The 72,089-nt window shown below is 43.3% G+C and overlaps 1 long non-coding RNA gene across 2 annotated transcripts; it reads right to left on the bottom strand.

Moving 5' to 3' along the window:
- Positions 1 to 35,277: 35,277 nt before the first annotated feature.
- LOC309872141 lies at positions 35,278 to 55,510 on the bottom strand. Of its 2 annotated transcripts, none has more exons than XR_014315689.1 (2): positions 55,231 to 55,510; positions 35,278 to 36,041 (listed from the first exon to the last, which is right to left on the bottom strand). It is a non-coding gene; the product is annotated as an uncharacterized lncRNA (long non-coding RNA). The 2 variants fall into 2 exon arrangements; XR_014315690.1 differs by having other exon boundaries at positions 35,278 to 36,186; positions 55,231 to 55,504.
- Positions 55,511 to 72,089: the final 16,579 nt, after the last annotated feature.

Genomic DNA, 72,089 nt, shown 5'->3' on the forward strand with positions numbered 1-72,089 from the left:
TGCCATGAATTATGATTGTCAAATTCTTTTTCGTTTTTTAAAAAAGATTTTATTTATTTATTTGACAGAGAGACAGAGAGGTCACAAGTAGGTAGAGGCAGGCAGAGAGGGAGGAGGAAGCAGGCTCCCCGCTGAGCAGAGAGCCTGATGCAGGACTCGATCCCAGGACCGTGAGATGATGACCTGAGCCAAAGGCGGAGAATTAACCCACTGAGCCACCCAGGTGCCCTAAAATTCTTTTTCTTAGGCCTCTTCTGGATCACCCAGGGAATGGACTTTCCAGGATGCTTGTTGTTACATGTGGTTACATGTCATTACATAGCCGTGTGGCTAGCTCTGGGCCAATAAAATGGAAAAATGGAAGTGAAGTGTATTAAGCAATCTAGACTGTACCATCGTTCAGCCTCCTTCAGATCCTGACCACACCATCCATTTACCTCTGCCGTGGGACTGTCTCTGCCCCATTTACAACATTTGTATCATCTGAAATTATCTCGAAATTTCCAGTTACCAAATCATTTCCTATCTTCCATGCGAGACTCCAAGATTTAAGACAGCAGGGCCCTTGCGGCTTTTGACCATAGTTGTACCCAGTACTCAGTATAGTGTCAATCTATCATAGATGTTCAATTAGTGTTTCTGAAATATATACACATAAGAGTGAATAAATGGAGAGAGCCCTTATATAAATAAAATGAGCTAATTGTTGAAGGAAGCTAGCACAGTGCTTGAGAGAATATAAGCAATCAACAAATATACCTAATTAGAGCAAAAAAATTGAGTCCAAAGGTTTATCCATTTGTTTTTTATACTGCGGGGATGAAAGGAATAGAGAGGAGGTTAAGGCTTGAGACCACTGGTCCCTAAGAGGCAGTCTCAGCCTTAAACATCAAAATACTCCAAGCAGGCAGAATAGAAATAGACTTGGAGAGCAGTCACAGGCGAGAGGTGTCCTGAGGGGGAGAATGGACTCCACACCAAGCATCTGAACTTCTCTTCCTAACAGCAACATGACCCTAGGATTGTTAGTCAGGATCTGCTGTGCTGGGACTAGGATGTCACCCACGCATGGAGCCCTTCCAAGGAGGTACTCCATATATCCTCAGTGCACATCTTGGGCTTAGACTGCCAGATTTTGGCTAGGTCCTGACATTAAGAAATAAAGGACGGGCACCTGGGTGGCTCAGTGGTTAAGCCGCTGCCTTCAGCTCAGGTCATGATCTCGGGGTCCTGGGATCAAGTCCCGCATCGGGCTCTCTGCTCAGCAGGGAGCCTGCTTCCCTCTCTCTCTCTCTCTCTCTGCCTGCCTCTCTGTCTACTGTGATCTCTCTCGGTCAAATAAATAAATAAAATCTTTTAAAAAAAAAAAAAGAAAGAAAGGAATCATCACCCCTGCTTTCAAGGATCCAGAGGGAGAGGCAGACATACATTCAAATAATTTAAAATAAAAAATGATCAGTAGAATGACAGTGACATGGACAAGAGGTCGCTGGTGTAGAGAACACAGAAGGAACACTTGTATCCATGCACTTATTAAGGCTGAGAAGACAATCTCTGCTGGACCTAAAAAAAAAAAAAAAAAAGAGTCTAAGTTTCCCAGGAAGACATAGTCAGAAGGGCATTCTAGTCAGAGGGAACAGCATATGCAGGGCATGAAATCAAGAAAAATCTTCACTGATCTTGGGAAGAGCAAGAAGTCCTGGTGATTAGATCTTGTATGTATTAGAATGTCTTGCCTTTTGCACTCAAGTGACATGTGAGAAAGAGACACAATAAAAAAAAAAATATAGACACAGAGAAAACTAATCTGCTGCTAGGGAAAAAGATTTACTAATTGTTTCTGGACATTTTGTTTTGTTTGTTTGTTTGTTTGTTCAAGCTGAAAATAGAACTAATTTCTGAACTCCCATCATATTCTGGGTTTTTTTTTAAATGTATTGCTCAAGTGATGTGATGTCAGTAAAACAGAAAACTCAAATTAGAAAAGAATGGCCCAGAATACCACCTCCCTAATAGCCACATGTTCATATTCCCATGTTCCTTCAAGGCTTTCCTTTAACAGGCCCACCCCCTTCTCAGGAGACAGAACAAATGGAAAGAGGATCGGACTGCATTTTAATCATGGCAGAACACCGCAGGGTCCCCTGAAGGAGAAGCACGGAATTCCTGTCCCTGGAGAACTTAGACTGGAGATTGATTATGTATAAGCCTGCCTGAAAGAGGGCTGGCCATTGTCCACTCTTCAAGATATAGAGATTTCTAGAATATGGAGAGTCAGTCTAAGTCTCTAGTTCATGGATTTTTAGATCTTGGATCCAAGACGTATGATGCACCTAGTCCATCACAGTTGTGGGGTGGGGAGTGGGGGGTGGGGTGGGGAGTGGTCCACGGAATATCTTCAGGAATCCAGGAGTCACCTGAAATTGTACACCAAAATTTTTGTTAAGTACATAGGGGCACTTTCCAGAGAAAGGGTACTCTGCCCTTCAGAGAGTTGATGTGTGATTTAAGTTTGAATTTTTGCGTGGTTGGTTTTTGTTTATTCCCCACACCACAGTGGATCAACATGTCTCTAACATTGTTCTGAGGCTTGGGATCTGAACAAAGTTGGCTCCTGGTTCTTGGCACAGGACCAAGCTCTTTTCTATGAAATAGTTCAGAAAATCCAGGGTCTCCACTTCTAAAACACATCTCAAACTTGACACGTTTCTCTATCCCCATCACCTAACCCTGGCCAGGCCACCATCATCATCTCCCAACAGAACAAATGTGACAGACATCAAGCAGGTCTCCTTGGCTGCAACCTTATTTTCAAAGATTCTCTCTCGAGTGCCTTATTTTTTTTTTTTTAAGAATAAAATTATGTCGGGGCGCCTGGGTGGCTCAGTGGGTTAAGCCGCTGCCTTCGGCTCAGGTCATGATCTCAGGGTCCTGGGATTGAGTCCCGCATCGGGCTCTCTGCTCAGCAGGGAGCCTGCTTCCTTCTCTCTCTCTCTGCCTGCCTCTCAGTGTACTTGTAATTTCTCTCTGTCAAATAAATAAATAAAATCTTTAAAAAAAAAAAAAAAAAGAATAAAATTATGTTGGTGCCATACTGAAAATTCTCCAATGGTTTATTTGCCTTCAGTATAATCCCAGTTCCTCAGTATGGTACATGAAAAGCCCTACATGAACCATTTTCTTTCCACTTCTACAGCCCCACTGATGCTACCTTTGCCCTCCCTCACTAGGACCTAATTGGGAGGAACTAAATTCTCCTCCTGAACTTACCCAGCTATTTCTCACCTCAAGGTCCACACCCGCATTGTTAATTTTCTGGAACACTCTTTTCTTCTTTTCACATGGTTAGCTCCTTACCATCACACAGGTAGGCCTCAGCTCCAAAATATCTCCTCCTCAGATAGATCTTTACTGACCATCCTTTCTTCAGGGATTACTATCTTCATCACATTAATTTTTCTATTACCAAGTTTTATTCATTCATCCTAATAATTACTTTTTGATTATATTTTATGCTTGTGTATTTTTTTTTTGTCTGTTTTCCCAACTAGACTCTAAGCTCTGGGGGCACAGACATTGACTTCCTTCTTCACAGACACATGCCCAGTCCCTGACATCTATCTGCCAAATAGTTAGGCTAAATGGTTGGATGGATAGAACGCTAGATGAATGAATGAAAGAACAAATGAATGAATGAATGAATGATTGCCTTCTAAACAGCTTCATGTTCCATCAATATGCACAGTACTATTTACCACCTCCATACCCTATGTCCTCAGCTATACAGAGATAGCCATGGTGGCCTCTAGGGATGGGAGTCAGTGAGAGCCAAGGAGGAGTGCCGAGAATAGGTAGAGGCTATCCGCCAGAGGTTGTGCCTATGGTCCAAACCACCTGATCCTCAATTGCTTGGTGTGCCTGGCTTTAATCCAAAGTACATTCTATACCTCAGGGGACCCGGGGAAGGGGCTGAAGCAGGAAGGATGGCTTTCAGACTGAGTGCAGCAGACTAACTGTTGAGAAGAAAAATTCAGAAGGTCTTCAGGGAACTTTCTCTGATAAGCCTCGGAGTAGTTTTAGAAGAGCAAGGGAAGGAGTGTGAATAGTGGTGATCTGATATTCACCTAGGGCTCACCTCAAATAGCACAGGGATGGGTGGGACAGAAAGTCACTTTTCCCTTTTCCTCTCCCCAGACTGACAAACCCACATGGCTCCCAGTGGGTCAGACCCATGAGGCTCTCCCTCCTTCTCCTTTCCCCGTACTTCCTTCCTGCCCATTCCCATCAGTGTTAGGCTCAAATTCCCAAATCTGTCTGCCTCACCCCCAACACTGTGAAAACTGAAGGTCATGTTTGTCTGAGGTCCCGAGCTCCCTGAGCTCCAACTTGATACACACTCCCATCTTTAGTTCTCCCTCATGGTGGGAAGGTTCTGTAAGGCAGACTCTGACTCTTTGGGGTCAAACCATCTTCATCCCATGACCCAAAACCTAGTCAGTTCTGAGCAGTTCTGAAGGGAGGCATTGGGAGGCCTGTTCTTATTAATTTTTTATAACTTTATACTTAGGGAGGCAGTATAGCTCACTGGTTAAAACCATGGGCTCTTAACCCATGGGTCATGCTCTTAACTCAAAGCCCAGCAACTCCCCTGGAGGGCAACTCCAACCAAAGTGACTTTTCTCCAAACCTCAGTCTCCAGTCTATAAAATGGGTATGAATAGTCCCTTCCTCCTTGGGTTGCTGTAAGGATCGAGGGCAGCGATGCCTTTGGCAGCCCACTCCAGCCCCTTGGAGCTTGCAAGAGCCCAAGTGGATTTCCAGCTCCCACAGCCTATATCTGTATACCTGAAGGTCAGCTTATTTGTTTTTAAAAATTTGGCCAAAACAGCAGAAAGTTTCACTGTGTATGTGTGCGTGCACACATATACAGGTAGGTGGAAGTCTAAGATGCTAAGGAATTGCACCTCCGGGAGCTGGCCTCAACCAGTGACCTTGGCACTCGGTGTGTGAATACTCCGGCTCCCTGACTCCTCAGGGTGGAGGGGGATGGTGGAGTGGAACACAGTGTTCCAGAGCATTGCCCTGGGAGGAAGCTCCAGCCACCCATTCCAAGAGCTGGCACCATCCCACACTTTTTGTGGCCTTCTTTTCTTACATCATTCCCCCATCTCCTTGTCTGCATTCAATTTCCCAAATAAACTGCTTGTACTGGAATCTTGGTTTTGGGGCCTGCTTCTAGGAGAACCCCTGCCGAGACCAAATTCTCAGCACAGTGCGGGGCTCTCAGTAAACCCTCATATTAAATGGCTCAGTTATTCTTGCTACAGACGTTTGCGCCTCCCTTCAGTCCACGCCACCCAACCAAGGGGACACGCTTCTCATCGGGGTGAATGATCAGCCTGGGCCTGCCAGCACAACACCGCGTCTGCACGGATCACCAGCCAAGCTACTCCTCATGCTGTGAGCTCAGCACATGCTCAGGGAGACCACCAAGGTGTTCCTCCTTGGCGCAACCCTTCAGCCTCCAGGGAAGCTGCAGTCCTCTGGATAAACCTGTCTCTTCAAGTGAGGCAAGAAGCTTTCCAGCCCTGCCCTGGCTAGCCAGAACAGGTCTGGCCAGTTGCTGCTCCTTTGGTCCAGAAGCCAATCAAAGGCAATGCAAGGGCCCTTTGTCCAACACTCGTATTAAGAGCCTCGGCTGGGCACGAATGACTCCATGAATCTGTCTGTACATCTCTCTTTGCCTCTTGTCCATTTTGCATCCTCAGAAGTCACTCCCTACAACTCTGTTTCCCATAAAGAGAATTGTAGGAGGTATCCCTGCCCAAGACCCTATAATTTCACCAGGCAGGTTGCAAACTCTGCTAACTTCAAGCCCAGCCCAGCCGTCCAGGATTCACACTCTGTATTCCTCTGACAAGCCCTAAGGCTGGTTCTGGGCTGGGCACAAGCACACACAAGCTCTGCAGAAACACATAGGTTCTTGGCAAACTCCAGCCTCAGGGCTCATGGACTTTCCCAGTGATCTCAGAAATAGCCACAAACTCTTTGGGCTGAATGGCTGGTTCCTGACCACCAAGAGTATTTTCAACTCTAAGGGCAAGGACTTTTCTGTAGGTTCATGCAAAGATTTGGGTAAAGAAAAACTTCAGTTCACCTACGGTCTGCAGGCATCTTGGCTTTCATTCTGAATGTGAACACGTTCCCGCCAGCACATGTGTCCCCTTCCCGGTCTGACTCCAGATTCTTCCCAGTCTCTCATCTGTCCTGGAGAATGTTTCTTGTCCATATCTCTGCCGGCAGTCCAAATGGTAACATGACTTAAACTGAATCATAGCTTGTTTGTCTAAGTGTAGCATCTAGTGCATGTCTAGCAATGTTTGAAGCATTGTAGGGTCACTAAGAGGGAAGCCTTTACAGTCAGATTGCCTGGTTTCAAATCCCTGTGCAACTTCACTCTGGAATCCTCGACAGGTCAGTGAACCTCTCTAATGTGGTTTTTAAAACATGGTGCCAGTTCTATGACCCTTCTCCCTCTGAGAGTTGGAGACTCCGTCCCCTTCCCTCAAGTCTGGGTGGACTTAAAAGCCTGTAGCATCTCTGCCTGCTTCACTAGGGACATTCACTTGTGGTGTCCTGGGCCTCCAGGTACAAAGACTGACTGTCCTGAGACCACCAGGTGGAGTGACCATGGTAGACACTCTCATCTACACTTACAGCTGAGCCCTGCCTTTGGCTCACCCAGCCCATACAGCAGGCATGGGAGGGAAGGGGCCATCCTACCAGTGGATCCTCCTGCTCCACTGTTCCAAACCCCAGTTGTTCATGTTACCTCAGCACCACACTTCCTCTCCCCCCCCCCCACCTCCCTGGCCATGAAATCCCAGCCCAAGCCCCATACATCAGAGAGCAAGGGAAAACTGCCCTGCTGGCCCCTTTCCAAATTCCTGACCCACAACATGTGTGAGCTTACTAAAATGGATATTGTGTTATGTTGCGAAGTTGTGTGATGGTTTGCTGCGTAGCAATAGCTGGTCAGAACATCCCCCAATCCTTACTTTCCGCATCTGTAAAAGGGTGCCGTGAATCATGGCTTCCTTGTCAAGTTTAATGAGAAGTGAATGGTTGCTGTAACCTGGCACCTTGGGAATGCCCAGATGCCAGGATGATGATGGGGGTGGTGGTGACCATTGTCACGTATGCTGTCCCCCTTAACTGAAGCACATATTGGTTACATATATTTGATGAAGATCCCCCATTTATTTATTTATTTATTTATTTTTTGTGCAAACTCTCTCATCTCATTAGAGGACTGAGAAATACTCTTAGAAAAGATGAGCCTGACTTTCAGCTAAAAATAATTTGTCTGCAAGGTTGGGGAATGTTACTGGTCCCTTCCAAGCTGCTGATACGGATTTGGTAATGTATTTGTGGTGTGTGGGGGGAGGGGGGAGGTTAGTATCTGTGTGAATCTGGGACTTCCCATTTGTTTCACATTCTCTCCAGGCAGAAGCTCACAAACTAGCAGGCCCAGACGTAAGCAGAGGCAGCGGGGTCCTAAGGATGGACGCACGCGCACACGGAAGAGCCAGCGGCAGTGTGTCGAGCGCCCAAAGCGGTAACTGACACTCCCATTAGTGAACTTCAGGTTCCCTTCCAAGCCTAAATGCTTCTATTTTCTTGTGCACGGATCAATACTGCTGGCAGGTGAGTGTCTGTCTGCAGCGTCAGAGCAGTGAGACCCTCGCAGGTGAGGGGGCCTCAGCCCCTCCTGGGGGCTCCTGGGCCCGGGGCCTATTTGAGCAGGTATCTGAGATGTGGGCCAGACCGCACTTGAGCATCCAGCCGTCAGCGCACAAAATCAAATCTGATCGAGCCCGCGGAAGATAAATGAGCTGGAGTCCCCCAGCCCCAGATTTGGCCATCTCTTTATGAGCTCTGAAGGGCCTATTAGCAGCTCTGATGAGTTCTGGGGGAGATGAAGAGGGCCTCGAACAACGTTAGCCGGCAGAATCAAATCACTCCCAGTGCCCCTAGGGAGAAGGACCAGCTGCCTCGTAGACACCACGGCCTCCTGTCTCCAGCGCCCAGAAGGTTTATATGAACACTTGGGGCGGGGGCTGGAGGGAGGGAGGTAAGCACTTTTATTTTTTTCCCCCAGCAGAATCGCCTAAGAATTTGCTCATATATATTAGTTTCTCCTAGGGCAATTTGATGTCCCTGCTTAGACAGGTGTGCTCGAACTTTCCCCTCTCAGACTCCCTTACTTAGGAGGGGTTGTCATCATCCAGAGCAGCCAGTGGAAGCCAGTCCTCTGGGTGCCCTGTCGGAGCCCTTGTCCCACTCAGGCAGCCCTCTGGTACCCCTGCAGGTGCGGGGGCCCAGGGCAGCTTCGTGCTGATGGCCTGTGGCGCCTCTCCGGCCTTAGTTAACTCCGCTGTGACACAGGACAGCCCGTGCCACCCCGATGTGACTGTCCTGATTAAGGGGGATCACGAGTGGACGCGCTGAGGCGGCGTTCGGGGTAGGAGCCTCCTAGTCCCCTGCTGCGCCTGAGAAAAGGACTTCTGGAGGAAGCATCCACGACCTTGAGGTTTTCCGCAACTTATCAAAGAGAAGAAGAAGTGGGTAGCTCTAGATCCTTCTGTGGAGAAGGAAACACCTCCCTGAAGAAAAGAAAACTACAGGCGGATTGATACCGACCTTGCCCATCTGGGGTGGGTCATGAGGTAGAGACCAAGGAAGCCGGACTTTGCAGCTGCAGGACCTTGGTGGGGTCCCTCACCCTCTCTGATCCTCAGTGTCTCATTCTATTGTAATTAACCTGTGTTGAAAAGCTATTGTGCAGAATGTCTGTAACGTACCTGAGGGGTAGGTAGCTGGCGCTTAGTGCATCCACCGTCGGTATCAGTCGCCTTCTTCCTCCTGCCTTAACTTCTGTCTGTGCCATGCGGAAATGATCGCCACCTGCCTTGCTCCGGCTCTTGCTTCTCACTGTGTCTGTCCCTTTGAAACTTGCCTTATTTTTCACCCATTCTGGGGCCACCCTGATTCTGGGAGCCTTCTTGCTCAGTAATCCCACCAGTCTCCATGACTCAGACACACACATGTCACATCCAGTGCTGTGCTTGTGTGTCTATCTGTCCCCTACTGGATGGTGAGCTCCTTGAGGTCAGAAGCCCTTACCAATTAAATAGTGATTTATTGAGTGGTCTTAAATGTTTGCCTTTAAAATCAAGAGACAGCTATGTACCAAGCACCATGCCAAGGAATAGAGAGAGAGCAGAGAATGAGACAGAGAGGGGGCCTGGCATCTTAGGACATAAAGTGACAGTGGGGAGAGAAACAGAAACCAAAACAAAATACAAAGTAAACAGTAAGATAATGAATATCTGTAATATGTCCTTCCAAGGATGGAAACCAAAAGATTGAGGCAAGAGAAACTGAAAGATGATGCATTGGGTGGGAAAAGCTTTCAAAAGAGGCTCCATTCCCATAAGCCACTAAGGAGGGCACCAGAAGTGCTCTCAACTGACGGTAAATAATGAAGAACCATCTCTGTCAAACAGCAAGAGAAGAGAATTTCTTCAGACGGAGGTAAAGGGAAAGCCCTTGATGTTTCTTGGAATAAAGGGAATTCACCCTGCTGGAGCGGGATGAATGGTAGGTAGGGAGAGCCATGTATGGGAATCACAACGAAGGAGGCAGGAAGCGGGTCACAGGACAAAGTAAGGTATTTTGATGCAAGGTTGGCAAACTGCGGCCCATGGGTCAAGACTGGCCTGTTATCTGTTTTTATAAATAAAGTTTTATTAGAAAATATGTAACATACATTAGATTACCTGTATTGTCTAAGGCTGCTTCAAGCTATAAAAGCAGAGCTGGACAGTTGGGACAGATGCCTCATAGCCTGCAAAGAGGAACCTATATACTGGTCTGGCCCTTTACAGAAAAAGCTGGTGAGCCCCTCATTTAGATCATACACAAAGATGCTGGCTTGAGGGTTTTTAACTGAGGAGGGATGTGGTCTGATCAGACACTCAGAGGAGTGCCTCGTGCAGACTAGCTTCTCAGATGTTGAGTTGAGTGAGTGAGTGGATACTTAGACAAATAACGCTTCATTATCCACAACCATATAATATCATCCCCTCCAGTAGCACAAATAATAGGGGGTTTACGGGACTGAACCGGAGCCCCCCATCTATCTGGGAAGACGACGTTTTTTCACAGCGCTAACAGCTGACGGATACTTAGAAAATTGAATGTTTTATGCAGCTTCAGATTGAAAATAGCAGTGTGGTTTTCACCACAGGGAACCCTCTTAATGTAAATCCAACCCAATTACACACACGCAGGCAGGCGCCGAAATTTGCAGCAAGACTGAGTTTCACCCAGCAGCAAATGAGGCACAGCTCGGGAGAGGGAAGGAAGGCCTGACCGGGAAGGTGCACCTCCGCCCTGGGGGCCGCTGCATGTGACTCATGAGTGGGGGTGCGGGGCAGCTTACAGACTTACAGAGCCCGAAAGGAAAAGGATAAAGTGGCTTATGCAAATGGCACGCAGACGGCCCTCAACCATTGCAAAATCATGAAGAGGGGAAATTGCTCGAAGACCATAACTAACTTCTGGCCGCCGTAGGCCGTTCCTCTGGCCAGCTACAGATGACCAAAGCCTTGCAGGAAGTTGGAGACTGAAACTTTTTTGTTGTTGTTGTTCTCTTCAATCAGTGGCAACAAGCTCTGTGCGATACATGCAAGATGAGACAGGTAGAGCGCTGGGTGTTCTCATGCCAAGGAAGATGGCACACAGGGTTGGGGTACCTTAGACATCTGTGTTGTGGCCTGGGTCCTCTCCAAGGGCAGGAAGGCTCTCTACTCAATATTCCTGCCTGAAATAGAGACATGGGACTCTTGCTGCCCCCTGCTAAGTATGTAGGAGTCCCCTCTTGTGTTCTTAGGAGGATGTATTCATTAGGTCTGCCATAATAAACCACCACTCACCATGGGGCTTCAAACGGCAGAAATTCATGTTCTCCCAGTTCTAGAGATGAAGTCTAACATCACAGGTTTTGTGATGTTAAAACTTTTTGGGAGACACAACTCTACCCACAATCGATCTGTGCATTGAGATTCTAGGGAAAGACCCTATGGTAGGAAAAACTCACGGCACAGATTAGGAATTATCCCCACTGACTAGAGAGGACACTGGAGAAGGAAGTCAAGTTGCATTTGTGTGAAGGCTCTGGGTGTGGGTCATCTCTAGTGGCCACACCTAGTGAACACCAGGACGCAAAAGACCGGAACACCAGTGCAACATACGTGCTATGCAGCCAAACCCTCCTTTTCTCAGAGGCTTTTCTGTTCTCAGCCCTTCCTCTCGAGAGCATCTCCCGAACAGACACCTCACTCTCTACCTCTTGCCAACTCTGGATCTCTGGCATTCAGACTCTGCCTTCTACTCTCCAATCCTCCCCCACCCTATCTGTCTCTTACCTCCGCCAAAGACCAATCCTCTTCTTTTCTTTCTGTGGCCTTTGGTGGCCTCTGGGGACACCAGAAGACACTCGAAACATGAGCTCAAACTGGTTCCCCTTCATCAAAAGTTAAGAAGGCCTCCAGCATTTTTTTTTAAGCCCTAGCAATAAAAATAACCATCCCTACGGACTGATCTGTCTTCCTGGAGTGAATACATATTTTTTCCATCTTCAGAAAGACATCTTTCTACCCAAGATGTGTAGGATCCACAATTTCTAAGGCAGCAAAGAGAAACAGATTGAGAATCACAGCAGTGCAGGTTGGAAGTTCCTTGTCCCTGCAAACCTTTGGCAAGCAGCGTGCTAGGCACCTCACCTCGGAAATGTTAGAGAGGCAGGTGGTTCTCTGAAAGGCCTGTAACCTAATTTTAAGTGGAAACGTCCACTCAAGGCTACTGGGTTGGAAAAAGAAAAAGCCATCTGCATCAGCCTGTCTCCGTCTGTAATGTGTGTGCAGATCACCTGGAGGTCTTGTTAAAATGCAGATTCTGATTTAGTAAGTCTGGGCTGCGGCCCGAGAGTCTCTGTTCCTAACAAGGTCCCAGAGGAAGATGAACTCTCTCCCTGACCACACCTTAGACTTAAGGATCTGTATAAGCCCCTGGGAAAGAGATGAGCCTTTTTATAATTGCTCACCCCAAAGCATGTGTGTTCAAGTCGGGAGGAGTCCAGTTGTCATGCTGATCCCCCTTAGTCAACACAGGAAATTCTCCAAGAAAAATGAAAATGCCCTCCCCGGCGTTCTCTAAAGCTATTTTCATTTTGAATATCAGGTAGGGTTTGTCAATATGTTTATGTTCTAAACTGAAACCAATGCCAACCAAGTTTCTGCCACGTTATCTATAGATCTGTGTATCTATCCAGAGATGTCTTTATAAAAAAAATCCTGCTGTTCTAGGAGAAATAAAGGTTTTGTAATTACACCCTGATGGTGGCAGGAAGTAGAGGAAAGGTTTCATATTGAGGTTTCTGGACGTGCCGTGGCATTTAATCATCACCAAAACCAGCCAGGAGAGGTGAAGAAATGGGGGCCCGGGGAAGTTAAATCCAAAACTGGCTCTAAATGCCAAAAATTATTGCCCTGGAATGTGTTGTCCCTCATGGTCTCTGAGGATTGGGTCTTTGTTGGTTTACCCTCACTGGTGCTCAGGTCTGGTTCCTTCTTGTGTGGATCCAGTGTAGAGTCAGACAGAAGCAAGTTTTCCTCCCCACTCTTCCCAAACCTTAGCTTGCGCATGTTAAAACTGGAGATATCTGGGGGCACTTGAGCGGCTCAGACAGTCAAGCATCTGATACTTGATTTCGGCTCAGGTCATGATCTCAGGGTAAGGAGTTGGAGCCCCAGGTCAGGCTCCATGCTCAGTTCAGAGTCTGCTTGGGATTCTCTCTCTCCCTGTTCCTCTGTCTCTCCCCGCTGCTGGCATGCACACCTGCTGTTTCTCTGCAAAGTAAAAATCAATCAATCAATCAATCCATTGCCTTGCATGGACCCCACACAACTGAATGCCTATTCTCCGCCCCCAATGCCACCATGGCAGCAGGAGCCCACATCACTGGTCCTGGGGTCCCAGAAATCCACTGCACAGTCATTTCCTGCGTGTGCTAACTTCCTCTCTACAGCACCCAGCTACGAGGTGCCTCGCCCGTGACACAGAGCCAGGAGTGGCCAGGACTGAAGCAAAATCATGACTAACTTTTGAATAAACTATGGGGATGCCAGGATGAGGATTTCCACCCCCATCCCATAACTCCCTGACCTTTTCCGAGTGGGGCTGGGGACAAACCACCCTATGTCTGGGCTATCTGAACATGCCCATTCCTTCTCAACTTGCACGTGCTTGGTTTACTGGTGAAGACCTGGGCTCTGCAACCCGTTGTGGAATCTCGGCTCTCACTGTGCAGATGCATGGCTTGGGGCAAAGTAATCAGGCTTTCTGTGCTTAGTTTTCTCACCTATAGACTCCATGAAGTTGCTGTAAAGGGCCCGTGACATAACCCACGCACCACACTTACTTAAATCCTGGCTCAGGTGAGCATTCAGCAGTAATAGCAACTGATGTCATTTTTGCTTCTTCACTGTCACTGGCAACCTTCCCTGCTGACACCATTGTTACCTTTTCCCCACAAATCCTGTCTTTTTCATGGTCTGGGCTTAGAGAATCAAACTCTTCTTGAAACTGTAGTTTTCTTCTACCGTTCTTTCCTCTGGTAAATATCGTCAGAGCACAGCGTTTTCTTTTTCTTCTTTTTTTTTTCCTTTTTAAAAAATATTTTGTATTTATTCTAATGTGACAAAAGACAAATATTTTTAATGATTTTTAAAAATATTTTATTTTATTTATTTGATAGGCAGAGATCACAAGTAGGCAGAGTCAGGCAGAGAGAGAGAGGAAGTAGGCTCCCTGCTGAGCAGAGAGAGCCTGATTCGGGGCTTGATCACAGGACCCTGAGATCATAACCTGAGCCGAAGGCAGAGGCTTTAACCCACTGAGCTACCCAGGTGCTCCAAGACAAATACTATTTTTCCAGCTTTATTGAGATATAATTGATATACATCATTGTGTAATTTAAGATATACAACATAATGATTTTATAGATGGATAGATAGATAGATAGATAGATAGAGATATACAGATATATATATATCCAGAATTTTCAAATGGAATGGCCAGTGGAAATAAGTTCCTTTGAGTTCTGGAATAGGTTAATCTTGAACAAAATAACAAGCAAATCTGTTCTTAAATTCTTACTCTTGTAGGAAGGATATGTTCTAGGAACATGGTGTTGAGAAAGAGTCTAGGGTCTTACTTGGGATGAATGGAAAAAAAAAAGACAATATTAAAATTAAAATAATTCATTGATGATGACCAATATGGCTAAAAAAAAAAAAAAATGAGAAATTAGCAACAGAGCAAACGTGCTACTCATTTTGCTTTCCATGTGTTGCAGAAGACAGGGTTACCAGGCTTGGAATCAAAGTTGTTAATTCAAATCCTGACTTAGCCTCTTCACAGCTGGTGTGGCTTTAGACAACTTAGCTGACATTCCAGGTCTTGATTCTTAATCTTTATGAACAGGGGCTTCTCTGAATGTTTTATGATGCTGATGCACCTAATGTCATTTTAGACACAGAATGACAGTGGTATCAAATCTCTCCCTCTCCCCTCTTCCCCCTCCCTCCCTCCTTCTTTCTTTTTCTATTCATACTTTCTTAACACTGACTAATTCCCCCATCCTTTCCCTGATGACCCATCCCCATACAATTTACACTTGAGAAGGAATATTTCAGCCCTTCCCCCAGAGCACTTGCTGACCCCCAGTTCTAAACCTACAAGATGGGGGAATCTTCTCCCATTACCGATAGCATGCCCTCAGCAGCCTTATACAAAATGAGTAGCGTTGGTAAAGCTTAACCCCTCAATGTTGCTGCTAGCTATTCTGGGAAACAGATGAGCCATTCAATCATTGGTTAATTAAGACCCTATATGCCAGCCCTGCTTTGGTCTTTGGGGATAGAGAAATGAAAGAGATCATCTTGTAATAGACAAGCCAAGTAACTAAGTTATCTTAGGGGATGAAGGCAGGATTCCTGGAGGAGGTCACAATTGAATGAGATCTTAAATTTATTTCAGCAGAGCAGGGAGAGTACATTGAAGGTGTGGGGACTCCCAAACATAAAAGGGTAGATCCCCAGAAGTTCTTGCATCCCCCTCGGAATGCCTTCTCCTCTCTCTGAAGACCATCCTACCCCTCAAGGCCCACCCCATTTCCTAGAATTCCCTCTATGCCTCCACCCAGGCTCACACCTCTGCAACCATGAGTTACTATGTCCATGTGGTCTGTGGTCTAACTGCCATACAGTCCACCAGCCCAGTCTGGTGAAAGGGTGACCAAATGAACACCCACATCAGAATCTCCTGAAGAGCTTATGAGAAATGCAGTGTCCTGGACCCCAGCCATGACTGGCTGAATCAAAGAGGCAGGGAGGAGCCCACAGAAGTCTACATTTTCACAAGATCTCCCCATGGCTCCACTGCACATCCAAGATTAAGAACCTTGGACTCCATCCTTTCTCAGGTGACGCTAATCCATAACAGCTTCTCTCTCCAAAAGGGAATCTATTGAGCACCTTCTGTAAGCTGGGCCTTCTCTGAGGAGCATCTACTTTCATCATCTCTTTAATAGTGATCATGCCCTTAATTTGTGCCCTGCATTGAGCCAGGTTCAAATATCATTCACCTTTAATTCCCTCGACAACCATCTGGACAACTGCATGGAACAAGCGTGAACTCTCTAAGTCATCCCTTCCTCCTAGAACGTTGGACACTGGAAAGCAGCATGAATACTCTTGTGTCCCAGAGATGACCATCCGGATCCACCCAGGCTGGCCAAAGAGCACAGAAGGGAAGGCACAGCGATGTGGGCTGGGCAGGCATAAAAGGACTCAGACCTTGTCCCCTGCATGCTCTTTTCAGCCCAGATTCCTGCATCTTTGACAAATGAAATAGATAATGGTGAAGAAGATTCTTGGGAGTGGCCTGCCCAATCATGCATGTGGTGTGTGGGCTATCTGGTGTAGGGTTCTTAGGAAGAGAGACAGGGATTTAAAACTAGCCTCTGTCACTGCTTATCTGTGAGACCGTGAGTAAGTCTGGTGAAATCTGTTTGACATTGGATTTAATTTACCTCAAAGGATTTGAAGAGGATTCAAGTCAATAATATAGGCAAAGTACCCAGCACACTCCAGGGTTTCAACATATGCCATCCCAAGAATGATGGTGGGCTTTGTGGCCCCTCACGCTAACATTCCCACCTGACTTCTTCCTGGGCTCAGAGAATCCCCACACGGAGATGCATTTATTAATTTGCAGATCCCAGTCATGTGCTTTCTCTTGTCTTTGTTTTCCCTGGAAGCTCAGACTTGCCAGGCAGGAAGGTGAATGGCCAGACAAGAGGCCCTTATCACTTGGGGATTGGCACGAACTGAGAGAAATCCCAGAAGAGAACCGGGATGGCATTCAGTGGGCCTCGGGAGCTGGAGACAGGATGAGGTATGATGGGACCCAGCACCCACTAACTACCTTCAGCCTGGCTTTATGGAAATCGCAGTGCTGAGGCTCACAGGTATTGACATGAGAGCTGGTTATAAGTGCATGGGTTTGGGAGGGTTTCAGGTGCTTCCAGGGGCCATGGCCGACCTGATGAGATGGAAGTGGGCTGAGAGATGTGCCAGGAAGGCAGAGAGAGCTCCCGCCATTTGACAGAAAAGCACACTGTTCCAGCCCCCAGCCTCAGTGTCCACGTGCTCTACCTCCACACATACATGCACCATGGTAGGTCATAAGGGTGGCTCTTCTCCATGATGGCAGGGAGCCTGTCCATCTGGTTTACCATTCTAACCAGCTCAAAGTATGGTAGTTAAATGAATGAATGAATCCAAAGAACCAGAGGGAGGTTCAGTCCTGGTTTAAGAAAGATCCTCCCTGTTCTGAAATTTCCCTGTTGAGGGGAAGAGAAGAGTGTGGGTGTCTCTGAGTGCCTAGCAGACCACTAGGAGACTTCCATACACTCCCTCACTAATCTTCTCCTAGCGACGTTACTAGGCGAACGTTCCCACATTCGTTGCACTCAAGGGAGCCTCATCTGCTTCTGAGAAGCAGCTATGAATTTCTGATGTGCTCCCTCCCATGCTGGTACTTTCCCCATCCACCACCTCAAGGCACTGGAGACTCCTAGGAACAGGTCACCAATCAGGGGGATTCATTTCGTCCTCCTCATCTACTTATGCCCTAGAGAGAGCTCAAAGGACCTTTGTTGGTCTTTGTTTTTTGGACTATTTTTCACCTGCTTAAACCCAAGATCAGTTCTATCCAATAGAAACACAATGCCAACAAGATAGGCAAGTTGAAATTCTTTAGGGTTTCCATTAAAAAGACATCAAACAGCAAACAGGTGAAGTCCATTTGAATAATATATTTTATTTGATCTAACGTAACCAGAATATTGTCAGCCCCACAGGAACCAATACGGGCCATTATTAGTGGGATCATTAACATTACTTATTTGTACTGTTTTTGAAATTCAGGGTATACTTTATATTCGTGGCACAACTCCAGTGAAATGAGCCACTTATCAAGGACTCAAAAAGCCCATGTGCCTCGTGGCTGCCATGTGGAACAGAGAGTCTGTTAGTAAATTAGACAGAGGATCGGTCAGTGTTTAGGATCAAATGGAGAATTAGCAAGGAGTCTACAGCACCTTCCCTGGGAGTTCTTGCCTCAGGGACCCTGCTACTGGGGGTCTTGGGTAAAGCCTGGTAGGGGGTGGCCTTCTGCTGCAGGCTCCCTATTTATATTCCTGGTGGAGTGTCAGAAAGATCCCCCCACGATAGCGGGTTATAGGACCGCCCATTTCCTCACTGGAATTTCTAGATCAGCCCAAGAGGTCTGTCATCCTAACTGAGTTCCTTCCCTGGGAGGGTATGGTTTTTTCCCTGTGGGCCTTTCCTTCTTCCGATCTGGGAAGCCAGAGCCCTCCTCTGCAATACCTAACCCCCAAAAGACATAGACACACACACACGCACAGAGGGAATCTAGCTATATGGACAGTCAGGTAGTTCAGACCAACAGGAGGGCTGTGAGGGCCCAGAATCCTGGGTCCAAGCTAGCAAGGCAAGAGTTCCTTCCTCTTCCAACTTCTCCCCCACACCCTCACTGTTGGAACTTCCTGGCAGGGCTCAGGAGCAATGTCCGTCCTCCCGCCATAGTGGAAGCTTTTCCTCCCTCCTATCTCAGGCCTGTCTGCCCCTTTTTCTTGAACATCTACAGCTAGAGGTGGAAACCTGCCAGGCTAAGCCCGGCCTGGCCAAGGAGCCTGGAAGCAGCCCATCCCTTTGTTCGAGGAAGCCCTCCAGCCTCATTTACTGAGATGCCATCCGTGTCCACCAGGAACGGCAGCCAACAGATTAACAACAGCAACTGGATCATGTTTCCTGAGCACTTACTATAGTCTTGGTCCTGAGCAAAGCCCATGACATGGATTGCCATACTTAATCCATTCCCCTCTGTGACAGCCTGAAGGAGCTCTTTGAAACACGAAACTGATCACACAGCCCCTTAGCGGATAGCACTTCTGTGAATTCCCAGAGTACTTAAGATAGAGACCCAGATCCTCAGCCCAGCCTCTGAGACTGGCCTGCACCCCAGCCCAGCCCACTCTCCCCTCCTCCCTACACTCCAACAACCACCCTTGCGGCTGCCGGGGGCCTTGGCAGGGCTGGGGCTGGGGTTCTGCTCGCTTGGAGACCACAGCAGAAGTGTGGGGGCCATCTCTCATATTGACTGGCTGTCCCCACCTCCTTGCTTGCCACCCAGGGTGGAAAACACGAAGCAGCCAATTATTATTCACTGTGAGTTCACACAACCAAACACCAGCACAGACACACATACAAACACACAGCTTTTCAGCTTCCTCAACGTTGCTCATCCTGTAACTCGCCAGAAATTCCCAGTGGGTTCTCCCAATTAGTATAGTTCCCCTCTACAGGCATCACTGCCTTGATGGTAATAAAAGAGCTATGCCCAGCCCCCCCATCGCCTCCCCACAGAATGAAAAGGATGTTTGCTGCCCAGGCACCGGAGGCAACTTGCCCTCCCTGCAGCCCCTCTCACCTGGAAAATGCTTTCACCTTCCCCTCCGCCAGCTTCACAAGGCAGCCACGCCGATCCACAGTCCATTATTAGGCCCACTTCGCAGATAAGGAAACCAAAGTTCAGAGAGGTGGAAGCAAACCACTCATACGGTCAAGCAGCATGGCAACCTGTCTTTGAACATGGGTGGGCTTTGGAAGGTAAGGTGGGTTGTGCTTTGAAGGTTCTGGCTGGAGACGCTGTGCTCGGGGAGTGAGCCTGCCTGCCTGAGCCCGAGCCCCCTGCAAGCTGCAGGGGCCGCCTCCCAGCCCTTGCTAAATAAGAGGGAGTGGGCTCAGCCTTTTCTCCTAGCAACTCTGGGTCGTCTCACACAGTTCTCAACTCCATCCTCTGTGTCCCAAGTTTCGAGCGTAGTAGGGTCCTGGCTTTCTCACCAGAGACCTCTCAGGGGACACTGGGGTCTGAATGATTCACTGAAAAAGAGAAACCATTTGCAGGGTCAGTCCCTCAGAGGTCCCCCAAAGCTACTGTCCACTCCATCTTCAAGGTGTTCTCAGTTAAACTCTGCCCATGACTTTGCCCGGGGGCCCTATCCAGTCTGAGGTGTCTTTGATCCCAGCCCTCCCTGGCCTCCAGGCGTCCAGCCTGGCCCCATCCAGGCCAGCTAAGGCCCCCTCCGTGAAGAACTGGGATGGCATGCTGGGTCCGAGGCCCTGCTGGTGCCCATGGAGGAGAATGTTGCTCCCCACACTGGACTCCCAGGGTCTGGATGACTTGGGTCTCTGCTCCACCACTTACTCATTGAGCAAATTACTTTCTGGGACTCAGTTTCTTTGTGTATTAATTGAGAATAACTCTCTTTCAATTTTTTTTTTAATTAGTGGTTATGGGAATTAAATGGGTTAATAAGTCCTTAGAATAATGTCAGGTACTTAGTATATGCTATTTTTTCCTCTCCCCTCTTAAAGCCTCCGGGCTGCTGCGATACTCCCATCACAGCAGAAATTGCTCCTGATGATTGCTCCTTCCAACCTTCCTCTCAGCTCCAGCTCTTGTCTCACCACTGAAACCCCCCATAATGGAATCTCTCTGCCCAGCACCTGGTGATTCCTAACAGAGCTGTGATCACCTGTCTGGGGTTCTTATTCCGGGACTCCCCCAACTTGCTCTTTCTCAAATGATCCCCTCAAGCACTCTCATGCTAGCATACTGCATGCCCAGGGTCCTGAGACCCCAAACCCCACTCCTGCGCCTGAGGAAGGGCATCGCCAGAGCCCAAGCCCTGCATTCACTCTCCCTCTCTCGTAGCTCTGTTCTCCAGGGCTGCCTCTGACTACCATCATGTCCTCCAGGAGCTGGCTGAAAAGGAAGATTCCTGAGCCCACCCCAGCATTTTTTTAACAGACTCACCAGGCAATCTGCAAGCCTATGGAACTTGAGACCGCTAACCCACAAGCCCCTGTCATGGGCTGCAGCCCAATGCACAAGGCAGCTGGGTCCAATGTTGTCCCCACCCTCATCTGCCCCACATACCCACGAGGCACCTCTTGAGCCCTCTGCCCAGGGGCCGTTCCCCTGTCATCTGGAGAATGCCTGTCCTTCCTCCCAGGGGCCACTCCCTTGCCACTCCTCACCCCCAGGACTATTCTTTGGCTCCACAGAACCAAGCATGCACCTTCCCCTGTGTATTTAACAGTTGGCCTATCATTGCATGACGTACCTTCATTCCTCACTGGGCCTGGAGATCTGGAGCCACCCAGGCGGGGTCCCCTTCAGATCGGACAGGAGCACAGGAAGATTGTCAAGAGGGTGACCTGAATGGAGGTGGCTTTTTCTGAGCCACCATTATGCGTATTTGCATTTTCTGACAGCTTCGATCCTGCTTTCTGAAGCCGAGGTAGGCGCTCCCCTCGGAGTTCACAGATGAGGACCCTGGGGCTTGCAAAAGCAGAATGTAGAGCCTGCACGGCTGCTGAGGGGCAGAGCAACCTGCAGGGACAGCGAGGACATCACTTGGTGGAGCTGGAGATGGTGTCTTAAAACGGATGACAGCAGGCTAAAGACCTTGAGTCTTCGGCTGTACATGTACAGCCCCCCAGGACCTACCTTCCATCTGTGGCACATCCGTGGCTCAGAGCCAGGCCTTAACACAGGGGGACCCTGGTCGAACCCCAGCATCGTCATCCCAAGTGTGGGATCCACCCACACTCAGAGTGAGAGACGGGCTTCATACTCCCACAGAAACGTGGCCAGAAATGACCCTCGCAGCCGGCATTTGCCAGAAACCTGGGTGACTTGCCACTTTCTTACAGGGACGGAGGGTTTCGCCAGAGAGAGGCAGAGGGCAGACAGAGAGGAGAACGTAACTCGAGGTCAGGTTTCCACTGCTGCGCTGCTAATCTCATCAGGGACGACTTATCCTCTGAGATGTGTGGCTTTCCAAAAATTAGAAATATCCTCTTTTTCCAAAAGGATGTTGGAAAGGAGATAATTACCCCAATACAATCTGTGCTTATTCTCATAGTTGTTTTTTTTTTTTTTTTTTTTAAACACGACAACATTTCCTACATGTGTTCAGTGAAGCTGAAAATGCTATTTTGATAATGGGCCCACAGAACGTTTAACAGGCCTGGATGACAATGTGAGACTTTCTTAAGGAAAGAGAAGGCAATGAAAAGCTATTATAGGAGTCATTAATGGGAACCGGGAGGTCTGCCGGAGACATCACTGCAATTCTCAGTTTTGCTGCTTTCTTAATAAGGCTCTTTGGAGATCAGTTCTGAAGCGTGATCTGTACACGATCCAGAGTCACTGGCACTGTCCCTGCTCAGCCTCACCCTCCGCGTTACCAAGATTGAACCTACCTCCCTCAATCCTCTCCCCAACCATGACTGCATGAAAATTGACTGAGTAGCTACTCTGGGCCCATTAACCTACCATGTGCAGGTGTTAAGTTAAAAATTATCTTTGTCCCTGCCTTCACAACCTTGAGGAAGGCAGACAAGAAAGGAGAACAGTGTGCTGGGTTCTAGGATGGGGCAGCACAGCACTCTGTGGGCGTAGAGTGGCGAGCAACTCCTAGTTCCTGGTCTTGAGAGATGAGTAGGACTTACCCAGTGTGAGAAACTCAGCCTTATCTGGCTTTAGTCCCCGAGCCATCCTTGAACCTGAGGCCAGAAGTATGGGAGACATTCTGACTGGCCACATGGTCCCATGTCCATCCTTGGAAATGACAACAAAGTCAACCCCTTGGAAGCTCATTGATTGAGTATAAATGAAGAGTGTTTCCCTAAGGAATGTTGTGGTCCTATTACCAGAAACAGGGGGAATGGATGCTGAATGGGCTAAAGGAAAAGGAACAGCCGTCCACTAAACACTTCTTAGCCCCCACAGAGGTCATACCATCTTCCATGTTCCATAGGAACTTGCCCCCAAAGGGAGTTACTCTCAGCCAAGTCAGCATCCATAAAGCTCAATTCTGAGCCAAAGGTCCTAATTCTCCCTGGGATCAAGGAGAACTCGCATCTTTGAGATTCACAGGTTTGGTTGTGAGGGAAAAGAGGTGATGATTACCTTGCCATTCTTTCTGATTTCCTAATTAAACAGAGTTGGGTATCCCAAGAAACTTTACAGCCATGCTAATAATAATAATCCAGAGGGGGGAAAATACTCTGAAATACATATTCTTAGTCTTGAAGCCTCAAGAGAGGAGTGGTAAACCTTGCCATGAAATGAGTGAGGAGTCAAGTAAACTTAGAGAGAAGTCTTGTAGGAGCCAGAAGGTAGTCCTTACAGAAATGAATCATGATAAATGGGCCCAGGTTGGAGGAACTGATAAACAGCTGTTTATGCTTGGGGATATCAGAAACTCTCACACCCATGACTTCACTTAATGCTCCAAAGAAGCCTGAGAAGTGGGCAAGATTTCCACTTGAGCAAACTTGTAGCCCCGAGAAATAAAGTAAATTCCAAATTAGTTATGGGGGAGGGTAATAGAAACCATAACCAAGGGGACCCATTAGTGTCTATTGTATTGAAAAGGTTGTAATGAGGTAGAAACCATTGCTATCCAACCAGTGGGAGTGAGAATTCCTGAGAGGGAGGTAACTATCCCTGTGTGGGGAAAATCCTTGCTAAGTTACTGGTAGCCTTGGACAACCCCAAGGTGGGGATGTTTTGCATGAGGCAAGGGATGAAGGAATGTATTGACTTTTCTTACAGTGCAGAGGGAAGGAGGGTAATGGGAGAAGGTAGAGTGTTGGGGGAGGGTGAGGGCAGGGGCAGCCCGAAGGATCCCAACACATTTGGGGAACGGAGCTTCTCTTGTCTCTTTAAATTTGTTCATGTTCTTGAGATGGAAACACTTCCTCTTCAGTTTGACCTAAGCACATGGATATTTGTTATGGTTGTTTGGGTTGGTGTGTCCATGGATTTTGTTTGGTAAAAAGAAGTGAAGAGCCTTGTCTCACATCAAGATCAATATGGTTGGCATGGAAGACTGCAGATTTCAGAGCAGGAGGCCATGAGTCAGAGCAATTATGAGAACTTGGGGAAGCCCAAGAGAGGGCCATGGAAGTGGGATTTGAGCCTACCTTATCCCAATTCCTGGGGGGTTGGCTGACCTCGAGGTTACAGAAATCAAAACAGAAGAAATGAAAGAATGACAATTTGTTCAAAGCCCCTTCCACTGTAATATATGGTATCTTCGGAAAAATTCAGGGAGCTATTATCTTTTCCCCCTATATCAGGCTTCCTAGTACACAAACTTCCCACAGGTAACCAGGCCCTGCAGGCTGCCTCTTCACATGGACAAGCAGTTTCTTCTGTCTCGTCCTGTTCTGCTTTCCATCCTGGTGGGCTTTCTACACAGCATCTGCCCCCAGACTTCCTGGAACACCTCTGCCCCCCTCACACATGCCCTTCGTTATGCAGAACTGTGGAAAATCAGGAAGACGGAGGAGACACAAGTGGAGACTCAGGGGGATCCCAGAGTCGGGATGTGACTGCCCAGCTCTGAGCTCCACGAGGGCAGAAATCCTAAGCGTCTCATCCATCCTGATGCCTCCACACCTAGAAGAGGGGTTGCTGAAATGCAGAACCTTGATACATTTTTCTCCAATGAATAAAGGATTGGACCAACTCCTTGGAGCCTCGTGAATTAAGTTCTATGACTCATAGAGCAAAGAAACTGAGCGGTGGTGGGTTTCTCCAAGTTACAAAGCCCTGTGACCAGGAAAGGAAGTCAAGTGGGTTTGCCTGCAAAGCTTGCCTCGTGTCCCACCTCATGTGCTGCCCTTTCTTCCTTTTTAAAGGGCCGTGCTTCTTATTGCCCTGGCCCCCAACTTGCTGCTGGCAGTGAGAACACCCTCAGCCCACTTACAGGGGTGGCTGGCCATCATTCGAAGGCCTTAGAAGTGCATGGAAAGTGGACAGGTGTGGGCTCCACTCCCAGAAATACTAGTGTCTTTGTCTGTCTGAGAGCAAAGAATCTGTAGGCTTTTCCTGGGTCGGTGACATGACTATTCCCTTAACAGAAGAACAATTTGGGTGGTGCAGTCAGATCCTTGTCTGATCCCCTCTTACTATTTATGGGTGCCCCCCTCAGTTTCTGTGGTTCTTTTTTCCAGGGGACCACCCTTGTGTTGCATGAGCCCCCTCTTCCCACACACACACAGAAAGCTGGAAGTTCCTAGGAAACATTATCCCTCTGGGAAACTTGACACTGTCATGGGAAGTTGTGTGAAACCCCAACTCCCTTACTTCCAGTCAGGACACTTTTGAGGCTTAACTTACACTCCAGTGTGGTTGTGGGCTCAAGCCGAAGTTAACTCTGCAAGACTTCATCTGAGAACACACCCTTGCATGGTTCCCTGCCCTTTCCTGTCTGACTTCCCCTCCCTTACCAATTTCCCTTCATAAGTCACCTACACAGGAATCCACATCTCCAGGCCTCCTCTGGGCATTGGATCTAAGACACATTTCCTACCTTCATCAGCTCTTCGTTGCTCATGCCCAGCCCATGCCCCTTCTCAGAGCTTGGTCTTCTCGGAGCTTGATCTTCCAGGAAGTTGAATATTCAAAAACTCAACCCCAAAGTAACACAACTTGAAGCTTAAAAGTGGACTCTTCCCATACTCCCTGGGGACAACATAGTTTGTTTTGTTTGTTTGTTTGTTTGTTTGTTTGTTTGTGTTGACAATCCTTGTCACAGAGGGAGACAAGCTGGAGGGTAGAACGAGATGGGCCTCTTCCAGGAAGGCAGAAATCCTAATTTCCACCTTTGGGATCAGAAGAGCTGAGTCTAAACCACCACTGGGAGCTGATTCAGCCTCACCCATCTCCTTCTGGGAGAGCTTCCCTTCTGTCAGGCAAACCCAAAGTGAGGGTCCTTTCCAAAGACCCCTCTAGGTTTGGTTCCTGTCTTGCTCCTTGTCCCTTGTGGGAGACATGAGCATGACCTCCTTGTAAAGACCCAGAAGTTTATCTGTCATGTTTTCTGTGCTTTCAAAAAAGAATAGAGAGAAGAAAATGTATTTCTTCATAGGGAACCGCGTGACTGCATGACACATCTCCTTGTTGTGAAATCTGAGCTATTGTCATAAAGATCTAGAAGAAACGGGAAGAAAGAGGCAAGGTGGCCTGAAGAGGAAGCACTCTCGCTATGTATTTGCATTTCTATGGAAACAGCCTTGGGCAGACATGGCCTTGGTCCTCTGTGGTCAGAGGAACATGAGGTCAGGGGCCTGGCAGCTGGTCAGAGGCTGCTGTAGCGGCGGTTTGCAAGGAATGGGTTGGCACAAGGGAACAGGTTCCCAAGGCCTCCAAACTTTCAACCGACAGGAACCAGGAACTCATGGGTTTCTCCCTCCATGTGTCCAGCTGATCTTGTGACAGTCTCCTCTCAGGTGCACTCAGAAATAGGTCCCCCCCCCATTGTCCCCTCTCTCCTTCTTAAAGACTGTTTAAGGGCACAGGGGAGGTGGGCATCAGGGAGAGAAGATAATGGACAACTGTAGGACCAGGGGATGAGAGAGGAAGAGGCGAATGTCTCATTGGTACCCAGTGGACCAGGTAGGGTTGATTCCAGGAATGCAAGGATGGTTGTCTGTTATCAGTGTCAATCATGCAGATTAGTATGTTAAAGCCAAAGTAAAAGAGAAGACCATGGGATCACTTTGAAAACTGCTTAAAAAAAAAAAAAAAGAAAAGAAAAGAAAGTTAATAGGAGTCAATTCCTCATAGGAAAAAACAAAGAAATCTTATTAAAGGAAGAATGGGGGAAATTTGAATATGAGTTTTACAATGAAATCAGACCTAATGACAAAATACCAGAGTCATCCCACTGACGCAATGATGAGAGAGGTTGCCACAAGATCATTAAGCATTCTTCTGGACGCCCTAGTCCCCACTGTAACATAAGAGAAGAAAACAAAAACAAGAACAGAGGCTTAACTATTCATAAAGTATGGGCAAAATTATCACTATTTGCAGATGGAGTTATCTATACAGAAAATCCAAGAGACTTGGCTAAAAGATCGACATTTAAAAGAAGTAGAAAGAGATGTGGCTGAATACGAATATATTTGAAGCCAATTGTGTGCCTTCATAACATAATGTCTCATTTTAATCCTACTGCAAAGTGGCAATACAGGTATAAGCTTCTATTCTTATAGATGTCAAAACAAAGTCCCAGAGAGGTTTAGTATCTTAGTCAAGGTTACACAGCTTTTTTTTTTTTAAGATATTATTTATTTATTTATTTATTTATTTATTTATTTATTTGACAGATAGAGATCACAAGTAGGCAGAGAGGCAGGCAGAGAGAGAGGAAGTGAAGCAGGCTTCTCGCTGAGCAGAGAGCCTGATGCGGGGCTCCATCCCAGGACCCTGGGACAATCATGACCTGAGCTGAAGGCAGAGGCCGCAACCCACTGAGCCACTCAGGCACGCCGCTCACACAGCTTCTAACAGCTAGGATGTGAACCCGGAGATGACTCCCCCGCAACTCACATTCTTTATGTGCTAACCCAACCTGACTTCTTTTTTTAATATAAATGTTACTATGTTAACGATATCACATCTTTTAAAAGCTACCTTTTTGTGCTCCATTTTATGGCCTATGCACTGCTCTGTGAATGAATGAGCTCTGTCTCCCCAAAGACCAGCCATGATTCCTCAGCATTTCCAAGGTTAGTGCACATTTTTCTCAATAAATAAAATTTTAATGCTATCAAATTGCTCACTTTCCCTAAATGTTATTATTAGTCATGTGTAATCCATGAGCAAAGAAATATATCGTTTGGAACCAGAACGGGTCAGATATAATGAAGAAACTGAAATATGTAAATGTTTCACTTGATATCCCTACACAATTTTTAAGACAAACATTATTTGTAAGGTTCAGATCAAGGAGACTGAGAAAAATAGAACATTTTGCCCAACATTCCATTGTTGGAGGCGAGATTCAAACCCAGATCTGCCTACCACTTCCTGGTCACATCTCAGTTGGCATTCTTCACTAGACTTCAGGCTCCCACCCCTTCCTAGAGCAAAACTGGGCATTTGGCCCAGAGCAGATGGGAGAGACTTTCCACACCCAAACATAATTACCCCAAACCACACCATCAGGGCAAGCCGCCATATGCGGAGCCCGTACTGTGTCAGGCACTGTACCTACACAGCCTTGTTTCATGCTCCCAGGAGCCTTGACGGGGAACGCTGTTACTGTTACTGTTACTGTTACATTTTATAGCCGAGGAAGCTGAGACTGACGAAAGAGCAGTGCCTTTCCCAAGGTCGCACACTTGGCAGTGTAGCTGAGGTTCATATCTAGAGCTATCAGAAGCCAAAACCAACTCGTCCATTCACTCTGCTGGGATCCTTAGTGTGCTGTCAAATTTTCTAAAAACTAAACACCCTTGCTCCCAACCCCTGCACCCAGAGGTTACAATACACGAGGTCTGGGAAAATCCCAGAATGCTGGAGCTTCCCTCACACCCCAAGGTGACGGCCATGTTCATCAGCCATGAGACCCTCTGGCCTCGGAGCCAGTACCTGCTTAGGAAGACCCACCACCAGCCAAGAAGTGAGTTAAGTCTACTTTGCTCTTCTCTGGAAATAATAGCCTTTTGCTTTCCCTGTCTGTGTGTGGCCAGGACAGGTGTTTTGGAGACAAGAGAGAGAATGGAATAGTTACTGTGGAAAGACTGTGTCTTGGAAGATGCTCTCAGTCAGGACCGGGAGATACAGATTGTGACCTCCCCCAGGAAACTGCAAGTTAGTCTTCCTACTCAACTGTGATGAGGAGGGAGAGAGGGGAGCAAAAGAGCCCGCTGACCCAGAAAAGGGAGGTGGGGAAGAGGGAAGAAACAGCTCCCCCTAGGGCTTGGGAGAGCTGCCTCCTATATCAAATGTGCTCCATTTCTTTGGCAAGTTCTGCTGCTCAACAGCCTCCTCCTTTGCTCTCTCCCCTGCTGAAGAGTCCCTGCTATGCACTGGGGAGCATCCACATCCTTCCTGTAATCCACCTCCTGTGAGAAGCAGAGATTTCTCCTGGAAGTGAAGCCCGCCTCGCCATCTTGGCTGCCAGGTTGGCATGGGAAGAGTGGAATGTTGTAAGCTGCCACTCTCCCGGAGAGATGCTGCCACGTCGTGCCTTTTGCTGGGGCTGCTGTTTCCAGCAAAACAATCTGGGTGTGTGGCTCGCTGCTTTCCCTGGCACATCCGGGAGCAGGAAGAAAGTGGCTCCCCCCCCTCCACCGCCAGAGTCCCCAGCCTGCTCCCTCTCCTCCCTTTTCTGGGGAATTCCAGTTTGCTGGGCCTGGGACCTGGCATTCAGGAAGGCCAGGAATATTCTGTGGAAAGGGATGGAAGGTTAAGGAATATAGGTGCATGTTGGTGCAGGGAACCCTTTCTAGGTGCTTTCCCTTAAAACCTAGTGAGCACACAGTATGTCCATAGACAATTCTACACCAGGAAATGCTCCTTGTTAACCTATGTCTAGCTGTTGATAGTTTCCTGCTCTGCACAGTTGGTGTCTCTAGAGCTAGGGAGGAAGGCAACACTCCATCCCTAAAAGCTTGGCTAAAAGTCTGTCAGTTTCTGCCCCCCTCCCACTGCCAAGAAAAGAAAATGCACACAGGTACATACATATGACTTCCTTTATGATAACAAGCTGCTCCCTGCAACCCTCCATACCGTGTCCTGCCTTCCCAAATAGGCTTTGCACTCTGAGAATCAAGGTTGATGATAAATATCAGGGTGGGGTGGAAACCAGACAGAGAGTCTGTTTCTACTGCGAGACTCTAGTTCACTCATTCATGTATTCATGTATTCATGCATTCACTAAAGTGATAAATATTTATGAAATATGCCAGGTGAACAAAATGGACATCTATTCAGCACAGTGAGGGTATGTTAGATGATACAACACTGTCTTTGGATCACAGAGGCAGGATCTAATCTAGCCTAGCTGTGTTAGATTCAGGCGGGCTTCCTGGAGGGGGCGAACACCTACACTGAGATCCGAAAGATGAAAAGAGCCATGCAAAGATTGGGGGTTGGCGGAGCATGCGAGGATCTAGGCACAGGGTGGCACTATGAGAAGTCTTGTTAGCTCTACAGAGGTTTGACGTCCTATTGAACTCAGTGGGGACTCACTGAGATGTTTTAGAAGAATGCGATGAGCCAGGGGTATGCTAAGAAAGGCCACCTGGCTGCATAGTGGAGAAGTGACAGGATGAGGGATCCGAGTACCAGGAACCTAGTGAGCAGGCTTTGCAATGACCAATTGCAAAGATAACAGAGGGCCCAACCATGTGGGGTCTATGGATGGAGAGAACTGGATGAATTATAGCTCATTTCAGAGATACAGGATTTTTTTTTTTTTACAAATTTCCATTTCTGATGGCAGAGAGGGTTGAATGATGGCCCCCAATCATGTCCACATCTTAATACCCAGAACCTGGGAATTTGTTATTTCATAAGGCAAAAGGGACTTCGAAGACCTTTAAGGATCTTGAGATGAGGAGATTGTTAAATGACCTAGGTTTGCCCAATCTAATTATAAACATCCTTACAAGGGAGACAGAGAGGCAGGAGGATCAGAGTATGAGAGACAGAGATTTGAAGATGTTTTTCTGCTGGATTTGAAAATGGAGGAAGGGGGCCAGGATCCCAGGTGTGCAGGTGGTTTCTGGAAGTTAGAAAAGGCATGGAAGCTAGAGCTCCCCTAAAGCTTCCAGGAGGAATGCATCCCTACCAACTCATTTCGGGCTTCCGACATCCAGAACTGTAAAACAATAAATTGTGTCATTTTAAGTCATGGAGTTTGTGAGCATTCGTTACAGGACAATAGAAAACATACCAAAAAAGAAATGAAGGCTTGGCCCTGATAGGTACTTAGTAATTAGGTGTTTAATTAAGGAATAAATGGGGCTTAGGAAGGTACAGGATATCCTCTAAAATAGTAGGAATGGAAGCCCTCAAATTCACACTTAGTTTAGAAAGGTCTAACTGATTCTGGTGGTGTCTCAAGAAGAAAGAGATGTACTTCTCACTGTCTGAATTTGTTGCCAGGGACACATGTTACCTCTCTTTAAAAAACTAATGACCCTTGCCTTTCAGTCTAGGGGACGACAGGTCTACAGATCTAACGGAAGAGACAGTGGTTGATACCCCAGTTGGCACATTCTGAATGGATGTGGGTCTTACGACTCAGTATTTACTCGCATACTCAATTGTCTAATAACTATATTTGTCGTTAATATACTCAATGAACTAAATGTAAGTTCTGGAACCTACCCATGCAAGCTAGTCTCTGCATACCCCTTCTCCCTTTCCCCCAAATGTTTAGCCCCAGGAATAGACGTCCTCCCCCGTCTTCTCCCTGGGAACTCTAACCTGGACCCCACCCCAGACAAGATACTTGGCCACCCATTCTCAGAAGACATAGCCCTTCATCGGGGACAAGGCACTCATTTTAGAGACATGAAATGCTCCGTGTGACGATCTGAACCCATTCTGCCGAAGGAGGATGACCGAGGAAAATATATTTAAACTCCCTGAGCCTCGGTTTCCCCATCTATGAGATAGACATCATGGTATATTACGGGGATTTATTAATTTGTTTTTAAGAAGAATTCAATAAAGCAATATATGTCAAGTATTTGACTCAGTATCTGCTAATAGAGGAAGAGTAGCTCCATTTTCTTCTGTGTCAGCCATATATATATATATTTTTTTTTCCACAGCAGTCAAGCTCCCATCTTAGGCAGCAGAGAGACCTGTTGGGGGATCGGGGATACCTGGTTGGCTCTGTTGGTTAAGCATCAGTTTTTGGTTCAGGGCATGGTCTTGGAGTCCTGGAATTGAATTGCACTTTAGGATCTCTGCTCAGTGAGGACTCTGATGATTTTGCTTCTCCCTCTCCCTCTGGCCTTCCCCACCCCACCCCCAACTCATGTGCTCTCTTGTTCATGCGCTCTCTCTCTCTCTCTTTCTCCAATAAATAAATAAATAAATAAATAAAATATATTTTTTAAAAAGACCTATTGGAGAAGCACACCAGGCCAGTAGATAGAGTCAGGCTGCATCCACCATTCTGGGGAGAGGAGATGGGGAACTCGAAGGCCAAGACACAGTTCCTCACAGTTCCTCTCTGCTCTCCATTTTGGATGGGGGAGCCTTCTATAAAGCAGTGCAACTGAAGATTGTCTTGGATATTTGAGACTCTCAGGGTTGAGTTCATGGGCCTATCCTTCCATCTGGAGTGGGTTGCTTAATCTCACTCAGCCTTGGTTTTAACACGGGAACAATAATACCTTCATCATTATGAGGATTAACTAGGATACTAAGTAAAACACCAATATAGTGTTTAAACCTGAATAAACCTTCAATAAATGCTAGTTTCTGTTCTTGTCAACATCCATACTCCTCTGTGTTTAAGAATTATTTATAGGGACGCCTGGGTGGCTCAGTTGGTTGGACGACTGCCTTCGGCTCAGGTCATGATCCCGGAGTTCTGGGATCGAGTCCCGCCATCGGGCTCCCAGCTCCATGGGGAGTCTGCTTCTCCCTCTGACCTTCTCCTCGCTCATGCTCTCTCTCACTGTCTCTCTCTCTCTCAAATAAATAAATAAAATCTAAAAAAAAAGAATTATTTATATACATCTTTATCTCATATCCTTCTCCATGCATCCATGCATCCATGCATCCATCCATCTATCCCTTCATCCAGTCAAAAAGAACTTGACCTCAGTTCTCAGGTTGAAGTTGAATCTCAGAAATTCCATAACTATTCAGGTTGAATTAATGTACTTATTAAGCATGAAAAGAAGCATCTTGTCACACATTACATACCATTGTTCTTACTCAACAGATCTGTAAGAGCCATTACATGGTTTCTAAGCTCATTAAAGTTTTCCGACTTCTTCCATTCATTCAATAAATACTGCCTTTATTCAACAACTGTGGGCTAGGCGTTTCATGTCCTAAGTTAGAGGGAAAAAGAAGTGGCTTCTCTCCCCAAGAACCTAATAGTCCATGGGGAAATGGCCTGAGAAATAGACAAAGATAGTATAGTGTGAAGAAATGTTGCCAAGTGAATATAAGCTATATGTTTTATATTAACTGACAGCCTGCAGCCTAAAATTTTGTTTTTGAACACTAATTATTTGGGTTGCCTCTAAAAAGAAAAAGCTCAGATGTTGCCTTATTATGATATTGACACATTGAATATTTACCCCCCATTAATTCCCCCCCCCACACACACACGCATGCACACACAGAGTTTCCTGCATGTGAATTCATCTTTTAGACTTGTGGGTCTCTACCAGGGGCAATTTTAACCCCCCAACCCAGGAGATATTTGACAACATTTAGAAGCATTTTTGGTTGTTGCAACATTGTCTGGGGAAGCTCCCAGCACCCAGTGGATAGAACACGGAGAGGGTCCTAAGTATCCCTACAACACCCCCTACCCCACCACTCACAACACAGTTTTCCAAATGTCAGTAAGTGTCACGGTTGAGAACCTCATCCTAGACCCAGAGATTTATGTATGTTTATAAGTATCTACATGTCCAAGCCACTTTTGGACCTAAGGATTATCCTGTTTAGCCAACTCTCTAAATCTGTTCGTGAGTGTCCAGGTACCAGTCTTATTCTAGAAACTCCTATTTTTCAACTGTTCTGACACTTACTGGACAGCCTTTCCCGAAGAGAACACTTTCATCTCTATTCTCCTATTCAAGGAGTATTGCGACACCCCAGTTCACTGATGAGGAAGCTGAAACTCAGAGAAGTTAAGTCATTTGCCAAAGTTACACGGCTGATTATTGCAAAGTCAGGGTTCAAGCATGGGTTTCACCAAATCATGCTTGGACGTCTTTCTTCTGGCCACTCTCCCTTCCCCATCTTTTGAGTACTTTTGTTATAAAACAGTTCTGTTTTGTTTTGTTTTGTTTTCTGGATGGCCCCAGGCCAACTTGGTGCAAGTTGTTGCTCAGCTAGAGCCCTCTTGTTCATCTGGTGTCCCTAAATTCAGAGACAGAGGGGGACACACAAAAAGGCTGACATGCTCACTGCCACCAAAGAAGCTTCTATCTCTCTATGAGTTTTTGTTCCATTTTATTATTTGCTTTTTAGTTTCTATGTTTTGTGCTTGCACAATCTGGAACAGTCCCAAAAGTCTTGTTCTAGCCCGCTCCCAGCACCCCAATCCCTCTCCAGGGTAGCTAAAGTGACATCAAGTCTGCTTGCCAGGGCGCCTGTGTGGCTCAGTTGGTCAAGCCTTTGGCCCAAGTCGTGATTCCAAGGTCCTGGGATTGAGTCCTGCATCTGGCTCCTTACTCAACAAGAAGCCTGCTTCTTTCTCTCCCTCTGTCTGCCAGTTACCCCTGCTTGTGCGCTCTCTCTCTCTCTCTCTCTCTCTCTCTCTCAAGTGAGGGAGCTGGGATCTGTCCCAGACCCACTGAGTAAAATCTTTAACTCTTCCCTGCTGTCCATGTGCAAGTTACACGGCCAAATACACAGACACTTAGGAACTGCACAGTTAATCTTGCAAATAAAGTAAAAAAAAAAAAAAAAAGTGAGGGATGTGTACATACAAATAACCCAGAAGCATCGCTATTCCTGGAGGACTCACATTTTAAAGGTTTTCCCTTTGTTTAGCTCATCCAGTCATTCAACAAATAATTCCCAAGCTTCTATAAAGCACTAAGCCCCAAGCTAGAGAAAAGGAGATGAACACAAGCATACAAGACCCTGCCCTCACAGAGCTTATAGTCAGTGGCACCTCTGAATTTTGGTCAGGTCTTTTTGAATGTATAATTGCAAATCATAAGAAATGATCCAAGTAAGCAGCGTGGGGTCACTGAGAGTGTTTATGGGGAGAACCTCACCAGATCTGGGTGGCAGGGTGGGGCAGGAAAATGTTCCATAAGAAGGGACCTCAGACTCAAGCCTAAAGGAAGCTACTCCAAGGTGCTTGAATGATCAGTGAGGCCGTGTCCATGGGCAGAGCCGGGCTGCCCTTCCAGCGGCCAGGAGTAGTGCCTTAAAGCAGTGATCTTTATAGGCTTGCTGCTTGCTTACTCACCAAAAGTGGTTTGCAAAGTTTGGTCCTTCCTTGCAAAAGGTACCATTTCTGGTGTCTTGTGAATATTGACCTTTTTTAGACAAAACTATAAAACGTAGCCTATAGACTCTAAAAAAAAAAATCATAGCAATTTCATAACCACCTTCATCTATTTAAAAAAATGAACAAGCTCTTGTGTAACAGATAGTTAACATTTTTCTTTTTCTCTGAGAACTAATAGTTTCATTTCACTTCCCCCACAGAACTTTAAGCTCATGTAATATACTTTGACACTTGAAAATCATTTATTGATCATATTTATCCACTACAAAAATATGTACATAAATTGACTTTTAAATTTTGTTTGTAATTCCTAGGGCTATACAGTTCTAAGTATTAAAAAGTATTTCTTCTATATGGAGATATCATTTTTATTATTACTAAGCCATGCATTAAAACAAGATGGATACATTACAAATTTTGATAAATATTTATTAAGCAGAAATAATAGAATCATATTGGAAATGTATTTTTTAATGAGATATATCCATGAAGCTGTTTATGTTTCTGGGGATGATTATGACTAATTACATGAAAGAAAGAGGATTTGGTATCAATTCTATTCCTTTTGTTTGTTTATCCATCTTTATAAATATTAAATGCTTAGACAATTTGTCCACAGAAATAAGTATATAGAAATGGAAGCTTCTTTTTTAACCATTGTTACTCAAGTTATTATTACAACTGAATTATCACACAATCATCTAGCATAATAAAATATTTTTAATGTTCTGATTATCCTTTTATTTGGTGCCCTGGAAGTTTTTCATGTGAGTGCAATACACCATAATAAGATTCTCAATGGGCAAAAGATTTTTGTTGTTTTTTTTTTTTTCATTTTTCATGGGAAACAGGAGACTATGACATAAAAAGGAGAAATTCCAGGAGACTTCTCAGTTAAAAAAATATTAGAAGAATTCATATGGTAATTGATGATCCAAAACCAAATTAGTTTATGTATCTTTTGGGAAAATATTTATAAATCCTCAGAGGTATAGATGCTTCAGGTTAAAGACCACTGGCTTCGAGGATCAGATAACCCTCCACTTAACTTTGGAGGCTAATAATGTCCTTGGTTTCCTTCCAACCTGCTGACATCCCAAGGTGGGGAGAAAAGCCTTCTGGGTGGGTGTTGCTCAAACTTCTTCTGCCTTTCTTCAGGCTGAAGGATTTCCCACCATGATTCTTCAAACCATGCATCAGTGCAGAAAGAGGTCCTCTGCTGGGAATTGAATACCAGGAAGGGAACGGTGAAATGAGGTCAGGTGGAATGAGAATGGATTGCATCACTTGATCTTGGAGGTCAAGGAAAGCTTAGTTGAAAAAGTGACACATGATCTGAGATGTAACAGATGAACAGAAGTCAACTGGGCCATGAGAGGAAGTGAGAGAGGGAGAACATTTTAAGCAAATCCATGCATGGAAATGAACCGTGGAAGGAAAGATCATGAGGGGTCTTGTAAATTAGGGGGAAGAGGGCATATTTTCTTCTCAGTGCAATGGAAAACCATCAAATAGTTTTTTTTTTAATTTTTTTAAATCTAAGTATAGTTGACACACAGTGTTATATTAGTTTAAGGCATAAAATGTAGTGATTCCACAACTGTGTGTAATATGTTCTGTTCACCACAAAGGTAGCCACCATTAGTCCCTACACAATGCTAATACAATGCCACTGAGTATGGTCACCCATGCTCTGCCTTTTATTCCCATGACTCATTCATTCCGTAACTGGAGGCCTGTATTTCCCACTCCTCTGCCCTCATTTTGTTCATCTCTCTGCCTCTTTCCCCCTTCTGGCAACCGTGAGTTCATTCTCTGTATTTATAGGTCTGATTCTGTTTTTTGTTTGTCTACTCGTTTGCTTTGTGTTTTAGATTCCACATATGAGTGAAATCCTGCGGTATTTGTCTCTCTTGATCTGACTTACTTAGTGGAGTACTCTCTCTGTCCACCCATGTTGTCACACATGGCAAGATTCATCCTTTTTATGACTGTAATATTCGTGTGTGTGTGTGTGTGTGTGTGTGTGTGTGTGTACGCATGCGCCACATCTTTATCCATTTATCTATCCATAGATACTTAGATCACTTCCATATCTTGGCTATTGTAAATATTGCTGCAATAAACATAGGGATGTGTATTGAATGGTTTTAAAGGAGGGACTGACATGATCAGATTTTTCATTTCACTATGGTCACTCTGGAAACTACTAGTGGCCAAGCCCCATAAGGAAGTACAAATCCAGAAAGGAGGTAGACTGGCCAGTCCAGAGCAAAAAAGGACTTTCTCCTCCTCCATTCTAGACAGCAGACCTTGTTTTATGCAACCTAAGCTCATTGCTTAACTCTTTGCAATACCTTTACACTGAACCCCAACCCTTGTCTCCTTCTATCTATGTATCCTTTAGTCACTTCTCCACAAACCTGTCTGTGAACATATATTTTCTTTTCTGGTCCCAGAATAGGACTTCACTCATACCTGAGCCCTGAGGGTATTCCAAGTCTGGAGATGACAGCATGGCTCTCCTTCCTCTTTCACTCTGGCCACAGACATGCAGCCAGCTGCTGGGGCTTCTACAGATTGATTCCCAAAGCCTACTGGCTCCTCATCTATTGCTGGCCTATGCATGGGTATCTGAGAAAACCACTTTTTATAAATTCCTAAGCTATGAAACATTTATAATTGGAAATTAAGATTCTGAAGGTGTCATACAGACCTCCATCTCCATATCTTTATCTTTATTTTTTTAAAGATTTTATTTATTTATTTGACAGAAAGAAATCACAAGTACACTGAGAGGCAGGCAGAGAGAGAGAGAGGGAAGCAGGCTCCCTGCTGAGCAGAGAGCCCGATTCGGGACTCGATCCCAGGACCCTGAGATCATGACCTGAGCTGAAGGCAGCGGCTTAACCCACTGAGCCACCCAGGCGCCCCATATCTTTATCTTTATTCCCCTCTTTCTCTATCACTTTACACACACACACACACACGCACACACACACACACACAGCCCAGAAGTGGATTTCTGTCTCCATAAGAGATAGATAAAAATGATCAAACTCCCATTGTACACCCAGAGCTCTGTGAAAATCCCACAACTTCCTTAGAGACCTCTGGGCTACCATTCCCACTGAACTCCAGTTTGGGGTACCCCCACCCTTTAGGGTTATACCCCACTCATTCTGCTCCTACCCACACAACAATTTTAAATTTGCATATAATTAGATTAGTGCAAAGTGTATGGGTATATAAATCCTTGCTGATAATTCTAGGAAGATTCAGGGATTTGCATGATAGCAACACAAACAGCTTCAAGTTGATTTTGAAAGTTCCTGAAGTCAAGTTCCTGAAAATTACTAAAATTCTAAAACGTAAACACCAGGCTCCTATCTTATTCCTTATTGTTTGGCATACTTCTTGTCTTGACAGATTTCTTTCCTTGTTCTCTTTTCCCAAACCAAATTATTGATCTGTTCCTTTTTTTGATAATTATTATGCCTGATGATATACAAATTTGGGTCTCATCTTTTCCAGATGTTCTTCTTTCCTTTTAACAGCTGGTGTGAGCTGTTAAAATAATAAATATTTCAACCCATTACATATATGATCATATAGTCAATATGGTACATATGATATACTTCATAATGTAATGTAAGACAACATAATATCTTGGATACATAACCATATTATATCCACAATGAGTGATTTACAGCTCCAAGAAACTATGTACATTAATAAAAAATAATTGTGAAACGTGTATTTGACTATTAAAAACTCCTTTTGGGGGGCACCTGGGTGGCTCAGTGGGTTAAAGCCTCTCCCTTTGGCTCAGGTCATGGTCCCAGGGTCCTGGGATCAAGCCCCACGTCAAGCTCTCTACTCAGTGGGGAGCCTGCTTCCTCCTTTCTCTCTGCCTGCCTCTCTGCCTACTTGTCATCTCTGTCAAATAAATAAATAAACAAAATCTTTAAAAAAAAAAAAACTCCTTTTGGATAGAATGATGTTCTGGGTTAAACTGTTTTAATGTTTTATAATATATGATGAGAAAAATGCCAGATTCATGGAATATGGATTGGTATTAAATAGCAAAATAATATATTGTAGAGTAAGTCTGGGATGTCTGGGTTTGGGGGAAGAAATGTGATTTGTTTTCTTTTCTGTAAACTTCCTCAAGTCCTTATTATGTCACATGAGGACGTTTACAAATATCTTGATATGATATACAAAATTTTCCAAACACATCTGACCACAGAACACTTTTATCCAAAGCACACTGCTCCCTAGAGTTCTGTAGAACACTCCTCAGAAAACACAGTAACTGGAGAATTGCTCAAATTGTATCTACTTCTTAATGCCCTGGGATTCCCAGCCCCCACCCTAAACCTGTTAGCAAATCCCCTTTCTAGGCAAGAACACCCATCATTCTCCCTTCTACCTTCAAGTCATCCTTTCTGGCCACTTCCAGGGCAAAAACATTTGGTCCAAATTCCAGTGATTTAGATTGATAATCTCTGTGTATTAAAAGCCCGTTCAAAACATGAAGTAGACTCATCAAATAACTTTCTAGAGAAAATTGAATTGAATTGGATAATTTGAGCTCCTTATGAGTAGGACCCAGATCTTTGTGGCCCCCTTATGGTAAGCACTTAGTGAACAGCTGTGAAATGAATGAATAGTATTAACACAGAAATGTCTACCCTTTCCCTAGAACAGAAAATAAGACATTGCATGAGTTTACATAATGTTGTTTGGGGACTGACCTTACAGTATTTAATGCAAATTTTCATTGGTGATTCCAGTCTCCACGCACCATCAAACCAGTCTTGGCATCTGTCAACATCACGGCCTTGAAGGACATCATTCCGGTACTCCCACATCTTTCTGATTTCTTAGAAGTTACTTTGCCTTTGACCTGTTTACACCCTGTCCAAGTTCTAGGTAAATGATTCAGGATATTCCTTCTCCATTTTTTTTTCACAAGTTCTTGGTCAACTAGGATGAGGAGTTTGAGAGCTGAACTGAGGAAGTAAAAATGTAACTTGGACGTCTGAAGAAAACCACTCAAGTTTCTAAATGCATTGACTTTCTCGAGTTACAGTAAAAAGGGAGAAAAACACATCTTGGAAACTGCTGTGGGTGCACATTTGCACTTTGGAGCCCTCCACCCCAAGAAAGTCATGCAATGCACTTCCCAGAAGAGTGAAAACAGAGCAATAAGAAAGGGGTCTTCCTGGGCCAAAGCCGAGTGCCGTCTCTTAGCTATTCAGTTGGATGAGTTTCTTCTCTAGTCTGCTTAAAAAGACATTTCATTCTTGAATAGAAATTGTCTAGATAGGGACCCTCTGTCATGACTGTTCAGTTTCTGGTCTTGGGCAGAACTGGGGATCACTATCACTTTGCCAAATAGGTGTCTCTGGAGACATCCTCATCTTTTCCAGCTGGATCTTACCACCTTCTCTCCAAAGCTGAGCCAAGCCTAGCCTTCTAATCGTTTTCCCTCTCCTTGGCCATCTTTGGACAACTGTTGGTAGCCATGTTCATGTGAAGTTGCAGGAGGAAGAAAATGTAAGTATTTCCCTGAGGACCTCAGATATGCTTTCTACCAAGAAGATGACCATTGAGACTTGGGCCTCCACTTCAGATTCTGTAAATGTTAGGTTCTTTCCCCTCTATCTCTGTCCGAGAAGCAGAATATACAAGAAAACAAAATTTGGTCAAACAGACCTTAGTTCAATGCAGGTTCCACTGTTTCCCAGGAGACACTAGAATGTTCCAGATACAGTGGCCAGTGATGTTTACAAAGATGAGTAAGACAAAGCTCTGATCTCAAACCGTTTCCAGTCTAGTGGGAAATGAAGGGATATGGGAAGATGTTTTATAATAACTATGATAAGAATGTTTCGAGGAAGACTTCAATCTAGATTAACTTCATCTGTGATACTCAGGAGATCTAGACAGAGATGGGAATGTTTTAAGTGGGTTTGAAGTATAAGTAAGGGTTTTAGTAAGACGGCTATATTTTTCTACAAGAACAAAATCCTCTAAATATAAATGGAAAACACAATAAAAGTTTATTCCCTGCAGAGTTTACTTCTCCACAGAGTAACCTAGGTTCCCAGACTACATGATTTCATTGGTTCTACTGTTCCCTAGGACCTCAAAACCCTTTCTCTGCACTGTCACTGGATCCTCTCCCTCTTTATGATGAAGACACAGTCTTTCAAGCTCTGCCTCTCAAGCCTCTATGTACAATGAAGACACAGACCTCTCAAGAGGCTTTAGGGCCCAGTCAAAAATTACCTCACCTCACTGCTATCCACTTTATACACTAGACAGAAAGTCATGGTGCCACTTAACTGCAAAGGAAGCTGGGAAATGTAGTTCTCCTGTATGCCCAGGGGAGTGGAAAAATGAGTCTGGTTAATTCATAGTACTGAGAGTGCCAGAATAGGAGAAGGGAGAGATCTTTCGTGGGAAAGGAATGGGGATTTAGCTCTGGCAATATCAGGTGGGTCACTCAATAGGAGCACTAAACGGAACTTTTTTTTTTTTAAGAAAAGTGTATTTGGAAACCACTCAGGAAAATTAAAGGCAGAACTTTGAGATTTTAAGCAATAGAGTTGAAAAAGAGTAAAATGACATGGCGATTCACAGACCTGTACCCCTGGGGCTAATAATACATTACATATTAATAAAAAAAAAAGTGAAGAGTAAAATGAGAGTTGGTCTGCCATCAGATGGGACACAATATCCAACAGGGGTCAGCTCTGCCCAAACCAACTGAGCCATCCAGGCAGCCTCAGCTCTACCCTAAAAAATATACACATTTGTCCTCCATTCCCTGCACAAAGGGCAAGTCCCCAGAAAGCTCCCACAAGGAGGATTTGAGCTATTTAAAAACATGAACTTTTCCCTTTTCCTTTCATATGTATAGACAGACCCCAATGCCAGAGACCCAAAGACCTTCAAGTAGACCCATACCCCTCAGGGCAGTGACTTTCAGTCCTGCCCTGAATCCCAGGCAAACTTCCCATACTATTGTGAACTAAAGTATCCAGGCCATGAGTCAAAGATACAGATAGTTACCAGGTGGGTCCAAGATATTGGATTCAGAGAAGAGAACTTTGAAAAACAATGGAAGTGTGGTTTGAGATATAGTTCAGGGGCCCGCACAGAATTCTAAAAGACGACAACCTTGGCAACCAGAGTTGATGCCTACTGTCTTCTCACCCATCTTTGGCAGGTTTTGAGATCAGATATGCTAACGGACTCTAACTTCCAAACAATCAGTCCAAGAGAATGTATTTTTTTTTAATTTAAATGATTTTTGACCTTAATTTGTCTTGATAAATTATTATAAAAGCCATAAAATTTCATGTAATCCAAAACAATTTGAAGTTACCTAAAATCTCACCACTTAAAAATTGAGCATTAAATGAACATTTTCCTAGACACCTCTCTCTCTCTCTCTTTTTATAAGATTTTATTTGTTCCAGAGACAGAGAGTGTGAGCAGAGGGAGGAGAAGATGGGATGTGGGGGAAGAATCTCAAGCCAACTCCACAGTAAGCATGGAGCCCAATGTAGGGCTCCATTTCATGATCCTGAGATCATGACCTGAGCTGAAACCAAGAGTTGGATGCTTAACTGATTGAGCCACCCATGCACCTCCTAGACTTCTCTTTATACTTAAAGGTAAATGGATGGTTGGATGGATGGAAGGAAAAGGGGGGGGAGAATAAGAATATATTATAATGGGGGCATCTGGTGGCTCAGTCAGTTAAGTGTCTACCTTCAGCTCAGGTCATGATCTTGGAGTCCTGGGATTGAGACCCATGTCAGGCTCCCTGCTCAGCAGGGAGAAGCATCTCCCTCTCCTTCTAACCCTCCTCCCCAGTTGTGCTCTCTCTCTCTGTCTCAAATAAATAAATAAAATATTTTTAAAAGAACATATTATAATGGAACTATATGTCCCAGTGTAGTATTTTTATACTTTAAAAAAAAGCAATGATATTTATTGATAATTCAAAACACATACACACACACACACACACACACACACACACACACACACACCTTCAAAGAAACTGTTTACAGCTCATCCCTCATGGTGATAGGAATTCCTTCACCTAAGGAAGTCTCCTTAGCCACTGAAGCCACCATGCTATTCATCACTCCTCAACCTTTCTTAATTTCTTCATTGACCAAACATTTATTAAAGACCTATCATGAGCCAGGCGTTAGGCCAGTGTAGGGAAAAAGCAGTGAGCAAGACCAACACAATCCCCATCCTCATGGAATGCGGGTGCAGAAGAGTATTTCTCGGAGTAGGGTTCAACATCTTAGGGCATTCGGTTTCATGGCATAGTGTGAGATCCAGGAACCTGCATTTTCAACAGCTGTCCAGATGATTTGGATGTATACCTCAGTTTAAAACCACCCTGCTAGTAGGGCATTGCCCAAAAAAGGCATGACGTACACATGACGGCCCCAAGACAGTAATCCAGGTCAAGAGAAGGCAATGGGTCTGGCTGATGGAGCTACACATTTTGGACAAACCCATGGTGTGATTATGGGTCTCACTTAACTTATGGGCAGATCTAAGTTACCACTGAAATGAGGAGTTTTTTGTTGTTGTTGTTGTTTTTTTTCCTCACAGAAAGCAGCCTCTTTGAGGATAGTGGACTTTGGCAAATATTTAAGAAGGTTACGTCCTTTGCATAACCTGGTGGACACATTTTCAAGAATTTTGATGCAGGCATGTTAACCCCAATTTCTATGAATATCTGCCACCCATGACTTCTTTGTTCCCTGACAAATGTCATGAGGACTTAGAATCTTTAGACAAAGATTCCCAGAGGACGAAACAGTGAATGCTTAAGGATGAGAGTCAACTTCCTGCTAAAAACTGGGTGTCCCTCTTGAAAAAGGCAACTAAGATTTCTTTCTCCTTTGCTATTTGGCTGAAAGTTTCGGATCTACACTCTAGGTGCAAGAGAGGTTATTACACAATAGGGACCCTGAGACCAGGTAAAGAAAGATCTAAGGGAGAGGAAGCTGTGCTTTCCACGTTTAAATAACACTGCCTAGCAAATGACAGGCGACCAGGTGGGAATCTGCTCACAGGATTCATGCAATTATGTAAATTGAATGAATACACTATTTAGAAAATATATAATATTCAGATGGCAACATTCAATTTTTAATCACCCTCCAGCCCTTTAAAGATACGGTTTGCTAAAAACTAATTATAAATATTATTTTACAAAATGCTGAAGCCATGGGGGTCTGCTTAAACCTCTTTTACATAATAACATTTATTATTTCAATGAGTGAGTGAATGAATGTTCGAGAAAATAAAATTAAAGGACTGGAAATTGGCTTTTAAAAATCTCTGAAATGTTAAAATAATTATCACAAACCCAAGGCCTTTCTCCATGCTAGCCTATAATCTTTGTGTATACATATTACAGCGAGATTTAGTGTCTCATTTTTTTAAACCAATATTAGGTTAGGCAGAAGAAAAGTTTAGTGGGTTTAGACTCTAGGAAAACAAATAGTAATTGCCACAAGGGAGGTTTAACTGATAGCTCGATAATGAGGAAAAAAGAAAAAAAAATGAAAAAACAACAACAACAATACAGTTTTAAAATTCTAAAATCGCAGGTTTCTGGTGACATTCCATATAGGGACGAGTAGCCCTATATGCACAATACAGAGCAATAATTGATATTCATACCAATGACTTCAGGTTATCAAGAAGGTTTAGGGATCCATCCATCGATTCCAACTCAAAAGATGGGGAGGTATCTGATACACTTAACATTTCCTTCATGGTTAGTTGTTAAAGTTTTGGTATTTTATGGGTTTGGCTTCCATCATGGGTAAAATTCACTTGGCCAGAAAACCTCTTGCTTCAATGACTAGAGTTGCCAGATTTAGCAAATGAAAGTAAGGGTGTGCAGTTACATTTGAATTTCAGATAAACAATGAAACACTTTTTAGTATAAATTTATACTGCATCCAATATTGGGGACATACTTATGTCCCATGCAATATTTGGGACACACTTATATCAAAGGAAAAAAAAGTTGTTTATTCGAAATTTAAATTGAATCGGGTGTCCTGTGTTTTATCTGGCAACCCTACCAATGACTCAAAAGGAACCTGGTGATGCATCTCAGGGGTAGTGCATTCTGGAATGGTTGCACTTGAGAAAGCCTGGCTGATTCTACAGGTCAGTTCGATCCAGCTTTTCAGAAGGCATCTGTAAACTTTAGGACAAACTAACTTCTTAGGATAATAAGCTTCCTCTGAAAGTCTCAGGTCAAGTGAGATCAAGGCTTGAGACACACCTGCAGGCAGTTTGCAAATAGAGTACGTTCTAGGGAAGTAGGTTTTAAGAAGTTAGTTCACTCCCTAAGGCCCCTGGTAAATTCACCTCCACAGAACTGAGCTCTGTGGTGAAGGAGTTGGGTTGTACTGAAGGGAGCTGTGGGAAAAGAGGTCATGAGCTCGTTTCTAAAGCTGCTACAGAATATTGAGAATCCTCAGTCCTCTGTTTCCCTCCTCTGGGTCTACCACTCCTACACTTCTCCCTTCTCCGGAACTTCTCATCTTAGCCCTATTTCTGTGTTTCTATAATGGTCTGTATTGTTCTTCGCGATATTGTGATTTATAATAAAAGATCCATATTTGGTCTTCACCCCCATTTCTGACACAGAGCTCCTAAGACCCTTGGAATTTCCTAAGTGATGAGAGCGATAAAGGTGTCTTATGTTAATAAGGTGACTTTCGGACCTCATGGAAGGATGAGGACTGGTTGCCAGGAGAACCATCCAGGTGACTGGAGGAATGGAACTTTCAGTCCCACCCCCAGACCTCCTGGGTGGGGAGGGGAGCTGCAGGTTGAGCCAATCACTAATGGCCAATGATTTAATCCACTGTGCCTACATAATGAAGCTTCCCTAAAAACCCAAAGGACAAGGTTGGGAGAGCTTCTGGGCTGGGTGAACACATGGAGGTGTTGGGAGAGTGGTGCTCCTGGGGAGGGTACAGAAGCCCGGTGCCTCTTCCCTGTACCACACACACAAATACACACACACACACACACACACAGAATCGGGTCCAGAACCCCAAAAGTTTCTCTCCCTAGGTTCAATAAAGGATGGGGAATGTATCTTTTAACTTTATCTTCCCAGGGATTGAACACATAATATGTTTGCCTGGATGGAAGAGAGGTCCGATGGAAGGACAATACCATTGAAAATATTCCATTGAGTTCCTGGAGAGGAAAAAATTAGCTCTTTTTCTTGTACAAGAACAAACCTAGTCCCTTTATTCATATCAGCCCCAAACTGAAAAAGTCCCTGTGTCCTCATTATTGGTAAACACACTGGTGTATTAACCCAATGGAATCCTGCTTCGCGATCAAAAGTAATAAACCACCAAGGCACACAATCCAAAATATTATGGCAAGGGATAGAAACCATACAAAGAGTACATAACGTATGATTCCATTTTTGAGGCAATCCAAACAGACAAAACTAACTTAGGGCAGAAAAATACAGGAACAAAGTTTGGGAGGTGGAAGGAGCGGGGATTGATTGGGAAGGGTCACCAGAACTTTCTGGGAGATGAGGCTGTTCTGCCCCCTTGATAGTTACTTAGATCGCCTACAGGCATAAGTCTTTGTCAAAACTCAATCAATGTGCATTCAAGATTTGTATGTTTCATTGTAAGTAAATTTTACCTTATAAGAAGAAATACCTGTAAACATATCAAAATCTGGTTATGTGCAAATGTATTTAGGGCGAGTGTAGTGATAGCTGCAATTTGCTTTGAAATGCATCCAAAAAGCCAAATGGATTGATGGCTGGATAGAGGAATACCCAGACGGAAGACGAAGCAGGCACAGTAAAATATTAATGACAGAATCCAAGCAGTGAGCCTATAGGTGTTCCCCAGAAAATCCTGTCAATTTTGCTATCGTTCTGAAATTTTTCTCAATCAAATGTTGACATAAAAAGAAACTTCTGATTCACATCATGGTCCAACTGCATCACTCGAGAAAGAATTCTGAAGTTCTTGGGATAGTTGAGAAGCTTTCTTTGGGGGAGCAGTTACCTCCGAGGCATTCTGGGGGACTGGTCCCTCTCTGACAAGCCGGACTGGGTACAACCGGTGAGAATTCTACTCTTGTTATCTTCCATCACCTTGTCCATTCCTGCACTTTCTCCCCTGAAAACCCTGCCTTTTCAATTCAAAATAGGAAGAGCCCCAGTACTTTCTCCCTTTCCTCTTGCACCAGCCTCCTCATGGGTCTTTGACTTTTAACCCTTTAGTGTCTGGCTAAAGGAGCCGGTGTCAGCCTCATTGAGAGTTGATCAGAGACACCAGACTCCCAGGGTTCACCGGACCTTGGCGGCTCCCTCCTGCAGAAGCGGTGGCCTGAGCATCACTCTCAGGACACATTTCTGCAGCTGCTAAAGAAGAGCATTTACTGCGGTGAAATTTAGGCCCAAGGGGAACTCGAACATCATGCCCAGGATTAAAAGCGACATGCGACCCAGGATTAAAAAGCTGGCTTCCAAAGAAAGAAGTAAGCTGATGCTTTCGAGTCCGTCAGATTCAGAAAAACTGCCTGTGGAATTCGATCTGTGAAAGGTCCGGAGACTTCTCTGTGTGATCAGTCAAAAAAAGAAAGAGGGAGAGAGATGAGGATAAGGAATCCCTTTTAATAACAAAACAAAGCAAAGCAAAATGTCACAGATGCCCTTTAAAGTGAAGAGAGGAGGGATCCGTCCTGTCCTGTTCTGTTGGAAATGTCTGTGACTTTGTGTCACCTCCTGGCTTTAGGATGTGGGAGATACATCATAGCTGAAAGCCTCACTCTTCAACTGCAGGGGCTCCCCAGCCAGGAAGCTGCGGGAATCCAGGACCTATGATGCTGGGTTATTCCAACCTTCATGTCAGGAAGTCTGGGTCCAGTGACCTTCTACTTAGAAACAGACACAAACTCTACCCACTGAAATAAGGTAAGAAAATGTGTTCCCCATCACCGAAAGTATTCAAACTGACACTGGACCAGATAGGAGGGATCACTACCGACAGTTAAAAGATAGAGTGGTTTTATGGGCTGAGTTATGTCCCCCACTCCTGTGTCCTGTTGAATTGCCAACCCCCAATATCTCATAACAGAACGGTATTTGGGAATAATCTTTAAGGAAGTACTTACATTAAGTGATGGCATTAGTGTGAGGTTCTAGTCCAATATGACTGGTATCCTTACATGAAAAGTGGGAGACACCAGGGCCACATGCACAGACAGATGACCAATGAAGAACAAGTAACAGGGCCGCCACCTGCACACCAAGGAGAAGGGCCTCAGAGGAAACCAACTGTGCTGGCACCTTGATCTTGGACTTCCAGGCTCCAGAGCTATGAGAAAACAAATTTCAGTTATCTAAGCCCCCTAGTCTGGAATATTTTGTTATGGAAGCTTGAACAAGCTAAGGGTAGATGGTTTTCCAACTTCCATCTTTGCATGTAAGCTAGGTGATGGCAAGATCATTGACTTGTTCACTAGAAGATTCCAAACACCTGCCATAGTCCTTGATGGAGAGTAGGCCTTGTGTAAATAACTGTTGAGTGAATGAATTTTATTAGATTTTCTGAAGAGTTCTGTGTTGATTGGAAGTCCACAGCCAAGCACAGTGTCTTTTAAGCTTACTCGTTGGACCTTGCTATAGTTTTATTACATTTATTATATATAGCATGTTGCATTTCTCTGGTTTGATTTTAGAAAATGTGGGACATACAGGCATTAAAAGAAAAAATAAATCTTCTGAAATTCCAACCCTAAGATGTAACTATTGTGAACATTTGGATCACTTTTGTCATTCCTAAAAATATACACATACATAAGTTTAAGACAAATTGTAAATACAATGTTTTTTCTTCTTTTCACAGAAGGTTGTAATATATTTTCCTATCACATTACATATTTTCTCATATAGGATCTGTCAGGTATGCATATTTATTCTATGTGAGAATGGAATATTGTTTAATCATCTAAAAATTGAGTTAAGTACAACAGAAAAAATGAAATAAATTTACAAGTTCAAAAAATGTTAATTTTTAAAATTGCATTTAGGGAAGTGACGTATTTTCCCATTTTTTTTAAAAGATTTTAAAATCTTGAGTCCTGGCACTCAATCCCAGGACCCTGAGATCATGACCTGAGCAGAAGGCAGCGGCTTAACCCACTGAGCCACCCAGGTGCCCCGATTTTCCCATGTTTTAATTGACTATTTGAACAGTCCCTCCTTTATTTTATTTTATGACTTTTCTATTGTTTTATGTCTAGAAAAAAATTCCCCATCTCTGAAACAGTTAATTAATCACTTCCATTTTCTTTGGGGACATTTCCATTACCAAACCAATACATGCTCATGATACAAATTTTGAAAATACATAAGAGTTAGAAGAATAAAAAAGTCATCTCTAATACTCTGACCTTCTATTGTTTTCTTTTCCATCAATTTTCAATGCATTTTTTACATGTTTGTTATCATATCGTACCTATAAAATTTTATATGCTAATTTAAAATTTATCTATATGATTTAAAGAACATCTGATCACTGTATAAAAATCTAAAGACTACACAGCATTACTTGGAGAAAATGAAAACAAGTAAATCTGATCCCCCAGGCAGAACCACTGTTAACATTTAGTATACAACATCTCCTTCTAGTTTGTTATATATATTTTTACACAATTGCAGATGTGCACTATGCACAAAATTGCCCTGATTTTGTTTTTTCATCTAAAATTAATACATACTCATGGTAGAAAACTGTGTATCCAAATGCATAAAATAGAAAATTAAAATTATGAATAATGGTGCCATTCAAGAGAATCATCATTAATAACTTTGCATATTACCTTATAGAATAATATTCACATGTGTTCTTTGAAAGTAACAAAAGAATATACATATAAATCATGTATATTTATATGTGATACATTTAAGACAAGATTCATAGGTTTTCTACATAAGATTGTAAGCTTAATAATTAGTATAAACTAATCAAGTCCTTTGAGGTTTGTTGTTTTCATCTGTATTTTTAAAGTTCTCAACTTTGACCTCCACGTTACTGACTTGATTTTCTGCAGAGAAGTTCTACCCTCTACTCTCTCCAATGATGATTTTAATTATCTTTTTGCAAATTCTCTTCCTAGGTAAACCAGCTCATCATCATTTTTTTTCCATTTCTATTTCACGTTTTTATTTTTTTTTTCCATTTCTCTCTCATGGTTTTCTGCTCATCATTCAGAATTTATATGAGAACTTTGGAGTTTTTTATGATATTTTCTCCGGTTTACTTGTTCTTGTTGTTTCTTAATTGAACTTTTAAAATTTTTGATCATTGTAGTTCATATGTAGTTTTCAGAAATAAGGCAGAGATCCCATATGCCATTTCCAGGTTCCCTCAATGGTAACATCTTGTAAAACTATAGTCCAGTATCACAACCAGGATACTGACATTGATACAGTCAAGATACAGAACTGTTCTGTACCCTTCTTGCTGCTAATACTCATACTTATCACGGTCATCCTCTCTTTGCTTCCCTTTGTCCCTGACCCTTCAGCCATTAATCTGTTCTGCATTTCTATAATTCTATCATTATAAGAATGTTATATAAATGAGACAATGTGTTATACAACTTTCAGAGGTTCGTTTTTTCACACAACATGATTTCCTGGACAGTCAACCAAATAGTTTTGTGTTTTTACATTTTGAGACATTTACATAAATGACACAAAATTTTGGTGAACACACCTTCCTGTGGTTCCCATAATCATCAATGCCTGGCATTTACACATTCGTGTCATTTTTCTTGTACATGAGACCTGCACCTTGCTTCTAACCCATGAAATGAGGTGAAAAATGATGCAATATCTGTGGTCATGTTTATGGGATTATGTAAGATTGTGACACCATCTTGTTAGAGTCTCTTTATCTCTTGCTTTTTTTTTTTAAGATTTTATTTATTTATTTGAGAATGAGAGAGAGAGACAGAGACAGAGACAGAGATCATGAGCAGGGAGAAGGGCAGAGGGAGAAGGAGAACCAGAATCCGTGCTGAGCACAGAGCCCCACACACGGTTTGATCCCAGGACCCTGAGATCATGACCTGAGCTGAAACCAAGAGTCTGATATTTAACCAACTGAGCCCCCCAGATGGCCTATCCCTTGCTTTAAAGAAGCAATCTGCCACAGAGCAGGTGGCTGTATTTGGAAGTCCATGTGGCAAGCCATATTAGATGGCCTCTCAGAGTTAAGGATGACCTGACAAAATTGAAACCTTCCATTCTACAGCCACAAGGAAATGGATTCTACAAAATGCTAAGGGAGTTTGGAAGTAAATCCTTCACTGGTAGAGCTTCTGATGAGACCACAGCACTCACTGAGACTAGGAATGTACCTTGGTGACATACTGAACCCAGGTAAGCCATGTCAACTTCTGGCCTCCAGATCCTGTGTGACAAAAACTGTGTATTACTTCAAGCCCTGAGTTTGTGGTAGAATGAATACCATAATATATTGCAACTCATCTTTTTTCACTCAACATTGTTTTTAAGATTTGATATATTGTACTATATATATATTGATATATACAGTATATATATATAATATTATATTGTATATACTGTATATAATTATATATACAATATATATTGTATATATATTAATATATTGTACTGCTTTATAGAATTTTAACATATACAAAACCATGACTTCTCATTCCACCATTAAAAAAAGATGTATCTTCACTTCTTAGACATTAAAAAAACAAGTGCTATAGAGAATATCTTTATACTTTCTCAGTACACACACAACAGCTTCTCTAGAAAAGTGTATCTCAGAATAAAATCACTGGGTCAAAATATATGTACATCTTTGACATTATTATGTATTGTCAATTTGCTCTCAAAATTGGTTGTGTAATTTTAGCACAGGAGAGTTCCTGATTCTCTACATCTTCACCAACACTTGGTATGATCAGACTGTCATTCTTACTAATGTAATCTTGTGAAATGACTGCTTTTTGTTCCATATAATTAATTACAGTGAGGCTAAGCTTTTCATATGTTAATTGATGGTTTGGGATGACCTATTCATGTTCTTTGCTTATTTTTCTATTGATAAGTTTTCATTTATCTTATTGGTTTATAGGAAGCTACTTTGTATTCTAGATGTTTATCTTTTGTAAACAATGAATTGACATAAAATTCTCCTACTTTATAAATGATCTTTCAAGTTTGCTTATGGCCACACACACACACACACACACACAGAATTTTAAGGTCAAATACATCTCTATTTTTCTTTATACATTGTACATTTGGTATCCCGTTAAAAAGTTTTCCTTCCCTCAAAGTCATAAAGGTATTCTCCTACATGGATTCTAAATCTTTTCAGGTTTGCTTTCATAATTGGGTCATCATACACTTAGAATTTATAGTTTCATAGTGAATATTATTCAAGCACATAAAAGAAGAAAATCCTGCCACTTGCAACAACATGGATGAACCCGGAGGACATTATGCTAAGTGAAATAAGCCAGATAGGAAAGACAAACATGTATGAGCTCACATATACATGGAACCTAAATACAGTTAGAAAACTCTTAGAAACAGAAAATAAAATGGTGGTTTCCAGAGGCAGGGAGAAATGGGGAGATGTTAGTGAAATGGTACAAACTTTCAATGATAAGATGGATAAGTTCTGGGGGTTTAATATACAACATGGTGACTCTACCATTAACAACAATAATAATAATATGATAATGTATTGTATGCTCCAAATTTGCAAAGAGTGTAAATCTTAAGTGTTCTCAGCACCAAATAGCAACACAAAACAAAAACATTTCCACAAAGAAGACATCCAAATGACTTTGTGAGGTGATGGATGTGTTAATTGGCTTGATTATGGTAATCATTTCACAATGTCTACATATATCAAATCATCACATTGTACACCTTAAATATACACAACTTTTATTTGTCAATCGTGCCTCAATAAAGCTGGAAACTCATGCCATTTATACAAGACATATATCCTTTGGATATCTGGCCTAAAGCTATTTTGTGTGTGCATGAGAACATAAGCTTTCCTAGAACTATTTCAACACAGCTACACAAACGTGGAGAGTCCAGTGGGGTATTGCACTCACTGAATTGTTTTACATAGCATGTCATTGATTACCCTTCAACTTATTCTAAATAGGAGGATCCAAAGTTTGCCACCATTTTATAAATGGTAAAGAAGACACGGCGTAAGTGAAAGGCATTTCAGAGTCCATTTCCCTCACTCCTTGACCATATCGGCTCATTTCTGCTCTATTTTTTCAAAAGTCTATCTTCTTCGTGACCATGCTGAATTCTCTGATGACAGGTTAATGCTGCCAAGCTAGCAACTTGAAATGAAGTAATTTTAAAACCTGCATTCTAATAATGGGAGTCGCTCACTTTTGAGCCTATAACTAATTCAAAAGCAATTGAAGCCTCCTAAGGAGAGCCTGCTGTAGTGGGAAGCAATCCCCCGGGCTCCCGAGTGAAGCCCTGAGACAGGCTAACTCCATCAGGCAAATATGCAGGCAGGCAGGCTGTCTCCTGGAAGAGAGAGCCCAAAATAGAATAGGGATAGAGTTGATCACACCACCATCAGGCTATCCGATCAACTCCCTTAAAAGTCCGTGCTCCTACAAAACAAGCTCACCCTGATGTATTGCACTGATCGCAAGTGGGACTTGTACACTGTGCATACATTTCTCACTAAACGCCAACAGAATAGCACCTTTTAAGTATGGGGCACCTGTTATGCACTGAACACGAGAAAACGTAACTGCTCTATAGTTTTGAGCAGCACACAGTCGTTTCTTTGAACATGAACAGAATGACATCAGTGTGTTTGAGGCAGTGGTGGGTGTACTTCTCCTATCAGTGTTGAGATGTCATAAGGGTGCACATGTAAAATAAAAATTACAACTAGACAGAAGTGTCACTGGGGCGCCTCGGTAATAACAGTCAGTTAAGGGTCTGACTGTTGGTTTCCGCTCAGGTCTTGATTATAGGGTTAGGAGATCAAGCTCTGCTTTGGGCTCCACGCTCAATGCAAATTCTGCTTGAGACTGTCTCTTCTCCCTCTGGCTCTCATGGTTGTGCTCTCTCTCTCTCTCTCTCTCAAGTAAATAAATCTTTAAAATAACCAACTAATTAATTAAAGTATCACTAATAAATTGTACAAGAAGAACAGGAAAAAATAGCTCTGTCAGAGTAAATATGATGACTTACAAATAGGGGGATGCTAAATGAGATAATTCTCAACAGTTATGAAAAGTGGGAAAATACCAGCTGATTGGGGGATTTTGCTTCTCTGCAGTCTTTCATCCACATGGCGGGTTTATTACCCCCCAAGAAAAGGAAGGCAGAACAGTCAATAAAACTAAAAGACAACCTCCTGAATAGGAGAAGATATTTGCAAATGGTATATCCGATAAAGGGCTAGTATCCAAAATACATAAAGAACTTACACAATTCGACACCTAAAAAAACAAATAACCCAATTAAAAATGGGCAGAAGACATGAACAGACATTTCCACAAAGAAGACATCCAGATGGCCAACAGACACATGAAAAGATGCTCAACATCACTTGTCATCAGGGATATGCAAATCAAAACTACAAAGAGATACCACTTCACACTGTCAGAACAGCTAAAATCAAAACCGCAAGAAACCACAGGTGTTGGTGACAATGTGGAGAAAAGGGAATCCTCATGCACAGTTGGTGGGAATGTAAACTGGTACAGCCACTGTGGGAAATGATACGGAGTTTCCTCAAAAAATTCAAAACAGAACTACCCTGCGATCCGGTAATCACCTTACTGGGTATTTACCCAAAAAATAAAAAATGTTCATTTGAAAGGATATATGCACCCCTATGTTTATTGCAGCATTATAGCCAAATTACGGAAGCAGCCCAAGTGTCTAATAATAAATGAAAAATTTGAAAAGACGTAGTGCATATGTATGTATATACAATGGAATATTATGCAGCCATATAAATAATAAACTTTTGCCATTTGCAACAACACGGATGGAGCTAGAGAGTATAATGCTAAGTGAACTAAGGCAGAGAAAGACAAATACTATGTTTCACTCATATGTGGAATTTAAGGAAAAAAACAAATGAGCAAAGGGGGAAAACAGAAAGAGGGAGAGGGAAACAAATCAAGAAACTGACTCTTAACTATAGAAAACAAACTGATGGTTACCAGAAGGGAAGTGGGTGAGGGAATGGGTGAAATAGGTGACAGCGATTAAAAAGGACACTTACCATGATGAGCACTGAGGAATGCAGCGAATTTCTGGAAAAAAGAAAAGGGAAGGCAGTTTCACAGCTCGGTTCTGAGTTTCAATCTAGACTTTAAAGCCCACACTGGATAGTCTTGAGAGGTAGATTTCCAAAAAGAGAAAAGGATTTTTCTCAGACTTCCCCAAACTAGATGTTTACATATCAGGAAGTAAAGCTTGGAAGGAATAAGCGTGCGGTAAATCTTGGGCAAACACAGGCATAAAAATGGTGAAGGGAAATGTCTCCACACAGGAAGGGTTAAGTCATCCGTGTGCTGGATGAGGGCACAAGAAAGTAAAGAGCACAAAGTGAAAGACTAACACCTCCCTCCCCACACCCTGGAGGAGGGGTAAACCGCAGTGGTCAGGAGCTGAAACACAAAGATGAGAATGTCTGATGTCATTCTCCCAACCCTACAAGGATGCATAGTGTCTCCACTATGTCCTTATACTATCTTAGGAAGGAGGCAACAGGCTGGGGCGGGGTTGGGGGAAGGAGGTGGATAATAGAACCCTGGCTGCAAGGGGTTAAGAGCACAACTGAGTCATTGACCTAAACACAGAGAGATCAGGTTTTAAACGGGCGATATATCTTTGATGGGCAAGACCAAGGGCTTTTCATCAAAAGAAGTCCTGGCAATTTGAAAGCAAGAGAGTGCAGTTGTAGAGATAGTTGTAAAGGTAGTTATGTTCACTTAAAGGTAAGAAATGATGAATTTAAAAGCCAAAGTTGGATGTTGGAAGTTTTGGTGAAATAGCGGAGCTCTTTGATAGTATTACGGCAAGGGACCCTTAAGGTATCTGGATACTTGACCTATCAGAACATCCCTTCCTTTATATTCCAGAACAGATGTACCCAGGATCATAAGAGTGGGTGGGAAACCCATTTCTCGGCCTTAAATCACAAACCAGAATCACATTAACCGGTGCTGGGTCAGGTGGAGAACACTTTAAGGAGATAATTAGTTCTGATTGGTTTCACATTTAACCACATCACTGGGATACAACAAAAGGTGACCAAAACACTTGGAAATTCCCAAGAGAGCGTGCATCAGTTCCCAGTGCCCAGTGCTGAATTAGTCCAGGGTCTACAGAGGCAGTGACCCTCTCTGGCTGTCACGTATGAGGCAGGGAAGGAGAAGGCTGTCACAGTGAGAACACATGTGACAAAGCAGACAATAGGGCCATAATGGAAGCTCCTGCTTCATGGAAGGGTAAGAAAGCCAAGCCTCCTCCTTAGAACTCATCTAATGCACCATGACTCCATACACCATTGTTTCCAAAGATATCCCCTGCTCTTCTGCTAACTGAATGTGTATTTCCACCATCAAGAGGTGGAGTTCATTTCCCCTACCCCTGAGTCAGGCTGATCTTAAGATAAATTTGACACATAGAATGTCAGCGAGACAGAAACTGTGCATGAGCCCAGCCCAAGCCTCAATAAACCTCACACTTTCTGTCTTTATGCTCCTGGGACCACCATGTAGACCATCAGTCTAACCTACTAACGGTGAAAGTCCACATACAGGTAAACCAGGTCATATCATAGTAAATAGTGAACACCAAACTCCACACTTAAGAATGAGATCCTCGGGGCGCCTGGGTGGCTCAGTGGGTTAAGCCGCTGCCTTCGGCTCAGGTCATGATCTCAGGGTCCTGGGATCGAGTCCCGCATCGGGCTCTCTGCTCAGCAGGGAGCCTGCTTCCCTCTCTCTCTCTCTGCCTGCCTCTCCATCTACTTGTGATTTCTCTCTGTCAAATAAATAAATCTTTAAAAAAAAAAAAAAAAGAATGAGATCCTCTTGTAGACCCCAGCCCCACTGAGCCCTCAACTGAAGGCAGTCACTTGTGTGAGCCCAGTTGAAGCCAGCAGAGGAACTTCCCATACACAGAACTATGAGGAAAAAATAAGTTGTTCTTGTTTTAAGTCACTAAATTTTAAGGTGTTTTGTTGGGTAGGAATAGATAAATAAAACACATAGCCAACATGGTATATTTCTCCTGCCGTACTGGTGCCATCAGAATCTTGGATTCTGGGGACGCCTGGGTGGCTCAGTTGGTTGGACGACTGCCTTCGGCTCAGGTCATGATCCCGGAGTCCCAGGATCGAGTCCCGTATCGGGCTCCCAGCTGCATGGGGAGTCTGCTTCTCCCTCTAACCTTCTCCTCGCTCATGCTCTCTCTCACTGTCTCTCTCTCTCAAATAAATAAATAAAATCTTTAAAAAAAAAAAAAAAAGAATCTTGGATTCTGGAGGGTAATAGCCCCAGCAGAGCTAGGAAGATACATGGGAGAGGATAAAGCAAAGCAGCAACCACCATCTAGGACACTGAGCAGGGACAGATTGAGGACTAACCAACTGATGCTGATCCCCTGGGTTTTGCACTGGAACAAGCTCAAGCTTCCCTTTCACTTTACTTGTTGACAAGGGCAAAGAGAGGGACACAAGCCTGGGTGTCAGGGCCTGTGGGTTCTAATTACTCACTGTGACCTTTAGATGTAGCACGTAAGCCACCTGTGCCTCAGTGTCATCACCAGCAGAATGTCCTCAACCGCCCTGCCTATTTCACAGCAAAGGATGCTGGGAGGATCCAAAGAGAAAACCACTCTGGAAACTGAAGCATGACGCAAACATGAGACATTTCTATAAATGGGATTCAATGCTATTAATTAGATCCATTGCCATTTATTGAATCCACAGCCCCCTCAGATTATTTGATGAGATAAAAGGAAACATTTTTATGGCTGGAAGTCATTACTACCATCATCTCACAAATACATGCTTTTACAAAAAGGTGTGTCCAGCATTGAAACCCAGAGCACAAAGACCAAAGTGTCCCCGAAGGATCCCTAAGCCACAGAAAAAGAGAAAAATGCAGAGTAACATGAATCATCTCAGCCTCCTAGCCACATTTCCAGATCTACTAAACTGGAAAACGTAGAGCACTATTTGCTGAGCTCTTGACACGTTCTAGGGGTAGAAAACAAAGAGAATTAGCCATCACTCATCATCTGCCATGTGCCGGGTTCTCTGTGAGGATAGTTTCTATGTGTACTCCTTATTATTTCTTTCAGTCATCCCATGAGATTACAGAAAAGGAAACTGACTCTCAAGGAGATAAGCACTGTTATATGGTGCAAAGGAGGAAGATGATAAGATTAGAAAAGTTCCTACAGATAACAGAGAATGTGGGATAGTTTTGAAGAACAAATAAAATTTTAAGTTAAAAAAACAGTTGAGCAAACTGTGCAAGAGAAGAAACAGGCATGAAGAAAGAGGATTCTCCTGGAGGTATAGCTTGACGGATGCATAGCTGTATATAGCTAGCATAGGAAAATGAGATTTGAATATGGGACTGAGACTCTCTGTCAACAAGGGTTCAATCAGAAGAGCAGAGCCAATAGGATATTTATGGATTCACTACAGGAAAATTCACACAATTGTGGAAGCCAGTTAAATAGTCTCCTTAAGGCTGTTGTCTTTGCATCTGATACTGGTGCTTAAAATCCACAAGACAGTCAGGAAGAGAAGGTCAAGAGCAGGTTGGAACTTTCATAGTTCAATAATACAAAGATAGCTAGGCCAGTTTAAAAATGGGTATCTGCATAGACATTTCTCCAAAAAGATATTTTTATCTAAAACATATATATATATATATATATATATATATATATATATATATATTCAATGTAATATATATAAATAGTCAATAAGTACATGGAAATGATGTTCAACAGCAGTAGCCATTAGGAGACACAAATCAAGACCACAGTGAGAGACCCCTTCACAAACACTATGATAACTACAATCAAAAAGATAATAATAAACGGTGGCAATGAGGTAGAGAATTTAGAATCCTCATGAATTGCTGCTGGGATTGTAAACTGGATAGTTCAACAGTCCCCCCCTCCAAATGAGTTACCATATGACCCAGCGATTACACTCTTAAGTGTATGCCAAAGAGAAATGAAAACATACGTCTACGAAATAAAACGTGTACACACATGTTCATAGCAACATTGTTTATGATAACCAAAAGGTGGTGCCAGTGTCAAGGAAAAAAATAACAGAATGTGGTACGTCTATACACCAGAATATTATTCACCAATAAAAAAGAATGAAGTGCTAAAACGTGCTACAACATGGATGAACCTTGGAAACATATGCTAAAGGGAAAGAAGCAGGACACGGAGTGTATGTTTCTATATATATGAAATGTCCAGAATAAGCCAATCTCCAGAAACTGAAAGTAAGGCTAGAGGAGAAAGGCAGGGGTATGGCAACAAAGGGGTGACTGTGTTGGGTATGGAGTTTCTTTTTGGGATGATGAATATTAGACAGCTATTGTAGTGATGGTTGTACACCTCTGTGAATATACTAAAAACCAATTAAGTGTAGGTTTAAATGTGTGAAATGTATGTATTTGAATTATATCTCAATAGAGGTGTTAAAAAAAAAAAAAACACCACGCAAGAGTTGGAATCCTATAAGAATGGACTAAAACCGTTTTCTATTCTTATTTCTGACCTTCAAAACAAGGGAATCCTGCAGAAGCTGGGTATCTTTGTCATAGAGTAACCCTTGTCTGCCAGGCTTAGGAGTTAGAGAAAGAAGGAGGATCCAGGAGAAGGTAAAGGAATTCAGGCCCAGATGCTGCTTCATGCCAACAGGGTGAGCCAGCAGATCATTAGCGATGTTTGCACTACAAAATGGTAGCCACTTCCCTTCTGCCCTCCAGGACTCACGTGTGTCCACGTTACCTGGACACAGAAGAGAAGGGGCTTCTGGGAAATGTAGTTCAGTCTGGACAAGCGGAAACAATTTTCAGACCTTCAGCTTGGACTGAATAACACCGCTGGCTTTCCTGGATTGCCAACTTGCTGATAACAGATCATGGGAAGTCTCAGCCTCCATAATCATGTGAACCAATTCCTCAAAACAAATCTCTTTATATATATATATATATATCCTATCTGTTCTCTTTCTCAGGAAAACCCTGGCTAATACATTGATGTTTCGAGGAGAGATAGGTAATTACTTCCAAAAAATGAAGGCAGAAGCAAAGAGAAACTGTTGTCAGAACAGCAACTAGATTGCGGTCAGAAACACTCTAGAATAAGAGGTAGATTATTTTTTCTTTTTTTTTATCAAGTCTTCCACTAAACAGTTGAGCCCCAGGATCACAAATCCAGCATGAGTAGACAAGGTAAACAAGATAGTGTGCATTACTCCAAAAGCAAAGGAAAACTATACTCCAACAGGTGATTTTGTGAGTGTTGTCCATAACCATGGTTTCCCTGGGTGGAATTTTTGAAGGCCAGTTAAGGAGGGATCCAGATCTGGCTCTGATACCAATATTGGCAGGAACTTTAAAGGCATTTCACAGAAAACACAAGTAGCAAGACAGACAATTGCTCAGAGTTCTCAAGAGCTGCAGGGCAGTTTGGAAGATGGAAGAGTGTTGGCTATATTGGCCACCATCAGAGTGGACATCACTCGGCGCAGATTTGGGATGATAAGCCTCCTTCTGGAAAAATGCTGTGGACCTGTCAGAGAAGCTGGCAAGATGGCAAAGGTGAAGAACCATGGGAAGATATCAGGGTCCATGGCATTCCTGTTTGTCCTTGTCACCCACCCAAAAGGTACAAGTCACCTGCTGACCCGGAGACTTCCAGTCCTATTTGCTTCAAGGGGAAGCCATATTGCCGAGGAAGCCATTGCTCCCTGAAAATTCCCGGTCCTGATTCCCTCCATTTCCCTAGAAATGATATCTTAATTGATTTTTAATTATTTTCATTTCTCAAAGTTAATTACCCTCCAAAATTATCATCAAGGCCAAAGCGCTCTGCCTGCATCTGTGTACGTGTGTGATGGGTGTGTGTGGGCCTGTGGTTTATGGGGATAAGCATGTATATCCATTTACAGTCATCTGTGATTGTCCTTCTCGGTCCAAGATAATTGTCACAGTCTTGATACTACAGGTGTGATGACAGCTGAGAACAACCCACTGGTACAGGAAAGAACAACAACTGGGAACTGTCTTCATGCTTGTGTCCAGGATGGAATTTCATACATTTTCTCAGCTCATGACATTTTATCTTCATGGCAACCCTAGGCCAAAAGAAAAACCTGTACCCTTTATTAAGTAGTTATGTTCTAACAGCTTAGGAGCCATTTGAAAAAAAATAAATAATGCACATAAATGAAAGGACCTTTCCAATCACCTCCACTGTCTGCACCCTCAGTCACCCCATCTTTGTTCTGTTATTCCTCGCTTCCCAAAGAATCCCCCTCCCAGTTCTCTCCTCACGCAATTTCTGTCTTCATGACACACTCAAGGATTACCCTACCCACCTGTCACGCCTCCCCCCACTCTGCCGTGAGAATTGCTCACTTTCCTCCATGCTTCCAGAAGACTCTGTCCATGCCCTTGACACAGTATCAGTTATTCACTGGTGATGGACTGCTTACATTCAAGTGAGGAAATATCTTTAATTCATGGCTCCCTCCTTGGCTCCTAATGGGGTCTGCCAACTTGTAATTGCTTAATACATGTTTATTCACTGAATGAATGATCGATGTTAACAATCTTACCAAGAAACCTTTAGGTGACTCTGTATGAGAACTCTAGGTGCCAGCCTGCATATAAATGTACAGCCCAAAATGTGTGTGTGTGTGTGTGTGTGTGCGCACGTGCGCAAGTCCACACACACAGGTGCAAGTCTATGTATACATTTGCACTTAAAATTACATATGCATTGTACTTAAACATCCACCTATAACACGGCTTCCTGAGTATTGGTTCTGGATCCTCATTCTGGGTGGAACACAGAGAGATTAGATTACTCACTCAAGGTCACACAGCTAGTACATGGCAGAATTAGAGTTTAAACCCAAGTGAGTTAGCTCCATGTTCTTAACCGATATGCTCTCCTGTCTCTCATTTTTCCTGGATGAACTCTTTCATAGGAGTACGTATACAACAATGAAGTCTTCCCCCAATATAAGTGAAGTGAACTGCTTGTATTTTGCCCCCCAACTTCACCCCTACTGCCCACTACTTCCTCAGACACCCATCCATCATTATCAAATCTATGAATTCAATAAATTTCGCAAACAAATAAGTAGTGCCTTAATCTGTACCAGACCATGGGTTAGAGCATGGCTTCTAGCATGGCTGAAAAGAGAAAACACAAGCATCACAGACCAAAAGAGAAAAAAAGACAAGGTGGCATAGGAGTATGGAATAGGATTTAACATCTCATGTTGTTAAGAAAAATCACAAAAAGAGCACTTGGGTGGCTCAGTCAGTTGGGTGTCTGCCTTCGTCTCAGGTCATGATCCCAGGGTCCTGGGATTGAGTCCCACATTGGGATCCCTGCTCAGTGGGGAGCCTGCTTCTCCCTCTCCCTCTGCATCTCTCTCTGTTTGTGCTTTCTAGCTCTCTTGCTCTCTCTCTCTCTCTCTCAAATAAATAATTAAAATCTTTTTTAAAAAATCACAGAAGACCCCAGAGGAGGACACCAGCATCCCAGAAAGTAGGGTTTCTATTCAAACCAGTCAGGTTGAATTCATTTCAAAATAAATAGTCAAATTCTGAATGAGCTTGGTGCTTTTGAGGCAGGAGCACCAGCTGCCCCAGGACAAGGAGACAAGGGAGTGCACTCAGCTCTACGGAAGCCTTAGGTAAGCCATTCCCCAAGTCTGTGACTGGGTATCCTCCTCTGCAGGTGCTCCATGGAGTAGGGTGAACTAAGTAGACTATCTTTAGCTCCAAAACCTGAGCCCTTACTATATTAGGTTCTAAATACGTGATAAAATATTCATAATAGTTCTCCAAAAATAAGGAGAAAGAATACAATTCAAAGTAGATGCAGTTATTTTAACTTTTGGCAAAAGAACCTAGAGATCAATGGCCAGTGGTCGCCGAACCCATAGGGATATAGAGTCTTTCATCCTTGACCCATCATTCTTCTTGAGCACCAATACTCAGATGGCTCCATGTTGCCCTCATACTCTGAAACTTGCCCTGTTGATGAACAATACTTAAATCACTGAGCACTACCTTGTGTCCAGAATTGTATTAGACCCTCCTTATCCACTGTGAAGACAGACTATCATCCTACTTTCATGGATGAGAAAACAGACTCAGAGATGTTATTTGCCTAAGGTCACACAACAAAAGCCAGTTGAGTATATTATTCTACATTTAATGTCCCTTCTGCTCTGTACATAGCTGGCTTTGACAGTATGTAGTAGAATAAAGGAGGCAAAATAAGATAAGATTCAATAATAAGGGATATGTTCAGAAGACAATGCCAGAAAACTGAAAGATTACATTACATCAAAGCTTTCACAACATATTCATTCTCTCTTAAAAACACAGCATGTAAACCCTGTGAATGTTTAACTTATCTAAAAAGAAGAGAACCTGTGTTATTCCCTTTCCTTGTCTGCTTGCTACTACCTTGCTTGCTCTCATTTCCTCTCCATAACTGGTTTTTGTCCTCTTCCTTCTTTCAAATTTGCTCTGGAACATGCTTTTGGGGGATATAAACACAAGAAGAGCAGCTCCTGGCTCCTTCAAGCATAGGATAAGGTATGCTGAACACCACGCTTAACATTCCACTGTTTTTACAACAGCCACTCAAAAGCCAAAGCAGTGTGCATTGGTTTATGACCTCTGAGAAGTAGGCACCAAGATGGAATCGGACACCAAGAGATAGGTTGGGTAAAGTACCTGTGAAGAAAAAAGGAAGAGAGAATGGGAGTAGATTGGAACAATCTTCAGACTGTGATGCAGATCTGACACCAATGAAGAAAAGTAAGGAAGGGAGGGAGAACGGGAGAAAGAGAGGGAGGAGGGGAGGAAGGGAGGAAAGAAGGAAGGGGAGAAGGGAGAAGGGAAGGGAGGAAGGGAGAGAAGGAAGGGAGGGAAGAAAGGAAGACAATCCACCAAAAGGATAGGTCTGTGGAGAATCATCATCTGCCAAAAAATTCTCCGTATAAGAGATACTCACTTAAACTGATAGAATGAATGAACCATCTCCATATTTAAGCTACTAACCTGTGCTTTAAGGTCTCCCATATGAGGCCATTCATTCAGCAAATAGATACATGCATCTACTACCTACCAGACATGACACTGGGTCCTGGGGATGCTAGTATTCATGGTTCCTGCTTGCAAGAGATGAATAATAATAAAAAATCTGAGCAAATATTATTTTTCTAAGTGCTCTAATAGCAGGATGCACAAGGCACTTAGATGATTGCTATGGTTCGTATGTGCCTGTTGCAAGGAACATAAAACCCACCTGGAAATGGCTTAAATAGGATAGTTATTACTTCCCATAAATGCTTTTATAACAAAGTTGTATTTCCCTCTTTTTCTGTGTTCAGAAAGAGTGTCTGTCACCTAAACATTTATCTTTGAGGGACTTCCATATATCTGCACCAACATCTCTATTTTTTTCTACCAAGTCCACTAATGCCACCATCTTGATAGTCTCTTTTCTAAGGTATAAGAGGCAGCTGATTAACCAAGTGGAATCTTCTACAGTGCCCTCCATCCCATCTCAACTAACTCCATACTTGAGAGTGTTATTAACAATGCCCCACTTTCTGCTACCAAGGTCTCTGTAATTTGAGATGCTGTGAGTTGTGAATAATAAAAAATTTAACTCAGAGTGGTTTTCATCATAAAGAAGATATGTGGGTGAATAACGAGGTTCTTGATGTAGGGAAGTAAGGGAAGTATTGGTCTGATTCGGCAGCTGGACAATGTCATCATGTCCATCTCTCTTCTGTTTGCCATGGTACCAGCTTTATCCTCACATGGGTTGGGCTTCATGGCTACAAGATGGCTGCCAAGAGCTACCATGCTCTCTTGAACCATATCAAGAGAGGTGGGGAGGGAATTACTACTAGAAGGTCTCTGAAAAAAATGAGGAAGTACAATTCCAGAAACTCCTAGAAAACAATTCTCATCTCCTTGGTCTCAGGGGGACCATACGCACAGTCCTGAACCAATCAGTATGGCCAGGAAATGTGGTTTTTACTTATTAAAATAGTCCTGAACCATGTAGGAGGGTTCAGTCTTCTTCCCAGAAAGCACATGGATTTGACTAGGAGGAGTATTTATATCCGGATATTTTTTTTTTCCTAAAAATAAATACTGGGGGCACCCATATGGCTCTGTCGTTATGTGTCTGCCTTCAGCTCAGGTCATGATCCCAGGGCCCTGGGATCGAGCCCCTGCATCAGACTACCTGCTCAGAGGGAAGCCTGCTTCTCCCTCTCCCACTCCCCCTGCCTGTGTTCCCTCTCTCATTGTGTCTCTTTCTGTCAAATAAATAAATAAAATCTTTAAAAATATAAAAATATAAATACATACTGGAGATACAAACACAATTTCCTCTATGGTGATTATGATGATGGCAAGAAACATTCACTGAGTGCTTCTCTTAATGGGGCCTTACTAAGTAAGCTGATGAACTCTGGAATGGATTCATCCCTGCTCACAGCATGTCTCCAAGAAATCCAACCAGAGAAGCTTGAGCCTAACCCTTCTGAAGCAAAAATGCAGCCAGGCTCCGTTGAAACTCTCTCACCCCTTTCTCTATCTCCGAGCCCCCTTATTTCACTGCTTTGTTTACTTAAAGCCTGGGGCAGACATAATTACTAAATTTAGACCAGACCTTGAGAGGACCCCAAAGGTCGTTTTACTCAAACAGAAATCATTTGCTCTGATGAGCCCCACTCATCACGTCCTGACCTTGGAGCTCAACTAAGTTTTTGCAAGAAAAATTTGGGGTGCCTCTGACCCCTGCTGTTGAAGATGTTCCCATTAAGAATGTCATTGCCTCCCTCAGCAGGGACCTAACTGGAAATTGGTTAGGAGCACTCTTTAACTTAGGACTGAAGGCAAGGACGTTGGGTTTTCTGAGGCACCTGGGAAAGAAATGGAAATCAGATCCCACCTGAGCCAGAGTGGCCTCCCTGGTTCAAATTGTCCTTGTCCTAGGAAAACTCAAGTTTTCCAGGAATCTGTAAAGAAACAAGCATCTTCCCAGAAATTCCCCTCATCACTGCCTCTCTTCCCTTGGCTGACTCCTCTTCACCCCTCAGTTCTCACCTTACTTATCTGTTCTTAAGGAAGTTGTCTCTTCCCTCAACCTCACAGACTGAATAGGTTCCCCCTTTTGACCCTTGCCACACTCATCACCCTCTTTCCTACCTTCATCCATGTTAGCCAAATGGCTTGATGACTTGTCTCTGCTCCCCACTAGATTATGGGTGCTTCCAGAGTAGGAATAGAGTCTATTTTCAATGATACCCTTAACCTCTATAACCTTAACTTTATCCACTATCGTGTCTGGCACACATTAGGGGTTCAATAATTATCACGGAGGGAAAGGAAAAAAAGAAGGGAAAGGAAAAGGTAGACAGACACCCAGAGGAATGTCATCCTGTTGAACCTCTTTTCAGTTCCACCAGCCTCATCACAGAGGCTTCTTGACTTGAACTTGGTGCTTTCTCTTTTCTAATCCTGCAAACTTTGATGGTGATGAGGTATTGTCTCTGCCTGCCTTTTCCAGCCCCAGATTCTGGGAGGTCAAGGGAGTGGCTGGCAGAAGAAGCCTGAAGGGGATGGTGCAACATCAAAATTCAACTGGGAAAACCAGATCTTCTACCCCTGGAGGTGTGGAGTGCAGGTAGGGCGCCCCACTGCGAGCGAGTTCTTTCTCTCTATCTTTCCCACAGCATGAAGCATTCAGAGGAAAAAAGCATTTCGTGCCAAAATCAATTGGAGAAACAGTAGCTTAAACAGAAACAAAGAAGCTTCTTTAATGGGGAGTTTCTTATAAGCTGAATACACTGTGAGACATGAATCTGTGAGATAGGGACAGAGGATTCAATTTTTTCCCCAAATTAGTAACCAACTGATTTTTTTGGAAGGATTACCAGTTTACTTAATTACTGTTTTGTAGACTAGGGCTTCTTTAACCATTTGTGACATAGAACAAGTTAAGGTTTGTTTTTAATTTCCCATTTGCACAGTCTTACTCTGCATGACTAGAGTACAGCCTATACTGTGTACCATTCACCACATGTGCTTGACAATATCTGCAATGATTATATTTGCTTCAAGAAGACAAGTCCATTGAACAGTTGGATGTTGAAGCAGTGTTTAAATTCTTACTCTAAATTTCTGTATTTACCTTATTGCATACCAATTAGAAAAAGAAAAGTGTTCATTGAGTAGTATTCCCATTAAGCACCTGCTAGATAAAATTCCTCTCTCCTACCTTCTCTCTCTCTCTCTCTCTCTCTCTCTCAGAGTAAAAAAAATAACTGGAGAGTGAGCTGATGAACCACCATCTCTCAATTTCCCTTATTAATTTCCAGACTTCCAATTAATTGATATTTCATCATTGAAATCCCATAGTAATAAGTAGCTTGTATATAAATTTGACACGTATGCCAGGTGGATAAGAGTATGCCATGGACATGCAGTGGCATTATTAATGATCCTGTCATCAATAAAATTGCAATTTTAAAAAAATAAAGCCTTAAGCTTAGCTCATGAATGTGTCTGAGACCATCTCACATGCCTGAGAAAAGTTGCTGATCCTAAAGATTTTTTTTCCTCTTTGTGTTGCAACTTGAGCTTCTTTTGATGTTTCCCTCTTTGGATATTACTTAAATAATTAAAGCAGCTATTTTTGACCTACTTTACATACAGGAAGTTTAAATTCCATTATTGAATTAAAATATTATCTAAAGGCGCTTTGTTAGATAGAAGATAACAGATAAATGACAGAAAGAAAGAAAGAAAGAAAGAAAAAAGAATGAATCTAGATTTTTTAATGAAAAGTGTGGATGCTATGAAACCCAGATGATCACAAAGCCCCATTGTGATTCTCTACAGCCCCAGGTGTGGACTTCCTGCTAACTTCAAAGGGAATTTAGGAGGAAGAAAGTACAGTGCCTTGGGAACGTACCCCAGGCTTTTGCTACCTGGTGAGAAGGTTGTAATGTCCATGTAGCTTATTTCTACAAAAGGTCCTGATGGAAAAGTTCATCTACCTTTATGGGCAGCCCTCAGAGCCAGTTCTGTAGTGCAGAAGAAGCATGGCTCCAATCACAGGCCACTTTGAGCCCAGCTCTATCAATCAGCATTGACTCTGTGGAATCCTGGGCAAGTCACCAAACCTGTCTGCACCTCAGTTTCCTTATTTATAAGATAGATATAATAAAGCTAAGTTTCTGGAGCTTTTATGGAGATTAAAAGTAAGGTTTTAAAGTTCCTATCACATAACAGATATTCATTAAGAGATATTTATTATCACTATTATTATGTATGCCTGGGGGTTCTCTTCTCCCCATGTAAGATCCATAAGGGTCATTCCTCTCAACCTACTTCATGAAATCCAAGCTTTTACACTTCAACCTGTCAGCTCAGCTTCCCTGCCCACGGCAGCCTGGAAGAGACCCACGTGACCATTACTCTAGCAACACCGCAGTGGAAATGTTCTCTCCTCACTGGTCTTACCTCTCTCTTACTAGTTTTTTAAAACATGGCTTCATTCACTCAACTAGCTTATAGTTCTCACACCTCCAGCTCTGTTGGTGACAACTTGAGTGCACCATTTCATCACCTAGGATAGTACTGGAAAATGTTTAGGAGATGCAACTATGTACTAAATACGTCCCTTCTCACCACTTGGAACAGAAGCCAGGGAGCTCAGTCCTAAGACTACACAGAAGTAGTCTTTATCCTATCTGTTCTTTAGTCCTGATTCCTATGTCTAGAAGATCAGTTGCTCATGTCAAAGTCCTCCAGTTTCCCTCCCCAGATGGAACTCTGGACAGTCTGTCATAATATGGTATGCTCTCCTAAGTGAGAGCCTTAAAGTCTCCATTCTTATCTATGCATTGATTCAACAACCCTTACTGAGGCATAGTAGTAAGCTCTAAAGGAATCAATGAGAAAGAAATGAAAGATGCCATCTCTACCCCTACAAGAAAGGATCATTTAACATTTAAGAGTCATTTAACATTCGTCAAATAAACATTACAATTGTCCATGCTGTGCAGTATCATCCGGTACTATTAAAGGAAATAATAAGGGAAATTGACTTGGTCCAAGACGTCAAGGAAGGCTTGTCTAAGACAGTGATCCTAGCTTCAACCTGAATGATGAGGAACGTTAACTAGAGGATGTGAAGGCCAGGGTGGAGGTGAGAGTTTATTCCAGATAAAATAAATACATATTTGAAGGCCTGAGGCAAGAGGTTATATGGTGTGTCCAGTTGAATCCCCTGGGAAATGAGGATGCGACTCATGAGACAAGCAGGCAATGTCCGTGTTATGTAAGACTTTGTAGGACCTCTCAAGGATTTTGGTCTTCTGCCCAAAAGCAATGAGTAGTCACTGCAGTGATGTCAGTGGTTGGAAGATGATATGATAAAATTTGCACTTTCAGGAAGATGTTATTGGGTTCTCTGCTAATTGGACATCAACCATCTTCATAGATGTACTTCCAAGACCAACCTCTCAGCTGGCTCTGAGACAGGGAACCAGGAGGCAGCATGAGTCAGGGGCTCCCTATAATTGGATGTCTCTAATCTCTTCTGCCCTGTTGGTGATGACTTGAGCACACCATGATTTCGTCACCTTCCTTATCTTGGCTTCTGGTGCCAAGGAGCTTTCAGCATATCCAGCTTTTCTCTGCCTGGAGGGCAAGAAAATCACCACCTTGGGTTCCAGCATCTTCCTCTCTGCAGAGAGGGATTAAAATACTGAATTTTAGCCTCATTAAAGGTCAAACTCATTGATGAGTAATCCCTACTAAAATCTTTTATCATTTTGAATTATATTCTCCCTTGCTTTCTTTGCCAAAAGCCAACATATTAATAATTAAACCATAAGGTCCATGAAAAACAGACCTATTTTCCATTGTTTTATTTCCAATTTGTTTCAGAGTAGTTGCTCAATAAATACTTGGCATATAAATGAACTTTAGAAATATTTTTACAAGAAGAAATTAAATAAAGAAATCACTCCCCATCTTACTATTCTGAAATAATTTTCCATTTCTTATAGAATTTTTTTCTCATGTTTATAGACATAAAGATTGAATTAACTTTTAAGCATGTAATCCTGGATTATATACAATTTAGACATTGCTTCCCATATGTTCTTATCATAAATATGTGAATAAACCTCTTAATTAGCCACTTGGATCTTCCTGGAATGTATGCTGATGGATACAAGTTACATGTACAACAATACATTAAAAGGCAGGAGTGTATGTTTAAGGCTATAACCTGATAATTTAATTAGTGCTGTTTTTCTCCACACAGAGGAAAAGAAAATGCAACATACCCTCAAGGGAAGAAAGAGAGAGAAAGGAAGGAAGGGTGGATGAAAGAGAGGGAGGGAGGAAGAGAGAAAGGGAGAGAGGAAGAAAATAATAAAGAAAGAAAGAAAGAAAGAAAGAGAGAGAAAGAAAGAAAAGAGAAAGAGGGAAGGAAGAAGGGAGGGAGGGAGAGAAAGAGAGAGAGAAAGAGGGAAGGAAGAGAGAGAAAGAAGTGAAGTTTAGGAATCATAAATAAACTAAACATTTAGATTTTTATATTACTTAAAGATTTGAGCACCATTCTTTAGGCAAAGAAATAGGATTCTTTAAAGTTAAACTGTATCTGTCCAAGATTACAGATCTAGGAATCTTCTAATCACTGAACCTGGTCTCCTGGCCAACTCTTAGGAGCCTCTCTGACTGACATCGACAAGCAGAAATGGTCTAAATAAATGAATAATTTTACTTAGTGTTTTTACAGATTGTAATAATGCAACTTCATTTTTTAAGAGTGGCATCAGCCCATATTAACATCCCCATGTGGACTAGTTCATACATTTGCAATCAAAAAGTTATGAATTATTGTGACTAAAAAGTTGAAGAAGTTCATCTCGGGGTGGAGTTAGAATTTTTTTTATTTTTCCATTAAAAAATAATCGGTCATCTATTTTAATAAAATTAATCTTCTGCCTATTTGTTATAGGTTCAGATAATAGTGGCTAATCTGATCTCATAAAATCTGAGAGGTAGGTGATAAGTCTAGAATAGTTTGACTTAAAATATTGGCTCTGTTACAAGGGGAGCAAGGGATAATGAACATCTCAATCATATCTACTGATCTGCTCAGGACCAGCTGGACCTGAGGTCCAATGAGTGGTCCTAGGGACTGACAACCAATGGAGACATGCTGTGCTTTATTTAAGGTGTTGTGGAAAGGAAAACAAACAATGCCTTCAAACACCAACCCTAAATCTGTGGATCAGAAGTCACAAATTCTAGGCATTGATTTTCAGTTGAACTATTATTGCAAGGATCTACAAAGTTCACAATGGCCATGTGATTTTCCTAAGACATGACTGGGAGCCTACCACAAAATGAAATTCAGCTTTTAAAGGGAACATTATAAAAGGTAGTCATTATATGACTAGAATTCATTAGTGTATGATGAACCATATGTTTAGCAAACGGTTGGTCCTGTCATAGCCTTGCACACTGGGCACTCTCGAGAAGATGAATAAGTCTGAAGTCTAGTGCCCCTAAGTGGTGGGAGGAATAAGAACAATCTCCTCATAGGGCTTTGTATGCCATTAAGAGTCTAATAAAACCAGGAATTAAAGCAGGAAAGGGACTGGAGATGAGCATTCAAACAGCCCCACAGAATGGTCAAGAGAAACCAAGTCAGGACAAGAGGTAAGGTGGTAACATGGAAGATCTCAGAGGAGCCATTGCTAAGGGAAGTTTCTGATGCCTTTCTGGT

This window comes from Mustela nivalis (assembly GCF_964662115.1).
Source record: "Mustela nivalis genome assembly, chromosome: 8".
NCBI lineage: Eukaryota > Metazoa > Chordata > Mammalia > Carnivora > Mustelidae > Mustela > Mustela nivalis.